This window comes from Canis lupus, chromosome 13 (genome assembly GCF_048164855.1).
Source record: "Canis lupus baileyi chromosome 13, mCanLup2.hap1, whole genome shotgun sequence".
Classification (NCBI taxonomy): Eukaryota; Metazoa; Chordata; class Mammalia; order Carnivora; family Canidae; genus Canis; species Canis lupus.
The window spans coordinates 7083539-7145701 of NC_132850.1; the positions used below are offsets into that span (position 1 = coordinate 7083539).

At 53.3% G+C, this 62163-nt stretch overlaps 1 long non-coding RNA gene across 1 annotated transcript; it reads right to left on the minus strand.

The window, feature by feature from the left end:
• Positions 1-12070: 12070 nt before the first annotated feature.
• Positions 12071-36807, minus strand: LOC140602118 (uncharacterized). The gene is made up of 4 exons (XR_012005118.1): positions 36483-36807; positions 36164-36315; positions 14620-14701; positions 12071-13167 (listed from the first exon to the last, which is right to left on the minus strand). It is a non-coding gene; the product is annotated as an uncharacterized lncRNA (long non-coding RNA).
• Between the last annotated feature and the right edge of the window lie 25356 nt (positions 36808-62163).

Here is a 62163-nt window from a genome sequence, read left to right on the forward strand (position 1 = left end):
GCCCCGGGCCAAAGGGGAGGCCATGAGCCGGTGTCCACAGAGCCTCAGAGGACCTGCTGCCTCGCACCCTATACGTGCTCACGTGTGTGCACATGCATGCATGCACACGTGAGCACGAAGCCACACACACACACACACACCCGAAGCCGCAGTCACCCACACGTACACACGAGCAGCCACGTTCACACACAAGGTCCGCACACGGCGCGCCCCGGCGCAGTAGGGCCTCAGGAGCGGGTTTAGGGACGCAGCGAAGTTATGAAATTGATTTCTCTGGGAGCAGTTGGAATTAGTTTTAATTATCTTTATCTTTCTTCCACTTGCGCTCTCAGCCCTCTCCTCGCTGTTTAATCCGTTGCTATCGACTTCCCCGCAGGCTCCGAGGGGGCAGTCGCAGGGCCGGGTGGACACTGTTCATTTTCCGCAAAAACAAACCAGAGCAGCAACCACACCCACCCGCCTCCTCCCCCGCACTGGCGTCTCCCAGGCAGGGCTGCCCGCCCTGTACACGCGCATGCACGCGCATGCACACCCACGACAGCCAAGCCTCGCTCGCCGAGGAGCCCCACCCCGAGGCCCTCCGAGACCCGGACGGGTAAGCTGTGCTCAGATCTCAGCGGCTCACCGCGTTGCTTCCTCCACGTGGTCGCCTCGGGAAGCTGCCCTTCGTTCATGCGCGCCAACGCCCTGCTGAGGGCCCCACCGCCCCATTCTCGGGGCTCCCTTTCCGGGGTCCCCCCCCCTCCGCACATGGGGCCTCCCGGGCTGGAGGAGGTCAGGGCAGGGCCCGGGTCACAGTCATTTCTGAGACCAGATGCATAGTAGGGAGTCAGTAGGTATTTCTCGAATGAATGAATGAATGAATGAATGAATGAAGGGAAAGCCCTCTTGGAAACCGGAGTCCGGAGTCTACGACATTCACTCGTTCATTTAGTCACTCGAGCAACACCGAGCGCTGCCCAGGCCCCGGCCTGGCCCTGAAGATGCGGAGGCGGGGGCGCCCCAGTCCCGCTGCCCGGGAGGCTCCAGGACAGGCGGACAGGGTGACCTTGGGGAGGACACGAAAGAGCGCAGGATTCGGCTCCCACTCCCGTTGGGGGCGAGCCTGCCCCGGGGGAAGCAGCTGCCTCCAGGGGCTCCGCGTGGGGTGAGGCGCCCGCCCCAGCCAGTGCCTGCCCGAGGAGCCCTGCGGCGCTGATATTTTAGGATTAAAACCCATTAAGGTTTAGGCCGTGAAAATCAGAGGGACACAAAATCAATGGCCCGATATTGCTTCCCGCTCGTTGTGTAAATATTGTGGCTTTTATTGTTAGGCCCGCGGCGGCAGCAGAGGCGCGACGCTTAAGGCGACGTGCGGACCCCGCCCTGGGCTGGCGGCGCTGGCACCGGGGCCTGGGCACCGGCCACATGAGGGCCCCCGCGTCTCCCGTGTTCCCCTGCGTCTGCAGCCCGGGGACAGCGGTCCTGACGGCCGCCCTGCACTCCGCCACCTGCTGCCATTTGCACCTTTAACCGGCCGCCCTCCTCCTGGGGTCAGGGTGGGGACAAGGGGACGTCACCCCCAAGAAGGGGTGACCGGGCGGCTGTGGAGCGCCGGGCCTCCCAACGTGGCCATGGTGGGTCCCTCCTGTGACGGGGCAGCGACGCCTGCTCTCGCTCCGGGTTCCCGTCCTGCGTGTCCTTCTCCCCAGCTGTCCTCCCCGGGGGGCGGGGGACCCCGAGCCGGGCCAGGGGGGCCGCCCTGGGCACGCCCGGGACACTCCCTGCCCCCCGCCCGGCGCCCGGAGAAGACACCGCCGCCCTGACGGGGAGCTGGGGCTGCGGCGGGGAGAAGGACTGGGCTGATGGATGAACAGAGCAAGGGCAGAGCCGTGAGCCCCCAGGTCCTGGAGACCCTGGACGCAAACCCCCGCCTTCAGTGTTACGCCTACACCCTGTTTTTCAGAAGTGCTATGGGAGGCCTAGCCAGAGGGTCACCCTGATGCCCCAGGCCATGCGGGAGGACTTTGGGGGGACCCCCTCCAGCGCCCCTCCGCCAAGCCAGGGCCGGAGGGCAGGCGGCCGGCAGCATTGGGGTACACGACCCAGCCTCGTCCCCGGACACTGTGCAGGGCTGACTCCGGGCCCGTGGCGGCGGAACGGAGCAGGGTCTGGAGGGCCCCCCCCCCCCACCCAGGTAACCACAGGCACAGCCTAAGGGGACTTGGAGAGAGCCCCGCGGCCTCCCGAAGGTCTGCAGGCTGGACACACAGCGTCGGGAGGCCGCCCCGGGGACCCCGGGACAGTCGGGCCTGCGCCGGCCCCTCCTGCTGGGCTGCGACCCCGTCACGGGGCCCCCGGGGGGGGCCTGTAGCACATGAGTTTGGGGGGGCACACGTGAGTCCGTGGCGATCCCCCAGCCCCGGGTGCCCCCTTGACGCCAAGCTCCCTCCCAGAAGGGCAGTGGCCCCCACCACAGGACTAGCTCCGGGCCTAGGGCCCCAGGAACGCACAGGGGGGCAGCCCCACGCCGGGGGGCCCGGCATGAGCGAGCTTCGGCCTCGGGCCCTGCCGCCACCGGGTGTGGTCCGCGGGTCCCGGGCGCCTGGCTCAAAGCGCCTGCCCGGACCGGTCCCGAGGAGCGAGGCCTCCAGGCCTCCAGGCCCAGCACGGCTGTCCTGCTGGGGACTCGCCCCCACCCCCGCCAGGGCCTGCGAAGTCCCAGCAAGTCCGTCAGCCACGATTGGTGCCCGGGGGCGGGGGGGGGGGACATTTATTTAAAAGTGTACGTAGGTGAAAGGTTTAGGACGGTAAGGGCATGTGCAAGTGCTACACACGAGTTAGCTGTGAGCATGACATGTGGCGTGCGGCCTGCCCTGTGTGCGTCCCCCTCACCGGGGCAGAGCTGCCGGGCCAGCCCCTCCTCGGCTCAGCCCACGGCCCCCCACAGCGTAGCAGGGGCGCTGTCCCCCCGGGACCAGGACGAACAAACGGACCCGCCAGTGGGCTTGTGAGTGTGTGTGCAGTGGCTGCGTGCCCTGCTACCTTGTGTGTCAGCAGCGGCAGCGGACGCTTATGCGAGCATGAGCAGTGTGTCGTGTGTGAGGCTGGCAGCGGGCACGTGCTGGGTGGACACACACGCGTCTGCAGATGTGGGTCAGTGAGTTGTGGGGGTTCCCCCCTCGGGCACGTGTCAGCACCACGGGCAAGAACGGGTCAGCATGCGTGTCAGTGGGTACCGCGGTCGTGCACATACGTGTGCCAGCCATGACACAGCTATGAGTCAGGATGCTGCCCTTGTGTGTGTCGGTGATGGGCATGTGTCTAGGTGTGAATCAGCAGCGGGTTCATATGAGTGTGTCTGTGTCGGTGTACTTGTATCTGTACCAGCGGCGCGTGTATCCGCGTGTCCGTGTGCCACGTACGTGCGTGTCAGTGCCGAGTGTGCATGTGTGAGTGGAACCACGACAGTGCATCGGTGTTCCGGTGCTGGGTGTAGGTTAGAGGCGCGTCAGCCTTGGGTGCGTATGAGTAACAGCGTGAACGTGTGCGTGCCTGTGTTGTGTGTGTGACAGGCTGGGGGAGGCGGGGGGGCGGGAGGGGGGCGATGTCCCGGACCCAGGGCCCCTGGGGATCCGCCTTCAGCCCCGGCGCCTGCGGCCCCCACCCGCTCCCTGACTGGCACCCGAGTTAATAAGTGTTGCTTTTCTCCTATTCTACTCAGGCCTGTGATGGAAAATCCTCGGGCTGGAAGTGAGCCCCGAATCGATAGTCCATTCCATTTAACAGGGTGGCTGTCACCATAACGAGATAAAAGTGGATTAACTCGGGTGCTGCCGGCGCGTCCACGGGGAGCCCATCTGTTCCCCGCACAGCCGGCCTGGCTCAGAGCAGCACCCAGCCCTACCGACCGGCCACGGGCGCTCCAGCCGAGGCCCGGGATGGGGGGCCTGGGGGGGCCAGGGGGAGGGGGTCAGAGAGCCCTCAAGACCAGGATCCAGATGCGGTTCAGGATGGGGCGCTGTACAAGTTCCAGGTAGGCTCCTGGGGGGGCTCAGGAGGGACGCGGGGCCAGGGCAGGGACGCCCGGCGGGGGGAGGAGGGGGCTGGGCCCCACGGGGCCAGGGTGGAGATCCAGCGGAACCCGAGAAGCCCGAACTCTCCCAGACCTTGCAGGTAGCTGAACAGGATCTGCCCAGGCGTGAGTCGCCAAAGCTTCTCGGCCGGGTCGCCCCGCGGACCACGCGTGGCGCATGAAGTCACCTTGGGAAAAGGCTCTCCCAGTCCCCGAAGGCCTGAAGGATAGAAAAGTCTCCCACTGTAGCAAGGAGGACGCAGGATGAACACCAAGAAGATCCCCTGGCCACGAGGGGAAGCCTCTCACGAGCAGGTGACCAGGTGCTCCTTTCCGGGATCTGTCCCAGCTTTTGCTGACCTTTTTTTCTTTTTTTAAGATTTTATTTATTTATTCATGAGAGACGCACACAGAGAGAGGCAGAGACACAGGCAGAGGGAGAAGCAGGCTCCTTGCAGGGAGCCCAATGTGGGACTCGATCCCAGGACCCTAGCATCACACCCTGAGCCAAAGGCAGGTGCTCAACCCCTGAGCCACCCAGGCGTCCCTTTGCTGATTTTTTAAAACTAGGTGTCAGGAGCAAACTAAAATGGAGATTAATCCAATTAAACTCTACTCATTTTATTTTTCTATAGCGCACACCGCCAGGATATTTTCCCATTTGGTGGTCTGCTTTTTGTTTTTAATTTTGTTTTTTAGGATTTATTTATTTATGTGAGAGAGACAGAGAGAGCACGAGCGGGGGAGGGACAGAGGCAGAGGGAGAGCGAGTCTCAAGCAGACTCGACGCTGAGCGCAGAGCCCAATGCGGGGCTCGATCCCACGACCCCGAGCTCACGACCTGAGCCGAAACCAAGAGTCGCTCGCTTAACCGACCAGGCCATCCAGGCGCCCCCTGTCTGTTTTTTTAATTTTGGGATTCTCTGCTTACTTCCTCGGTTCTCCCAGCCCTGACTGTGGCTTCCTCCCTTGTTTCTGTGAGACAAAGGCCGGCTGCATCCGGAGACCATCGCCTGTTTCTCCCAGATTTTTTAGGATTTCATTTTTTTAATATATATTCACATTTTCATCCATCAGGAGTTTGCATGAAGTAGGCGTCCTTGGTTTGCCCCCAAGTGATTAGCTGATTGCCCACCTCCATTTCTACGCTAGTTGGAAATGGCCCTTTGACCATTTACGAGGGCCCGATTTTGGATGTCCCTGTGAGTCGGTTAATTCCTGCGCTGACTCCAGCTGTATGGAGGACAGCTTTGCGATCTCTTTTGATATTTGAGAACGTGTTTTTCTCTAACATTGACGGCTTCGCGTCTGTATTATTTCATCGCCGTGTCAATGCTTGGCCCAGCGCAGACAGCGGGAAGGCATGCTTATCCGAGCCCGTGGCGACCGCCTGCAAAATGTCAGCACCATCTGAATACTGTGCACATTCAGGTTTCTTTTCTTTTTTTTTTTTTTTAAGATTTTATTTATTTATTCATGAGAGACAGAGAGAGAGGCAGAGACACAGGCAGAGGGAGAAGCAGGCTCCATGCAGGGAGCCCGACACAGAACTCGATCCCAGGTCCCCAGGATCGCTGAAGGTGACGCTAAACTGCTGAGCCACCCGGGCGGCCCCCAACATTCAGGTTTCTAAAGCCACCGCCCCCTGTGCTGGAGCAGCGTGGAGACAGAGGCCCTGGGGTCCCCGGGCAATCTTAACAAGGAAGAGAGAGAATCAGACATGCACATCCCAGGCTCACCCTCGGGCATGCAGGATGGACAGATCCTGAGTCCTGTCTTGGCCTGGACTCCCTAGAAGCCAACTCGGAGACAAGGGTGCACATGCCAGCAGTTTCTTGGAGAGGCATCCCAGCAACCGAGCAGGGGGCAGGGGAGTGAGGCAGGGCGGGGAGGCAGAGAGACGAGGGCCCTTGGCAAGCCGGCTACTACAATGGAGCGTCATTGCACTGGGGACCCCGCGGGCTTGTCTCGACCTTGGGCCCCAATTATCCCAGCCACAGGGGAAGGAGCTAGGGTGTTTATACACCAGCTGGCCTCCGCAGCAGGTGGGAGGGGAGCTGAGAAGCAGGGGGGGCCCCAGAGGGGGGTTACAGGCTTCTGGAAGGAGGGCAGGCAGGTACTCCGTGGGAGGCCCCAGGGTGTGGCCACAATGCCGACCCGTGAGGAAGCAGGCATGGTGGTCCAGGAAGAGAGGACGAGACGTGGACGTGGAAGGCAAACAGTGGAGAAGAGAGAGTCAAGAGGAAGCGAACGGACAAAAGCCTGGGGACCTGACACTGCAAGGGTGTGGGAGGGAGAAGAGACCGGGGTGGCCCTCGGATTTCTGGCCTAGGACACAGGATGGGTGATGGAGGGCGGACCTAAATGGAAAACCAGGAGGTAGAGGCAGGAGGGAGACTCTGCAGCATCAGGGGGTGTCCAGGAAGCAGAGAGGTGCACAGGCCTGGGGCACAGGCGGGAGGGAAGCAGACAGCGGAGAGTCATCACTGAAGCCATGGAAGCTGGGCGTGTGGATGAGGAGGGTCCATGCTGAGCAAGGATCCCGGTCAGCACCAGAGACGGGGGGCGGGGGAGTGCGAGGCCTCGGGAAACACCCCACAGATGTGCAGGAGCAGCTGCGAGTGAAGCTTGATGTGGACTTGTCTCCCGCTGGTTCCCCAGGGACCCGGAGGCTCCGCCCGTCCTTCTGGGCCAGAAGGGTGATGCCAAGGGAGAGGGTGGGAGGGGAGGGACGGGACCGGGTGATGTGGATTCTAAAGGAGCCGACAGCTGTCAAATCATATAAAACCTCATATGTTAATAATTCTTACAATTTTGCCAAAGACTTAATGGCTGGCCTGTCAAGAGCAGTGACAGAAGCTATTATGGAAACAAGATGGGAATATTTTGGAGGCAGCATCGACAGCACGTCCCTTGCCGGGCCTCCAGGGACCAGGAAGAAGACAGCAGGGCATCCTGCCCAGCACCCGCCAAGGCCGCACTCATCCAGAGAGGAGCTGGGTCGTTGGGGATTCAAGCTGTTGACGGGGGATTGATCACCCACAGGGACATTTTAATTAACCGTCAGATCCCAGAGCCGCCCCATCCTTCCTGTCCCCCACCCTCCCTGATCTACGGCCACCTTTGCTCCCAACACACACACACACACACACACACACACACTCGGAGCAATCGGCCAAGCCAACAGCACAATCCTGAGAGAGGTAGGCACTCGGGGCGGGGGGGGGGGCGCTCAGTGGCAGGACCAGGGGCGGGGGCTGCGCTGGCAGCTCCCCAGGGGCAGCGGGGGGGGGGGGGTCCTGGCACCAGACCCAGGCCCGCGGCTGACTCGCTGGATGAGCTGCACACTTGGTGTGCAGTGGCCCCTGTGTCTCATGGTGAAGATGGGAATGGTGAATACAACACACGTATAAGTGCTTTCAGGGCTTCAAAATCTCACGCTCACCTTCCTCGACTCCCAGAAGCCTGCTGCTTTGCTCTTACTGAACCCCCGGCCGGGTCCAGGAGGTAGCATCACCATCTCTGTGATTCCCCGGGGAGCCCGGGGAGGAGGGGGGCAAAGCTGAGGTGGGCACATGCCACTCATTTGCAGAGCCAGACCGTGAGCCCCACCGCGACCTTCACACAAGGGATGACTATGAGACTACCAATCACGCCAGCTACCGCCCGGGAGTGCTTACCCCATGCCCAGAGCCGTGCAGAATCAGAGCTGCTCCAGCCTGCTGCGTGCACGGAAGCTCTGGGCATCGGGCTGACAGGCAGGCGGGCGCAGCAGGTCCGGGACGATGCATTTGTAGTAAGCACCCAGGAGACACCGATGCTGCCAGTCCAGAAACCATACTCCGAGGGTCAAGGATAAATGCTCCCTCTCCTCTAACTGGCCCAACACCTGTTAGAAAGAAAACCCCAGGTTTGGGGGAGGGGGAGTGCCTGGCTGGCTCGGGAGGTGGAGCACGTGACCCCGGATCCCAGGCTTGTGGGTTGAAGCCCCACGCTGGGGGTTAGAGATCACTTAAAAATAAAATCTGGGATCCCTGGGTGCCTCAGTGGTTGAGCGCCGCCTTCGGCCCAGGGCATGACCCTGGAGACCCGGGATCCAGTCCCACGTCGGGCTCCCAGCGGGGCACCTGCTTCTCCCTCTGCCTGTGTCTCTGCCCCTCTCTCTCCCTCTCTGTCTCTCATGAATAAATAAGTGAAATCTTTTTAAAAAATTAAATAAAATCTTTTTTTAGAAAAGGAAGGAAAGGAAAAAATAAATAAATAAAAAATAAAAAGGAAAGAAAAGAAAACCACAGGCTCAACGAGGCATCACTCAGGCCAAGTCATCAAACCTGGGATTTACTCCCTAACCCAGTTGCAGTGTCAGCTTCCCCCAGAAACGTAAATCTCAACCAGTCATCGGGGTTTTTTGTGTAGATAATCTGTCATATGGTCCCCTCCGTCCCCTACAGACGAAGGAATCCACCTAATGAGACACCCCCCTCCCCCGCCCCGGGTGACCTTGTCTGAAAGAATCCTTTCTTTCCCTCGGCTGATAACGTTCTTGCCCCACTCTCCTGCCTATAAAATCTCTCCATTTCCTACGAGTCCTTGACGCTCCCGCTTCTTGCCAGACGGGGTGCTTGCTGCCGGCGTCACCGATCGCTCCACAAAGCCAAGGAGCTCTTCAAAGTCATTCAGTTGGATTTCGTTTCCTAACAACCCCTGTGGAATAAGGACCCGTGTTCTCGCCCTCACTGACAGAGGCAGCTGAGGCCCTGGGAGGCAGGATGACTTGATCTGGCCTCGAGCCAGCAGAAGAACCGGGATCTGAACCCAGGTCGGCCGGCCTGTGTGCCCTCCTGGCCCCAGAGAGCGATGGGCCTGGCCAGGATCTGCCTAGAAGGTCAATGCCCGGGGCGGGGGGAGGGGGATCTGAGGACGAGCAGGACCCGTCCCCAAACACCACCACGGGGAGAGTTAGGGCTTCAACAGAGGAATTGGGGCGGGGAATGTTGGAGGACACGGACTTCGAGTCCATAGCACCTGATACGGGAGGAGGATGCTCCCCACGGGCGAGCCCTCCTCCCCCATCCCCGGGCCAGGGTCCACTTTCCTACAAAGGGCAAAACCATGCAGCTCCAGGCCATCCCCAATGCTGGATGTTTCCTTCCTGTAGCCAGGAAACACAGAGATACCCTCTCTGGGTGCCCCCCAGGGACCCCCCCTGCCCTGCTCCCCAAGCCACGGGCGGCGAGCCCGCACTGCCTGCACTGCCTGCCCAGGAGCATTAATTGAAAATTAATCCGCTCAGTACGTGCCGACGAGCAAATCAAAGCTAAGTGTCTCAATTAGGAAGAGAAATGGAGTCGGGCACTCTTCTCAGGAGCCGGCTTATTTATGGGGATAATATCATTTTTAATGAGGGGAGCTACTAAAAGGCACAACGAATGCAACATTTAATAGAAAAATATTACAGCATTCCATCAGCGGAGCGCCGCTGGGCGGGCGGCCTCGGGGATCCGTGAGCACCCGGGGACCTCTGCTGCAGGCACCTGTGCTCGGCCTCGGTGTGCACGTGCGTCGGCGCAAGCACGCACACCCACGCACACGTGCAGCCAGCACGCGGGCCCTCGTGCCATCGTGGGAGGATGCGAACACGTGCGTCTGGACCCGGGGAAGCGGGAAGCATTCCTGAGATTTTGCCGCAGAAGGTGGATCTCGCTCCACCACCTACAGGACCCCCACTCGGGTCCCGGGCCAGCCGAGTAAGAATTCAGACTATTTCCCAACACTTAAGGGGGCCCGGTCCATTTAGCGCCTGGAGGGCTGTAGGTCTCCGTCACCCACCTCCGCGGAGGGTCAGAAAGGGGGGAGTCAGACTCAGGGCCCAGCCTCCCAGGGGCTCCTGGTCACGCCGGAACCACGGTGGTTCCAGCCCCGCACAGGTGGTTCCCACCACGGAGGTTCCAGCCACGGAGGTTCCAGCCCCACACAGGTGGTTCCAGCCACGGAGGTTCCAGCCCCACACAGGTGGCTCTAGCCACGGAGGTTCCAGCCACGGAGGTTCCAGCCATGGAGGTTCCAGCCACGGAGGTTCCAGCCACGGAGGTTCCAGCCCCACACAGGTGGTTGCAGCCACGGAGGCTCCAGCCACGGAGGTTCTAGCCCTGCACAGATGGCTCCAGCCACGGAGGTTCCAGCCCCACACAGGTGGTTCCAGCCACGGAGGTTCCAGCCCCACACAGGTGGTTCCAGCCATGGAGGCTCCAGCCACGGAGGTTCCAGCCCCAGCCCAGCCACCCCCTTCAGCCTTGGCCTCGGGCTCGGGAGCCTAGGAGCTTGGTGGCCAGGCTGCCTCCAGGCTCCGACCCCCCGGCGCCCCCTCCACACGACCACAGCCTCAGCTTCGGCACCTGTGGGATGGGAAGCTGTGGAGGTGGGCAGCTCAGAACCCCTCCTGCCCTCGCCCTCCCCGACCCCTCCTCACCTCTGCTCACGTCAGAGCCCCTCCGACTCCCCAGCAGGCCCCGAACCCTGCCCTCACTCCCGTGCCCAGGGCAGCACCCCGCCACCCCCACCACGCCCCGCGGGCAGCTATGCTACCACCTGCACCCACCGCCCCCCCAGGCTCCCCCCAAGATGTCTGGTGTCCTCAGCATCTGATGGGAGTAACAACAGACGTGAGGCGGGCATGAGCCCCGTCGCTGCGACCAGGACCCCTGCTACCGCTTCCCAGCCCCACGAGACCTGGGGAGGCACACACGGCGGGGATCCCTCATCCTTGTTTCTCAAAAGAGGAGCCTGAAGCTCAGGGAGGTTGAGAGACTCAGCGGAGGCCACACAGCAGGTGCGAAACAGCACAGGGTTCGCAGAGAGAGGTTCCAGGGGCCCCACACCCCAGGCACCTGCGGCAACAAGACCTGGGAGGTCCCACCTCAGAGGATCTCAGGCCTCTAAGCCAGGGGACTCCCATCTACCCGGCTCCGCCTCCGCCACCTGTGTGACCTCGATGCCATCATTAACTTCCCTGTGTCTCTGGCTTTCTGGCTTGTCACCGGGGCTTTGGCCAGGGTTTGCGTGAGCGAATCCCCATCGAGTGCTGAGAATCGGGCCCCGCACGTGATAAACCTCGGGTCTGTATCGAGATGTTGGCCTAACACGAGGCGGCCCTACCCCCCCCCCCCATTGCTGCTCCTTGGTCAGGCGGCTGCCAGGTCCTCGGGGCAGGCCTACCCCTCCCCCAAACGTCTGGCCCGGAGCCCCCGTTAGCATCCCTGGCCTGGGCCGGGTGCCCCCCATGCTGTCATCATTCCCGGAGCTGCACGCTCGTGTGTCGTGCGTCTTTCCGTCCGTGTGTGATACTTGATTTTGTCAAAAGTAAAATAACAATAGAATAAAACCGAGCAGGGGTTTATGCCCAGCAGAGGGTACTCACTGGGCAGTAGGACTGGCGACTATTTGTTTAGCGTCTGACTCCCCGCGACATGATGCTCCCCACAGTCAAGAACAATGTCCCCGTCCTTCCCCGCAGGGCCCACCACATCTGGAAAAATGACTGGATGCCACAGGTCAGCGATTGTCACTGAAGAGAGGGAGGGAGCTGAGGGCGGGCAGGCGGGCTAGTCCTCGGGGGCGAGGGCAGGGGAGGAAGGGGGGGTTCTGAGTCTTTGAACCCTGAGTCTCAGGGAGGGGGACTCCCACCCCAAACCAGGAGCCAGAACCGGGGGCTTCCCCCTCCCTGCCAGACCCCGGGCACCTCCAGATTGACGACATTTGAAAGCGAGCTTCCCACAAAAGTCACTCTCCAGGATTAATATTTATTTCTTATGAAATTTAAATTTTTCAGTGTAATTAAATTTTTATTCGTCGTGAGTTATAGATAAAAATATTTATAACTTTCCCTTTCGCGCCACTGAGAACAAGTCTTGGATGGAACCAATTACCCAGGCCTCCTCCTGGTGACTGCTCCGGGGTCGGGGGTGGGGGGGCAGGGAGGGGGTCAGAGGGGCCCGTGGGGGCAGGAGCTGGCCTCCATCCCCCCAGGCAGCTGTGTCAGCTCGGCCTCCTGCATCCAAGCAGCAGAAGTGGGGCGTCCAGTGGCTCAGCAGTTGAGCGTCTGCCTTCAGCCCAGGGCATGACCCTGGAGTCCCGGGATCGAGTTCCCCATCGGGCTCCCTGCAGGGAGCCTGCTTCTCCCTCTGCCTGTGTCTCTGCCTGTCTCTCTCTGTCTCTCATGAATAAATAAAATCTTAAAAAAAAATAAATAAAAGCAGAGAGCTCAGACCTACCCCACCCCCACCCCTATTTCCTGGCAAATAGCTCAGGGGCAGTTGGGCTCAGGGCCCGAGAGAGAGGCCAGAAGGAGGCTGGGAGAAGAGAGAAAAAGGAGGCCTGAGGAGGAGCACGAGAGGAGGGGGAGCCCACAGGTGAGGACCCGCACCCTCCCAGCCGGCGCCGAACTCGGTGGAGGAGCCTGTCCAGGCAGCCCGTGTTGCCAGGAGATTGTGGCTCTTGGCTCCGAGGCCTCCAGTCATTTTGTGCCCAGAATCGTCGTGAGTGTTCTCGCAAGTGAGGAGCAGCAGCCGGACGGAGGGCGCATCTCCAGCAGAGACGGGGAGCAGCGTGGGGGGAGCCGGTCCGCAGCCCGACGGCCAGATTCCAGGCCCGCTCCTCGGTGACCATGCGCGAGGTGCTCAGCCTCCCTGAGCAGCTTCTCCACCCGGATCGTTCCAGACGATGCGTGAAACCCCGACAGAGAAGAGGATCCCAGGGAAGAGAGGATCCCGGCCCCCAGCTCGGCTGCCGCTCAGGTGCCACACCGGGGTGAGGCCCTCACCTCCTGGCCGATGAGCCCCACGCCCGCCAGGCCCGCTCGGCTCCCCCCACACCGAAGCCTCCGCCCTGGCTCTGCCTTGGCCCACGCACCCATGAGGGGACGGTCGCAGGGCCTGGGATCGACGCCCTCGCCAAAGCAGCGGGTGCACACGTTGAACCTTTCGGGCCAGGCCTTTTGCAAGGACCCTGGCCGATGCCAACACCATGAGCCTCCTCTGTAGAGGCAGGTGGAGCCGCCCCAGAAGCTGGTGCTGCACCCGCAGGAGGTCCCGCTCCTGCCACCAGGGCTGCCCCAGCTGAGGAGTAGAAAGTGGAAGGAAAGGAAGAAGAATCAGAGGAGCCTGATGTGGACGTGGGCTTTGGTCTTTTTGACCACACCTCTTTCATAACCTGTTCGATAAAAAGCTAAATTCTTTAAAAAATAATAATAAATAAATAAATATATATATATGTATATATATATATATACATATATATATATATTAGTAGAGGATCCTGAGCTGTCTATCCACAGACGGGGAGCTCACTACCTCACAAGGATAGTCAGCTCGTGTGGAAAATCCATCTTTTCACTAAAGCCGAATGCTCCACCCTTAAAAATGGAGCTGTCTGGACCCCCTTCGATTTCACAAGTGTTGGTCTGGAATACAATTCCCTCGGGCCCTGGAAGATCAGAGCCCACCCTCAAAACTACCCCACACCCGCCACACCGGCTACCAACACAGCCTCAGCCCTGCCCACAAAATCGCCGCCACGCTGGGAGGCCACCCGGGCTCCGCGGGGCCCTCAACGCCACAGCGTTACTGGTGGCCTGCTCTCAGCAGCCTCTCCCAGTAAGACACACCACCAGCAGGGCGACATTAACTGGGAAAGCCAACCAGGTCCTCGCCACCCCTCCCTGCCTCTCCTCCTGCGCGCCCCGGCCCCAAGGCCCAGAGGTCCAGGCCCGACCAGGGTCAGGACTCACTTCCCTAACCACCACCCCCTGCCCAGGCAGGGAGCAGGACCAGGGTCAGGACTCACTTCCCTAACCGCCCCCCACCCCCAGGCAGGGAGCAGGCTCCCTCTTCCTCCTCACCTCGCCCGGCGGCTGCTGCACTTTGCGCTCCCTAATTAGACCTGTCACCGGCCCTGAATCATTGTCAGGCCAGGCTGGGGAGGTCATTAAGCCAGAGATGGATAAGTGCTAAGCTGGCCCCGCTCTGGAGATTTACAAGGCTCAGGCTGGGGAGGATTTATAAGGTTTGTTAAATTTCTAATTGAGTTTAGAGTCTCAGTGACCAAACCACATGGATGAGAATTACAACAAGTGCACTTATTCCTCACACTGTGGGAAGACGGGGGCCTCCCTCTCTGTCCCCCTCTGCCTGGCTGCACGGGCCATGCGCCCCCGAAACACCGGCCCCAACCGAGCCACTTGGCCCAGCCCGCCCAGCTCCAGGCCCAACTGCAAAAAGCTGCAGGCCCGGCGTCTGCTTGCAGTTGGTTGATTGTCTGCATTTGTTGTTTGTTTGTTCTTTCTTTTTTTTTTTTTAAGATTTTATTTATTTATTTGAGAGAGAGAGAGCATGAGCGGGGTGAGGGGAAGAGGGAGAGGGAGACTCCCCGCCAAGCAGGGAGCCCAACGCAGGCCTCAATCCTAGAACTCCAGGATCGTGACCTGAGCTGAAGGCTGACGCTCAACCAACTGAGCCACCCAGGTGCCCCTGTTTGTTCTTTTTTTTTTTTTTAATAGTTAATGGACTCACTGGTTCAAAATTCAAAGAGTAGAAAGGACACCCAGAGTAAGTCTCTCTCCTGCTCCATAACCCAGCCACAAAGTTCTCCAATCTGGAAAAAAAAAAAAAAAAAAAAAAAAGCCGTATTAGCAGATTCTAGGAAATCCTGCAAAATCCACACACACAAGCAAATATGCGCGCACACACACACACACACACACATGCATATCGGTTTGTAAGTGTGTATACTCTCTTTCCCCTTTGATAAACAGGCTTATGTACCTTGCTTTTTTTTTCCCCTCACTACTAGATCTTAGGAATCCACAACGCTGATTGGTCAGCACCAAACAGGCCTGGGTTTGAATCTCAGCTTTGCCTCACGATGCACTGAAGCTGGCTCATCATACCTGTACCCAGGAGCCCATCACAAGCACCTCTTCCCAAGGTCAAGGTCGGGGATGTCACGGGAGTCTGTGCACCACAAAACGTGGCAAATGCCTCAAATTCAGGCTCGTCTGTTTTGTTACTTGAGTTGTCTGAGCCTCCGTGTGCTCATGTCGCAAGTAGGCCTAAGATAGTGTCATGGTGTGTCTATGAGGGTTCGATGGAGGGCACGTGGCATGTTAGGGACGCTGTTGGCGTTGGCCCACTCTAGGCAACCCCACAAGGAGGTGGGGGGTGGAGGCAGTGCTGGATGAGTTCAGGGCAGGGTGACGTGGATGGCAGCTTTGTCCCAGAGATCCTGGAGAATAGAAGTCAACCCAGTCTCGGCGACCCAATTCACTCGGTACCAGCACCACCTCTGTGGTGTGCCCATCCCCGTGCCAGGTGTGATGGAGGCAGAAATGAACAGAGTTTCAGGCCTGCCCACAAGGGGCTCCAGTCTAGCAAGACGGGGGACAGACATCTCAGTAGAAAACGTCCTCGTGCTATAGATGTAGGTGGGACAGGCAAAGTCTGTGGAGAGAAAAACCTGATTCCCCTGACTCCCCAGGTGGGGATGAGCATCAAAACCTGGCTAGGAACCCAGGTCAGAAAAGGCTGGGCCTGGATGACTGAGGTCCAGAGCCAGCCCCAGAAAGCAGAGCTCATTTCTTCTCAGCTCGAAGAAAGTCACCTGCTCAAGGTCACACGGCACGCAAGTGACTGAGCCAGGATTCTCATTCAGGTCTTGTTGGCCCAAAGTTCTCCTGCTGCATTGTCTGCTCTCCACGCGGCACCAGGTCGTCCTATAGGTAGGTGCTCACAGCTCTGGGAGGGATCTCAGGGACACCCAGTGCTCACATACACTGAGGGGGTGCCCCCTGCGGCCTCCTGACAAGCCTGACAAGCCTATTTGAGAACAGGGAACTCACATGCTCACATAGGGCCATCATCATGGTCAGAAACCCCATCCATACACTTAGCCTGAGCTTGGAACAGCAACGGCATGAGGCACCTGAGCCGTCCCTGGCTCCCCTCTCCAGAACACCAGGGCTTGCACCCCAGCCCCAGGTTTCACTGCTCCCCATCTTTCTCCTTCCACATCTTGGCTTTGGTTTGTAAATCAGATACGCCATGGCTTCCTGTCTCAGAAGTATGCTGCTCATGGGGAAGAGGATGAAGTTTTCAATTTTTTTAAGATCTATTTATTATGGGGCACCTGGGTGGCTCAGGGGTTGAACATCTGCCTTCAGCTCAGGCCACCATCCTGGGGTCCTGGGATCGAGTCTCACATCGGGCTTCTCTCAGGGAGCCTTCCTCTGCCTCTGCCTGTGTCTCTGCCTCTCTGTATGTGTGTCTCTCATGAATAAATAAATAAAATTCTTTTTAAAAGGTTTATTTATTATTATTGTTTATTTGAGAGAGAGAGTGTGTGTGTGTGCACACATGTGCATGAGCAGAGGGAGGGGCAGAGGCAGAGGGATAGCGAGAATCCTAGAGCAGACTCCCGCCGAGTGCAGGGCTCCATCCCGGCACCCTGAGATCATGACCTGAGCTGAAATCGAGAGTCAGCCACTTGACCAACTGAGTCAGCCAGGTGCCCGGGGGATGAAGGAGTAAGAAGCACAGAGAGGAATGAGCACGTGAGCCACAAAGCAGCCCAGAGCCAGGGACCTCCAGGGAAGGGTCAGTGTGACTCTGCACTCTTGTCTGGAGACCTGCGCAGTGACAGGCAACTCTCCATCCTCCTCACTCACACGTTCAATTACACCCATGGGTGCCTCCCACTGTGTGCCATGTGTGAGACGTGGCCCATCAGGGAACAAGGCAGGCAGCGTCCCTGCTCTAGTGGCAATTTCATTCTGACAGGGGAGATGGAGCATAAACCATAAACCAGGAAATTGGCTGATTTCAGATGGTGATAAGTGCTCTAGAAGAAATAAAACAAGCTGCTGAGATACAGGGGGCCAGGTGTGGTCAGGGAAGCTTTCTCTAAGGAGGTGACGTCTGGCCCGTCATCCAGATGACAGGAAGGAGCCAGCCATGGAAGGTCTGAAGGAAAGATATTCCAGGCAGAGGAAATAGCAGTGCAGAGGTTCAGAGGCTCTGTTGGCTAAAGGAGCTAACTCTCTGGAAAAGGAATGGCCCGAGGGGCCGGTGGACACACCCAAAACAGAAGGCGCAGTAGAACCAAGTATGTCACATGCTGACATGCGACTTCAAACCGATCTTCCTACTCTCCAGGTCTCAGTTTCCCCATCCATCTATGGGTCAGTAGCAAAAACATTCCCCCTTCTTGAGAAAGTGAAATGAGCCTGTGTACATGTGAGCCTCCCCACTCAGAAGGCAACTCCCCACTCCTCCCTCCTAGGGCCTCAGACTCTGTGGGACAATTCGCAGGCCAGGGGGTCTTCCATGACCTGAGGAGGGACAGTGAAGGGCTCAGCCCCAAAGGAAGTCAAAGAGCTGCAACAGGTTTGCCACGTTTCTAGCTTCTTTGAGGGACCCCACAGATAATAGGGTCACCCTCTGCTTGGTGATGTCAAAGGGTTCACTTGTACAAAGTCACAAGTTGATTTAGGGGCCCAGAACATACAAGAAGCCACTGAGCACCCTGCACAGTTCCCATCCTAGTGGGCCCACTTCTTCCCTTCCACAGGAAGACACAGGTGAATCACTTCATGGGGTCTGTCAATGGGTAGGGAGCCATGGGAAGGTGAGCAGTGAGGGCTGAGACCCCACACCTTGAGGCCAGCAGTCAGGGCTCCTCGAAACACCTTCCCATTCTGCATATGCATTTACACCACCTGCATGCAGAAGTCCTAACTGATAGGCAATCATAGCGACTTCTACCAGCCCGAAGAAGAGCTGGGGCACAGAGCCCAGGGTCTAGAATCTAAGCATCGTGTGCCCCCTGGTGGTGATCGTGATGATCCGAAGCCTGGAGCTATCAAGCCCTGGCTAGAGAATATCTGGCCCAACCCCCTCCAGTATGGTGGGGAACAGAACAGAACAGCCCAGGGCTCATCTGGCCCAGCGCACAGTAGGGAAGGATGAGCTGACATTCAGCCACTGCCCACTAGAAAAAGACATGCCTTATGGTGGGACGGGACTTGTCTACAGTCACACAGCAAGTAGATTGTACTTAATGTCCAAAAAGAGCACTCAATAATTCTTCATTCATTCATTCATTCATTCATTCATTCAAGTTGCTTCATTGAGCATCTACAGTATGTCAGGAACTGTCATAGGCATAGATAACCCAAGAGTGACCAAGACAAAGTCCCTGCCCTAGTGAAGCCTGCATTTTACTGAGGAAAAGGATCATAAGCACGTGAGCAAATAAATACACAGTGTTGGGTGAGGAGAAGCTTCACAAGGAAAAAGAAAGCATGGTAGGAAGAGAAGCAGCAGAGGTGCCCTCTTAGATCAGACAGCCAAGGGAGGGCCCTATGAGGAGGGGATATTTGAGCTGAGACCCAGTGAAGAGTAGACAGAGAAATGTCTAGGGGGAAAACACTCCAGGCAACGGCAAGAGAAAGTATTCCCTGAGGCAGGGGCATCCTTGGCATGTTCTGGCAACAGCATTTAATCTGCAACTCTGAATACAGCAAAATATCTTTCAAAACAAAGACAAAATAAAGACTATTTCAGACATTCACAAGCTCAAAGAATTCATCAACAACAGACCTTCACTATAATAAATGTTAAAGAAAGCTCTTCAGTTGGAAGAAAAATGATACCAGATAGATACAGGGACTCAAGGAATGAAAAACACCAGAAATGATAACCACACAGATAAATATATTAGTGTTATTATTATTTAAACTGTTTTTTAAATAATCAAGTACTTAAACAGAAACAACAATGTATATAGAGAGGTTTATAGCATATATAAGTAAAAAGTATGACAATAAGAAAATAATGGTTGGGAGACAGGAAATGGAAGTATCTTATTATAAAAGTCTTATACTATACCTGAAGTGGTACGATACCATTCATAGACTATTGTAAGTCACAGATACAAGCTATAAATCCTAAAATAATGACTAGGATAACAAAACTAAAAGTCATAGCTAATAAACCAACAACAGAGATAGATTGGAATCATAAAAAAAAAAAATGCCCAATCCAAAAGAAGACCAAACAATATGAAAAAGGAAACAAAGAATGGCTGGGACAAACATGAAACAAGTAACGAGATGATAGACTTAAGCCCAAGCATATCAATAATCGCATTAAATGTAAATGATCCAAACACCCCAATTAAAAGACAGAGACTGTCAGGTAGGAGAAAGAAGCAAGAATCAACTATGTGTCTCAAAAAAGACGTATTAAATATAAAAACACATATAGGTTAAAAGGCTGTACAGAAGTTATGCCACGCCGCAGTGGTTTAGTGCAGCCATCAGCCTGGGGTGTGATCCTGGGGACCCCGGATCGAGTCCCACATCAGGGCTCCTTGCATGGAGCCTGCTTCTCCCTCTGCCTGTGTCTCTGCCTCTCTCTCTGTGTGTGTGTCTCTCATGAATAAATAAATAAAATCTTTAAAAAAAAAAAAAAGAAGTTATGCCACGCTAACACTAAAGAAAAGAAAGCTGAAGTGGCTACAGTAATGTCAAAGTAGATACGCATTCAAAAACTATCACCAGGGACAAAGAAAATGATTTTATAGCGATAAAGAGATCAATTAATACAGAAGATATAATAATCGAAAATGGTGGGCATCTAAGAGCAGAGCTTCAAAATGGAGGACGCACAAACAGACCTGCAAGGATAAGTAGAAATATCCACAGCTATAGTTGAAGACGTCCACGCTCTTCTCTCAATTGTTGATAGAACAAGTAGACAGAAAATCACTTAGGATATAGATGTGAACAACACTCTAAAACAACTTGACCTAGTTGACATTTATAGAACGTTCTTCTCAACGACATCAGAATATACATGATTTTTAAGTACTCATGGAATATTTTAAAAGATAAAGCCATAAATCAAGTCTGAATAAATTTTAAAAGATTCAAGTCATGCAAAGAATGTTCTCTGATCATAATGGAACTACATTAGAAACGTATAACAGAAAGCTATGAGGACAATCACCAATACTTGGAAGCTAAAAACACACTTTTAATAACCTGTGGGTCAAAGAAGAAATCAAGGGAAATTACAAAGTATTTTGAATTGAATGAGAATGGAAACACAACACAAAGTAAAAACACAAAATTCAAGGTGCGCTACTATGACGATACTTAGGAGGGAATATATAGCATTAAATTAAACACTAATAGTAAAAAAAAAAAAAAAAAGGAAGGTCTCAAATGATTGACTTCAAATTCCGCCTTAAGAAACTGAAGGGGATCCCTGGGTGGCTCAGCGGTTTAGCACCTGCCTTTGGCCCAGGGCATGATCCTGGAGACCCGGGATCGAGTCCCACATCAGGCTCCCATGGAGCCTGCTTCTCCCTACTCCTGTGTCTCTGCCTCTCTCTCTCTCTCTCTCTCTCTCTCTCTCTCTCTCTCTATGTCTATCATAAATAAGTAAATGAATAAATCTTTAAAAAAATAAAAAGAAACTGAAGAAAGGGATGGGGTGGTAGGGGTCAAAAGATACAAACTTATAGCTATAAAATAAGTAAGTCCTGGAGATGTAACGTACAGTATGGTTAGAGTTAATAATACTGTATTGCATATTTGAAAGTTACTAAGAGTAAATCTTAAAAGTTCTCATCACAAGAAAAAATTTCTAACTATTTATAGTGAAAGATGTTAACTAGACTCATTGTGGTGACCATTTTGCAATACATACAGCTATCGAAGCATTATATTGTACATTTGAAACAAACGTAATGTTATACATGAATTCTGACTCAATTTGAAAAAGAAGAGGCAAAGAAAACTAGGATGGGAAAGGCAAATTGAGCCTGAAGTAAACAGAAGAAAGGAAATGATAAAAAAAAAAAAAAATTAGAGCAGAGGGATCCCTGGGTGGCACAGCGGTTTAGCCCCTGCCTTTGGCCCAGGGCGCAATCCTGGAGACCCGGGATCGAATCCCACGTCGGGCTCCCGGTGCATGGAGCCTGCTTCTCCCTCTGCCTGTGTCTCTGCCTCTCTCTCTCTCTCTCTGTGACTATCATAAATAAATAAAAAATAAATAAAAATAAAAATTTTTTTTAAATTAGAGCATAAATCAATGGAATCGAAAACAGAAAACTAAAAGAGAAAATCGCTGAAGCCAAAATGGTGATTCTTTGAAGAAAACAGTAAAATGGATAAACCTCTAGCTAGACCGGTAGGGAAAAAAGACAAAACAAACAAAACACAGATTACCAGTATCATGAATGAGAGAAATGACATCATTACAGATTCCACACATATTAAACGGAATAAGGAAATAATATGAACAGCTTTCTGCAAATGAATTTCACAACCTGGATCAAACGGACACATTCCTTGAGACCCAAACTACCCAATCCCACTCAAAAAGAAGCAGATAGCCTGAATAGCCCTGTATCTATTAAATATGTTGAATTTGTAGCTAAAAACCTTCCAAAAAAAAAAAAAAAAGGGGGGATCCCTGGGTGGCGCAGCGGTTTGGTGCCTGCCTTTGGCCCAGGGCGCGATCCTGGAGACCCGGGATCGAGTCCCACGTCGGGCTCCCGGTGCATGGAGCCTGCTTCTCCCTCTGCCTGTGTCTCTGCCTCTCTCTCTCTCTCTCTGTGACTATCATAAATAAATAAAAATTAAAAAAAAAAACTGCAGGACCAGATATTTCAGTGGAGAATTCTAACAAACGTTTAAGAACGCCATCCTGCCAATCCGGCAAAAACTCTTCCAGAAAATTAAAGAGGAAAGAATATTTTCCAACTCATTCTAAGAGGCCAGCATTATTCTGCTAACAAAGCCAGAGACATTATAAGAAAACTACAAACCAAGCTCCCTCACGAACGTGGAAATAAAATGCTAAACAAAACTGTTGCAGTTTGAATCTGACGATCTACCAAATGGCTTATGTATATAAAATGACCAAGGGAGGGTTATCCTGGGAATACAGAGTCAAACCCGTGTCATTTTGTCAGCTCAGCAGAAATCATTAATGCCTTGTGGCTGCTATAACAAATTACCAAAAAATAACAACAAAAACAAAAAAACAAAACAAAACAAAACAAAAAAACAAATTACCACGATCTTAGGGGCTTACTACAACACACGCTCACTCTCTTACGGTCTCGGAGGTCAGACGTCCAAAGGGGCTTCACTGAGGCTAAAATCAAGGTGACAGCAGGATTGCATTTCTCCTGGAGGCTCTGGGGGGAAAATGTGTCCCTGCCTTATTGGGCTTCTAGAAGCTTCCTGCATTTCTCAGGGTATGGCTTCCTCCTCCCTCATCCAGGTGGCCTAGCATGATGGGAGAGAAGGAGTCCCGGAGGTGGAGGGCCGTGGCTGTCCAGGTGTTCTTTTTTAGATGGAATCGCCTTTTGTTTCTTTGTTTAATGAGTATCCGTAAGGATGAACTGTCACTCGGTCCAGCCCCCTGCACCCAGAAAAGCACATACCCCAACCCCCCCAAAAGAGAAGAGTCGGATGTTCCTCTTCCTCATGGTGGGAGGTTGGGGAGAGCAGGAACTGCTAAAGGAAACAAGGCTCCGAAGAAGGGCCCCGAGGGCAGCGGCTCAGTGCAGTGTTTCTTTCAAGGAGAAGAGAGAGTGATCCACTGAGGCCCGAGAGGTGACCAGAGGTGACCGCTGAATCCACAATGGGGGCTCACTGGTGGGAGGCAAGGCTGACAGGTGGGTTGGAGAGAGAATGTGGGGAAGGAGGTGGTGATGGGGAGGACAGATGACACCTTCCCGATACTCTGCTGTGAAGTAGGACACACACACACACACACACACACACACGGAGCATCTTGGGGGGGGATTTTTTTTTTTTTTTTTACAAAGCTCCCATTTGGAGGGCCTGAGTAGAGCCCTGGGGCTTGGCCACATTTAATCCAAGAAACTTTGAGGATTTGTAAGAATGTTAAATGTGTGGGACCCCCTGGTAACTGCTTAGGGGCCACTGTCCCCTACCTCACCCCACCCGCAGCTTCAGCTCGCTTCCCACTAGGGTAGAACAGTAAGGTCCTAGTTTATAGGATTCCAAGGGCAATGGGACCCCCAAGGGGACAGCTGGTGCAGAGAAAAGAACTCAGGCTTCAGAGCCAAGAGGCGTGGGCTCCGGCGCCTGCTCTATTCTCACGGCAGGACCCTGGGCAAGTCCCTCCTGCCTCCACTTTCTCGCCTATACAATGGGGAGAATGAGCCCATCGTCCCCATATCTTCCTCTAGCCTGCTGCCATCCTATGTCCCGGTCTGGCCCCAGGGGTTGCCAGCTCTCCCCACCTCTGCCCTGATGGGACAGTGTCCCACCAAGCCCCTGCTGCACCCAGCTTGGGAGCAGAGTGGAACCCAGCAGAGGAGCAGGCTCCCGGTCCCCCTCAGTGTGGACGAGAGGCTGAGTGAGGACTCGGGAGGCTGGCCCTGTCTCCTCCCAGGCCTGCGACTTGGGCAGGCCACTCTACCTTTCTGCGTCTCCTTTTTGGAATCCATAAAGCCGGGCTACGAATGCTGTCCCCTCACAGAGTGAGGGTATAGATCCAAACCGTGAGTAAATTCCAAGTGCTTACAGCAGTGCCTGGCACTGCTGCCATGTAAATATTTGCTACCCTTTTTTTTTAAGATTTTATTTTATTTATTTGAGACAGAGAGGGAGAGAACATGAGTGGGGGGGGGCAGAGAGAGAGGGAGAAGTAGGCTCCCCCTGGAGCAGGGAGCCCAATGTAGGCTCGATCCCAGGACCCTGAGGTCATGACCTGAGCAGAAGGCAGACGCTTCACTGACTGAGCCACCCCGGCGCTCCAAGTCCTTGCCATTCTTATTATGACTCCTCTTTATCCAGCACACAGTCCAGCACACAGTAGGTCCAGGCCATGCTTGTTGACTCGATAGATAGACGGACGGATGAATTAATCAACCAAGCTCTAAGGTTCCTTAGTTTACTGATAACTGGTAACAATAGCTATGGATTTCGAGGACCCAGCAGGTGCGAGATGCTTCATAACACCTGCTCTCTCTGCATCCTCCCAAAACCCTCAGAAGCGGGTACCGTCACACCTGTTTCACAGATAAGGAAAGCATGGCTCTTCGAGGTTAACATCTCCAACCAAGAGCACACTCATTTTCTTCCTCCCCTTTAATTTTTCTTCATACCCGTGGTACAAAATCACTGAGGAAAAAATTTAAATAGAGCCAAAATAAAAACAATAAAGATAAAACCACCTGGGATTCCACACCCAGAAATTTCCATTAAGTTTTTGCTGACTATCTCATAGACTTTCTTCATGCATACATATATATGTATATATATTTTTTTTTAACAAAGATGCTTACATTATGCATACGCTGCACTATGATAGACTGTGGCTCTCTTTCTATGCCAGTAAATCTGTGCCACGGGCAGCAGCTAGCATTCTATTGTAGAGCCGGATCACAATTTATTTAACCAATTTGCTGTTGTGGGATATTTAGTCTGGTCCAATTCTTACCATTTAATGTGATGAATATCCTCCTTATCCTTACAACTTTCTGAACTTGTCCAATTATTTCCGTAGGATAAATTCCTAGAAGTGAAATTTCTGAGTCAAAGACAATACATTTATTTAGGGCTTTTCATCTACACATAACACCGAATTGTCTCCCAGAAACGCCATACTGAGTCGCACCCCCACGGGCAGGGAATGAGGGATGAGCCACGAGCAACGAAGACACGTAAAATCGGGCCAAAACGGTGCATTAGTCAGGAGAGGTTAAGCCGAGCTGCATAACAAATTAACCCCAAATCACAGTGGCATAAAACAACAAAGATTTATTTCGGGTCACGTTGCAGCCTCCACCTGGGTCAGTAGAACAAAGGTCTCTGCCTCGCACAGTGGACTCCAGGGGCCCAGGCTGACGAACAGAGACCCCGCCTGTAACTACCCCATGTGGAACACAGGACCTCTGGGGTTGGCCCAGAGAATTGGAAGAGTGAGCACTAAGGTTCTTTTTTTTTTTTTAAGATTTTATTTACTTATTAGAGAGAGAGAGTGAAAGAGAGCATGACTGAGCATGAGTGAACAGAGGGAGAGGGAGAGGGAGAAGCAGCATCCCCACTGAGCAGAGAGCCTCATGTGGGGTTTGGTCCCAGGACCCTGGAATCATGACCTGAGCCGAAGGCAGATGCTTAAACAATTGAGTCACCCAGGCACCCCGAGCACTCAGGTTCTTAAATGCCTCGGCTCGGAAGTGACACATGCCACCTCCACTCACAGCTTTGGCTAGAAGTGTCCCACAGCCTTGTCTAACCACATGGGAGCTGGAAAGTATGGTCCTCCATGCATCCGACCCTGACGGGCATCAACACTAACCAAGTCTGCTGCGAGTAGGAAGGGGTAAAAGTCACGGAAGGTTTCCTCCAGCAAGAGAAATCCGAATGGAACCCTGTAACTTCCACTGGGGTGTGGCTTTTCTGGAGGAAGAATTGTGTCTCAGGATAAGAAAGACAAAGGGGTGGGCCGGGCAAGCGAAGTGAGTGGTGGACCGGTGACGGGTCCCCTCTTACCTGCCGGCCAGCACACCCCCAGTGCTTGGGCTCCTCACCCAGAGCCACATGGACCCCAGGAAGCCCGGGGACCAAGTCTCTTCCTCCTGCAAAGTCTACAGGAGGCAGGGGGGCAGTGTCCGTGAAAAATTCTGCCCTTGGTCACCTGTTCTGCCAGCCCCTGACCTGTCAGGAGAGCAGCAGGAGGTCAGCCCACCCCCACCCCCAGGTCAGGGGCAAACAGGAAATCAGGAGACAAACAGGAGTGGGACTCTGGAGCGAGACCAGCTAAGCCACTTAGCATTTCTGTCACCTTGAGCAAGTTACTTCTCATCTCTGTGCCTCTATTTCCCTCTTTCTACCTGGGGATAAGTAAGAGTAGCTATTTCCAAGGGCTCTTATGAAGCTTAAGTCGGTCAATGTTTATTCTTTCACTTGACAACCGTGCGACAGACACCCTTAGAGACCCTGGGACGTGGAAGTGAATAAAACAAAGCCCCTTCCCTCAAGGAGCTTATATTATCTTACGGGCACAAGCAACAAATAAATAAACCAGCAACAAATGACAATAATAATTTTCAGGGGGTAATAAGTGCTTTGAAGGAAAACTAAGCAGGTTAAGGGGGAGAGGCAGTGATGGGAAAAGTGCTGTTGTAGCCAGATTTGGTACCTCTGTACGGTGACATTTGAGCAGAAATCTAAGTGAAAGAGTCATGTAGTTAAGGATGGGGGGACAAAAGGTCAGATGGGAGGAAAAGTAAGTGCAAAGGCCCTGGTGAAGCCTGCATTTCACTGAGGAAAAGGATCATAAGCTCATGAACAAATAAATATGCAGAGTGTCAGATGAGGAGAAGCTTCACAAGGAAAAGGAAGAGAAGCAGCAGAGGTGCCATCTCAGATCAGACAGCCAAGGGAGGGCCCCACGAGGCGGGGATAGTTGAGCCGAGACCCGGTGAAGAGCACAGAGAAATGTCTAGGGCAAAGCACCCCAGGCAACGGCAAGAGAAAGTATTCCCTGAGGCAGGGGCTTCCTTGGCATGTTCCAGCCACGGCTTTTAATCTGCGACTCTAAATGCAGCAAAAATATCTTTCAAAGACAAAAGGTGAAAAGGCCCGTATGGTTGGGGTAAGGGGACAGGAAGCAGGCCTGGCTCAAGATCTACTCACCGCACGGAGCTTCCTGTAAGCCACACAGCCCGAGTCACCTTCAGGCTCTTCACCTCTGCGGCCTCTATGCTCCCCCTGCCCCAGGCACGTCACTTAGTGCCCCACGGCCCACTGTCTGTCAGGAGCCTTCAGTCTGCGAGGAGAGGGACCCGGCTCCCGTCACCCCCAGACAGCCAGCCTGCAGCAGAGGGAAGGTTCAGAGGCATCTTTAGGGTATATTTGCGGGAAGAAGAGGAGAGGAGGGAGCACAGGCCGGGCCCAGCCTTCGGGAAGAGGAACTGACGTTTATTGAGCGTCCCCGCTAACCTGCCAGGCACTGTGCAAACCACCAGCCCTGCGGGGTGCAGGTGCAGTTATTCTCCTGGTTACACAGAGGAGGGAACAGAGAGGTTCATCTGTCTGAAATCACCCGGCTAGAGAGAGACAGAGAAAGGATTCAAGCTCGGGAAATGCAGTGGGAGTCTGGGCTTCTGGCGTTGCTCCAGAATGCCTCCTGAAAGGCAGACCTCTCCCTGCCCCTCGGGCGGCAGGTCGGCTCACTGGGGAGCCGCCTCGGGCTTGAGCTGGTCACCCCGGGGGATGCACCAGGAAGGGACTCAGCTGGTGGGTGAGGAGCATGCACGGGGAGGAGGGGACAAAGGGCTGTGGCACCCACCAGGCCCAGGGAGGCCACCGTGCTGGGGGCTGGGGGGTCCCTTCTCTATATTCAGCAGCAGAAAAGCTTGGCTTGCAGCTGTCTCATCACCACCTGTAGGCAGGAGGGCAGGTCAGAACACATATGGGCAGGGGGATGGGAGATGGGAGAGGGAGATGGGAGAGGGAAGAGGGGAGCTGGGAGATGGGAGAGGGAGACAGCAGAGGGGAGATGGGAGACGAAAGAGGGAGAGGGGAGACAGGCGATGGGAGATAAGAGAAGGGGAAGGGAGAAGCCACGGGCCAGGGGCTCACAGTCTCAGCTCCAGCAGCATCCCCAAGCCCCTTGTGCACCTGCCACCTTGCACAGACCCCGACCTGCACAGACTCTTACACAGGGTACACTGGGGCCTTGGGAGAGGAGCCCTGGGGTGTGATAGGGACCCAGAGACGTGGCTGATGGCCCTGGAGGCCCCCAACCAGGACAGACCAAATCCAAACAAGATACGGTCAAGGCTGTGGACCAGACCCAGTGGGGAAACTGCTGCAGATGAGGGTTCTGCTCTGGAAGCTTCTGAGATGGGGAGCTGGCCAGTGAAACAGCCACTTCCGCCATCTGGCTGGGAGTACAGAAGGGGCCCTCCCAACATCTAGATACCAGGACTCAGCAAAAAATCCCCAAGTGAAGCGAGCCAGCTGTCACCTCCCAGCTCAGGGCCAGGCCTAGGACTTTGGAGTTGACAGGAGAGGAGCAGAAAATAAAATCAGCAGTAATGGATGCTCCCCCAGAGTCCCCTGGGAGCCCCAGAAGAGAGGGAGGTTAACTCTGCAAAGCCGGGGCTGACTCTGGGGCAGATCCCAAAGAGCTGGCCTGTGAGGACTCAGAGACGTGATTATATCTTCTCCCAGGACCCCCCCACCCCCACCCCTTTGCTATTTCGAAACATCCCAGACATCAGGAAAGGCTCCGGGTCTCCAGGCACATGGATTGCAGAGCCCTTCCCCCACAGAACCGCACGCTCTCCCATGGGAACAGGTGGTGGGGAAGTCATCTTCAGGGACCGTCTAATAAAGCGACCCATGCTTAGGTCAGTGCATGTGGCCCTGGCGTGGAGATACGCGGAAGGCATCCTGACCCCATCTCCAGGGGAGAGAGAAAAGATGCCGCAAACAACAGTGCAGGCTGGCAGTGGCCTCATCTCTGTTGGCTGCAGCTGCCGGGTCCCAAGTGGGACCTCCAGTACAGGCCCGGCAGACATCCCAGCGCAAGGGGCTGCACAGTGGCCTCCAGAGATACGTCTGCCTGGGCCCTCAGATCACGGCCTCACTTGAAATCAGGGTCTTTGCAGATCTGCAAACAAGGGCCTTAACTACCTTAATTATGGTGATGAGATCATCCTGGACGAGCTGGACCCTAAGCCCAAGACAAGGACCCTTAGAAGAAACAGAAAAGGGAAAAGAGAGACACAGAGACAGCACATAGAGATGGGGTGGGGTCTGGGCGTCCGTGAGCCCCAGCCAAGGAGCCCGGGGCCGGGGGACGAGTGAGGGGCACAGAACAGGTTATACCTCAGACCCTCCAGAAGGATCCAACCCGGCCAACACCTTGGGACTTTTGGCCTCCAGAACTCATGAGAGACTAAATCTCTGTTGTCTGAGCTACGTGTAACAACAGACCTAAGAAATGAATACATTGGGACACCTGGGTGGCTCAGTGGTTGAGCGTCTGCCTTTGGTTCAGGTCATGACCCTGGGGTCCTGGGATCGAGTCCCACATCAGGGTCCCTGCATGCAGCCTGCTCCTCCCTCTGCCTGGGTCTCTGCCTCTCTCTCTCTCTGTGTCTCTCATGAATAAATAAATAAAATCTTTAAAAAATTAAAATTAAAAAAAATAATAATAATAAAAAGAAACGAATACATTCGGCGACCATTTCTGTTTTGCTACGTAACAGACTAGAAACACAATGGTTTCAAACAGCCACGATCCCTTATTTCCGTAATGGAAATACGGAAATAAAAAATAAAATAAAATAAAAATCCATTATTTCCGTGGGCTGGGGATGCAGACAGGAGTCAGGGGCTGGTTGTCCCGGTGTGGGTTCCGCAGGGGGGGTCACACGCTGGTCGCCCTCAGCGGACACGTGTCACCTGGGGCCGCGCGGGCGCTGGGCTTCCCCACAGCAGGGCGTCCTCAGGGCATGAGGCCTCCCCTGGGCGCCCGCTCCAAGACGGCGTGTGGAGCAACAGAACAGCTGTGGATCTCTTTAGATGTGGCCTCGGAAGTGACCCGGCGTCACTTTTGCTGTCGGGGGGCCGCCTACACTCAAAGGGAAAGAAAACACGCTCCAACTCCCAGAGGAAGGGGTGGCCAGGAATGTGCGGTGGGGCCCCTTCAGCACCCCCAGACACCGAGACCCTTGATGGGGCCACACTCTGAGCCTGCAGTGTTTGCTCGAAACCTGTCAGGGCTCCCGCCAGAAGTAGGTGCCCGTTCAAGGGGCCCCAGGAGAGGGTTTAATGATGGGGGTGTCTGCGGGGCCTCCAGAGGCCTCGTGAGGCCACCCTCACCTGGGAGCCAGGGGGGGTCGACAGCTGCCCCCTCCCTAGAGGTTCTGGCTCCCAGGTAGAGAGGAGGGTGGGGTGGCCGGGAGGGGAGGCGGGGGGAAGGAGTGCAGAGCATACCTGTGCCAACCCTCCTCTGCGCCCGGCACTTCCAGAACCTTGTGCCTCTTCCAGAGTTTTCCTGGACTGGAGACTGAGGCAGGGCAGGGGCTGGGCCGGGCCAGGCCGGGGGGGCTGGGGGGTTCCACCCAGGTATGAGGGGCTGGCAAAGCTGAGAGTGGGGAGAGGGGGGATGCTCCTGACCCTGACACCCAGAGGTGGCCGGGCCCCCTCCAGCCATGGGCCCCCACCCCTCCTCTCCGACGGGCCACTCATGACAGGTCACCCCCCCACCCAACTCCACGTCTGGCTCCCTCCCTCCCCTGGCGAGACCCCCCACCACCACCTTAATGAAGTTCCCCAGCTGACACCTCCTAATTCCCCAGTGATTAACTTCCAGTGGATTAGAACCAGGACAGCTATTTAATTAACACGCATGTCTGAGATTACTCAGGACTCATTAAGACTCCGTGATTGACTTGTCAACGTACAGGAATTCAATTACTTGCCTGGCACTGAACTCCTGGCCCGGGTGTGGGGGGCGGCGGGGGGCGGGGGCCCAGCCTGAGAACTCCGGTCTGAGGGAGGAAACAGGCCTGTCCCGGAAAAGTTCAAGCATGAGGGAGGAGACACACCTCGACCTCAGAGGAGCCCCGAGCTGAGCAGGTCACAACCCTCGTCCCCAGAGACCCCCAGACTGTGGGGGGAGATACAGCATCTGTCTTTGGGCGTCTCCACGTGCAAGAGGAGAAACAGATTTCGTACTCCCAAGGAGCTTTCTAGGGGAGAAGAGCTAACTCGTATCCCCAGGGGGCCCTGGCCTGGGGAAACACAGCTTCTCTCCTTGGGTACCCCCCTTCTAAGGGGGACAGTCAGGGGGGGCCTCGGTGGAAGGACACACCCATCATTGGAGGCCCCAGTTGAAGGAGGCGACACAGCCAAGGCCATGGGAAGTCCCGTCTGAGGACACGCGGTCCCTCCCCAGGAGAGCCCCTGGTCTTGGAAGGGAGACACGGCACAAGGCCAGCATCCCCGCTGGAAAGCCAGACTCCAGAAGGACTGAGCAGCCATGTGGTGCAGGAGGGGGTGTCTGGAATGGTGTCCTCTCTGAGGGGACCAGGGAGTGGGCCTCAGCGTGGGTGGGGAAGGGATGGGCAGTGTAGGGGAGCAGACAGACAGGGTGGGTCCCAGACTCCCTTCCCCAGGCCTGGCTGTCCCATCCACCCACCGGAAGCCTCAAGGGAAGGACCGAGGTTATTCCCCTCTACAGCCCCAGCCCACCCAGTGGCTACCTGACCTGCGTCGTGGAGAAGGACCAAGGGAACAGGAGTCAAGGTCCCCGCAGAACTCTGCAGCACATTTTTCAGCTGAGAGATAACAACAGAGTTAACACCGGCACCAGGTAGGGCAAGAGGGCTGCGGTGGAAGCCAGGGGATGGGCAGGCTCAGGTGAGTCACTGCCCCTCTCTGAGCCCCTTTCCTAACCTTGAAATAGGGCCGGGAAGAGCACCCCCCTTCTAAGGTTCTTTGGGGGGGAATAAATGACATCGGGTGTGTGATGTAACCAGGCCTGGCAGGTGGAAAGGGCTCACCGCGTTCGCAGTCTTCCATCACAGTCATTTAACCTTCTGGAAAAAAAAAAGAGGAGTCACCAGGAGCCAACAATGGTTCACGTGAATAACAGCGTTTTTGCAACGAGGAGTCAAAGGGCACTAACGACGCTTTAGAATCACAGTCGGTGCTCTCCTGAGAGCCACCTCGGTTTCTGCAAAATGTGAGCTGGGGTGTTGACTGAGGCCCTGCTGAGCGTCAATTAAGTGGCGCAGAGGCCGTGTCACTAGAGAGGGTCACCGCGAACACATCCGCAAATGACAAGATGCCAGAAAACGGGGAGGGCCCATGAAAGAATGAGAAGTGACCCCGAGCGTCCAAAACAGCGCATTCAGGCCTAGAAGACAAAGGGCACCAGGAGGAGGTGAAAGAGCTGCTCTTCGAAAACCAACAAGAAGACCGTTGCACCTACATATGCTGTTTAGCAACCAAAGCAGTGAATAAAAATGGGGTGTGGGGAGGAAAACCCGCATGTGTGTCCTCGAGTGGCTTAAAACTATCCCGTAAAATCCCGTAAAACAGCCTTTATAATATCTTACAAGATCTTAAAATAACCTCATATATCTTAATAAATCTCTGGAAATATCCATAAGAAACTAATAACTTTTTTTAGTCCGTGGAGCGAACTAAAGGCTGTAAGACAGGGGTGTGGGAGGGAAATTTTCCCGTGAATAATACCCTTTTAGGATTTTTAATTTTGAACCTTGTGAACGTATTGCCTATTCAAAAATTAAATTAAAGAATGTTAACACTGGTTATCTCCAGTTGCTGGGGGTGACAGGTGGTTCTACTTCCTTTGTATTTTCTGACTTTTCTTAATAACCACATGTTACGTTTTTAAGTCAAGAAAAACAATAGCTTCTTTAAAAGTCCGCCTCACTTGCATAGGCTGAGGGCCTGGCTGGGCCGCAACTCATGTGACGAGGGAGGTCCTAGAAGCTTGTGGTTCCAAGGAAGCCATTTAGAAATGGGACCAGAAAAAAAAATTTTTTTTAATTAAAAAAATAAAAATACAAGAAATGGGACCAGGGTTCCTGCGTGGCCAGAGAGGGCGGGAGGAGGAAGCATGGACAGAGGCATGCTGCCGCTCAGGGAGACCGCCAGAAAGAACTTTCTATCAAGGTTGCCCTGAAAGGAAATGAGCTCCCCGTCCCGGGAGGTGTGAAAAACACAAAACAACAACCTGGTAAGCTTGTCAGGGGGTTACGGAGAGAATTCCTGCTCAGCAAAGGACTTGGAGAGCCCAGGAGCTCTGGGGTCCAAGGTTGGATCTGGGGGGGTAGAGTTTTCTAAGCCCAAGGGTGCTAAGCAGGAAGCCCTGTGCCCTCAGTCCCTGGCTGCCCGGGCCGACCACCATCATAGGTGTGGTCCCACCTGTAAGGCAACAAATGTAAAAACTGCTAATGACACCTAATCATAAATGATCATAAAAACCGGTTTATCGACCACGGATGGGGTTCCAGGCACCACGCTCCACGCTTCCATGGATTAACCGATTTAATTTTTACAACAGCGACCAGGTAGGTAGGGTCATCATGCCCACTTTACAGATGCGGACACGAGAGCGGGGCCAGGGCAAGGTGTTCTGGACAGAGACTTTTTCTCTCCCAGTGTTATGAGCTGAATTGTGTCCCGTCCCCCAGATTATATATTGAAGTCCAGCCCCCCCCCCAAATCTTCAGCAGGTGGCTCTGTTTGGAGATGAGGTCTTTATGGATTTATTTTTGAGTAGGCTTGATGCCCAGCATGGAAGGGGACCCACAGGGTCTCTAAAGAGGTCAAGGAAGACGGGCACCTGGGTGGCTCAGCAGTTGGGTGTCTGCCTTTGGCTCAGGTCTTGATCCCATTGTCCCAGGATCGAGCCCCACATCAAGCTCCCTGCATGGAGCCTGCTTCTCCCTCTGCCTATGTCTCTGCCTCTCTCTCTGTCTCTCCTTAATAAATAAAATCTTTAAAAAAGGGGGTCAAGGAAGGTAAAATGAGGTCTTTAGGGTGGGCCCCGACCCAGTATGGCCCTAGTATTCTCATGGGAACAGATTAGGACACAGACACACAGGGAGGAAGACCAACCAGGAAGGTACAGGGAGAGCACGGCCACCAACAACCCAGACAAGAAAAGCCTCAGAAGACACCAGCCCTGGGCAGCCCGGGTGGCTCAGCGGTTTGGTGCCGCCTTCAGCCCAGGGTGTGATCCTGGAGACCAGGGATCAAGTCCCACGTCGGGCTCCCTGCATGGAGCCTGCTTCTCCCTCTGCCTGTGTCTCTGTGTGTGTGTCTCTCTCTCTGTCGCTCATGAATAAATAAAGTAAAAAATATATATAAAAAAGTTAAAAAAAAAAGAAGACACCAGCCCTGTTCACACCTCTGTCTCAGACTTGCGGCTTCCAGACCGTGAGCGAAGAAATGCCTGTCGTTGAAGCGCCCAGGCTGTGCTGCTGTGTTACGACACCCTTAGCAAATTAACACACCGGTGGGCTACGTGTGGCTGTGCAGGGAAGAGCGTGTCCTCCAGCCTCTGTCACTAGTAGTAGCAGGAGTACTGCTGGGCAGACGTGCAGGAGTGTGGGATGCAGCAGGGCGATGCCAGGCTGGTGGGCTGGGGCGCATGCACCTGTGCAGACTATGCAGGTGAGCTCGCACTGACTTGGTTGTACATGCGTGAGCGTAGGTGTGAAGCCACAGTGTGGCCATGTGGGCAGCTGGGGGGTGGGGGGTTGTGTGTACACAGACGCGTGTTCATTCAGCCGGGCCTGGAAACGCGCTCAAGGGAAGGCGCTGTGCTGGGTGCACACGGTCCCCTAGGAAGGCGTCTTGGTTGGTGACACACTTCTGAGCCACTCTTGGGTCTAATGCCAACCCCGGCGGGTAGCAGGACCAGGCGTTTACCCCCACGCATAGTAAGCACTGGTTCAACACTTAGGATGATTATCATTATCATTTTTATTACAATTTTGCAGATGAGGAGGGGCCCCTCGGTGGCCCCGGCGGTTAAGTGTCTGCTTTTGACTCAGGTCATGATCCCAGGGTCCTGGGATCGAGTCCCACATCGAGCTCCCTGCTGATCCCTCTCCCTCTGCTCTTTCTCAAATAAAAATCTGTTTTAAAAAAAAAAATTGGGGGGGTGACACCTGTACTTCAAAGAGTACTTCAATCAGTTAAGCGTCTGCGTTCGGCTCACATCATGATCCCGGGGTCCTGGGATGGAGCCCCCACGTCAGGCTCTCTGCTCAGGGCCTGCTTCTCCATCTCCCTCTGCCTGCTGTTTTGCCTACCTGTGCGTGCGCTCACGCTCTCTCTATGTCAAATAACTAAATAAAATCTTTAAATTTTTTTCTTTTTAATTTTACTGACGAGGAAACAGGAAAAACAGCCCTGCTCTATACCACATGTAACACGTACACGGTAGAAAGAGAAACAACTCACGGAGCTGAATTCCCCTGCTACGCTTTCTCTCCCTACATTCCACCTTTCACACAAACTGACGTGCGCAGGTGTCCATCACCCACACACGTACTCAGTGTCCGTGACATATACAGTCAGGGGCGTCCAGCACACACACACACACACACACACACACACACACACACACAGGCAAGCAGACACCTAATGGTAACATGATAACAGCCCCTATTTTGCCTGGCAATGGACTTAGCACCTCACATGCATGACCTCACTTCATACTGACACCCACCCTGTAAAGCAGGTGCCGTTCTTCTCTTACAGAAAAGGAAACTGAGGCACAGAGTCACTAAGTGACCTCTGCTCGGTCACTGCTGTTGAGCAGAAGAGCCAAACCCGAGCTTTTGACCCACCTGCCCTGTGACTCCCAGCACGCACCTCCCTTCCGTCTTTCTTTCGCTCCGCGCAGGTATATAATCATCCTTCGTGCCACGGTCTAATATTAAAATGAAATTAGCAGCGACCCAGGCGTGGGTAGACGCTTTGAAACTTGGCTCCCTCCCCCATTCTCTTCCCAGGGAAAGCCAGAGGGGTTTTACACGATCACACATCTCTGAATAATGGCTTTTCCCTTTGTTCTTTTTCTTCCTGATGGAACTGGCCAGAACGCGCACCTGGGTGAGCCGCGGTCCGACGGCAGCCGCCTGTAAACAAGTGTTCGGGTGCGAAAGGTGCAAATGTCCTTTCCCGTCCTGTCTGGTCTGCGGTCTAGAACCCCAGAATTTTCAAGTTCGGCAGAGGGCACCAGGGGACTCAACTGGTGGCCTATTTGGAAGATTAAAGGTGGGGCAAAGAGCCTCCAGGACGAAGAGCAAAAGTCACAGCCGCAAATCTCTCCTCCTCCCAAGGTCCAGGTGTCATATGGAGATGGAGACGAAATTGGTAGAAGGAGATTCAGAAGTTATTGTCCCCTTAGGGCTTTCATATAAAGGCTAAGAGGAAATTTTTCTCTCAGACTCAAGACTCCAAGACCTCACTGACCCTCATCCCGTGGAACACACTACCTGTCGATAAAACTTCCAGAACAGGGGCACCCCGAGGGCTCAGCGGTGGAGCGTCTGCCTTCAGCTCAGGTCCTGGATTGCGTCATACATCGGGCTCCATACGGGGAGCCTGCTTCTCCCTCTGCCTGTGTCTCTCGTGAATAAATGAAAATCTTAAAAAAAAAATAAAAAAAAAAATTTAAAAAAAAACTTCCAGAACATTCCGCCAGCCAAGCAAACTTGGGTCTTAATTTTTGTCCTGCTGTGCACGGTGCTAGAAGCCACAGCTCTGGAAGGACGGATCCTGATATTAAAACACGGGTGTGGGAGCAATACTTACGGAGCCGCTAGTGCGTGCCAGGAGCTGAGGATGCCGCTGGAAGAAGCCAGGGTCCAGGCCCTCATGAGGTGCGTGGTGGTGTCAGCTCTGAACAGGGGCCGTCCCAGTGCCCAGGGACAGGCTATGGCCTGCTCAGGAGCGGGGAACAGCTCTGACCTAGGCCACTGCCCTCCTGGACCTGCTGTGGGAGAGGCAGGGCAGACGGCAAGTCCTTCCGCACAGTCCTGACACGTGGCCTAGAATTCCCCAGGCACAGATGCAGGAAGTTCCCAGAAAGGGACCCCAGGGATGTCCTGACCCAAGACCGAGAGGGCCCAGACTGGGGGCAAGGAGCAGCCTCCCTACCATGCACCTGCCCTGCCCCACCCCACTCCACCCTACCCAACCCCCCCTTTTTTAAGATTTTATTTATTTATTCACAAGAGACACACAGAGAGAGGCAGAGACACAGGCAGAGGGAGAAGCAGGCTCCCTGCAGGGAGCCCGACGTGGGACTCGATCCCGGGACTCCGGGGTCACACCCTGAGCTGGAGGCAGGCACTAAACCATTGGGCCACCCCCAGCGCCCCCCACCCTCCCTCTTCTTTTGCCACCACTTCTCCCTCCCTCCTTCCCGTTCCTTCTCTCCCGGGCACGTGCACCCTCTGCCTCTCCGGGCACAGGGCCACCCCCACAAAGAGGTGAAGCCGAGAAAGCCACGTGTCCCCCTGGAAGCCCTCAGGCCCAGAGGTGACCACGACGCTCGCTGCCGAGCACGAGACCACGACCCCCAGGGGGCCACCCCCCATGCTCCCCAGCGAGGCGCCTGCAGCAGCACCACAGTTTCTGGAAGCTGCGACTCCCTGAGGGACGAGGGACAGGGCGTGAGGGCCACGGCCCTGCGGCTGCAGCTGCAAGTCCACACAGGTTCAAACCCGGTCTCCGCACAGGGCCCACACGGACTCCCCGGTGCTCTGCCGGCAAGCGCGTCTCGGGGTCACGGGGCGCGGGCTAGATGCGCAACCTCGGTCGGGGCGCCGAGCCCCTGGGGGGTCCGCCCGATGCCCACCCCGCTGCCCGTGTCGCCAGGTCAGGGAGCCGCCTGCATCCAGGCCTCCGCCTCCACCAACAGGCCGCGGGGCGGGATCCGGTCCCCCGAGGGGTGGCCACGGGCGGGGGCCCCCACCCCCCGCTGTCACTCCACTGGCTCCCCAGGACGCTTTACAACTTCACCTCTTCCGCGTCACTGGCTTGACGGAGCGTCCAAAGCAATTTCAGGACCACACTTCATTGTCACCTTTGTTTGCAAGGCGCATCTGTCAGCCCCGGAGGTCGGGCCCGGCAGCTCCTCACTCTTACCTACGCACGGAGGCGCGTTCGCGGAACCCTGGCTGGGACCTCAAGGCGCACGACCCGGGGCACATGACCCAGGGCACGCTACCGAGACACAAAACCTCCAGATGCACGACCCCGAGGCACACGACCTCCAGACACACAACACAAGGCGCACAACCCCCAGGTGCACGACCTCCAGGCTCAGGACCTCCAGACACACGACCCGAGGCGCACGACCTCTAGGAGCACAACCACGAGACGCACAACCGCCAGACACACACAGTCGTGTACACGCAAACTTGGGGCGCGGCCAGTGCATTGCCAGTCACCGTCCCTTCACACATGGTCACGCGTGCACACGCAGAAGCACACGCTCCAGGCACACAGACCCCGGAGAGCCGGAGTCCGCAGGCCCAGGGCGCTACGGCAGGCCCTGCCCCAACGGGCTGGCAGGACGCCCGGCCCACACCCAGCCCTCCGGGTCTCGCGCAGGGGAGCTCTGAGAGAGGCGAGCAGCAGCTCTCCAGGGCCCTCTGCCCCATGAGCTCCCCAGGCTGAGAAGGCCCTGCTCCCCCACAGCAGGCGCGCACGCGCACCGCACACACACCCAGCAGGACCTCTTCAGCTGCTGAGCGAGGAGCAGCCGGCCATTAGCACTAATTACCACGCTTGTTGGGGAAAGGATTTAATTAACTCTCCACTGAGGCCTCAGAGGGGAGCCAGGGCCAGGGCAGGCTCCCGAGGCTGGGCCCTGTCCCCTCCCTCGGGTAGCTTTCCAGGTGTGGGGGCAGCAGAAGAGTCACAGGTCTGGGCAGCGGATTTGGACCGACACCTACCATGTGCGCTGAGATGTACGCACGCGTTGCACCGACATACTCGGTGCTGTCCCCACAGACGTGCGACCCCACGGCTAGATGATGGCTACGGAGATGCATGGATGGCTGGATGAGGGGCGCACGGGGGAACAGAGAGACGATGGATGGATGGGTAAGGGATGGATAAATAAACAGATACTGGGCGGTAGGTGACAGGGAGAGAGATGGACGGAGTGAGCGGGCAGGAGGATGCCAGGCCGGCGGACCAAATGCAGCTGTGCACAGGCAAGGGCACAGGACGCAGCGCTCCGTGCTCCACGCCGCGCTCCACGGCACATACACGGTAAGCACTCACGCTCACGGAGGTGCATGCTCTCGCTTCCTCCTCCCCATCTCCGGCCAAGAAAGGAGGCTCTCTGGCTTCACGGCTGCACAGGGGTCCCTGGAGCTCAACGGCTTGGACAGGAATGGTGCTGCCATTGCCCCGCCGTGGGAACCTGGGTGCGCTCCTGCACCCCCGCGCGCCTGTTTCCTCCCCTGCCAGGGGGACGAGGGTGCTGTAGCCTAGAGGGCTGGCGTGGGGAACACCAAAGACGAACCGTCCCCGGGATCAAGGAGGGTGGTTGGAAGATGCCTGGTGCACAGGAAACGTCACTACGTCCCAGCTAATAGTGCTGGGGCGGGTTTCTCTCCTACAGGGAACAATCTGGACGTCCCCCAAATATCCAGAACAGGCCCGTGTTCCCAGGGAAGGGAACTTCTTCTCGTCCGTCCCAGCCCCCACCACACACACCGGGGAGACCAGGTCCTGAGCCGAGACCGAGACCGAAGAGTGGGAAGGAGATGCCCGGGGGATCCCAGGGGGTGGGGGGAGCCACGTGTGCAGACATGGGCTGAGCCAGGCCTATAACCCCAGCAATCAGTCAGGGGGAACCGGCCTGCGAGGCCCCCAGCCCCAAACCATGATACATATTTTCAATTTTCTCAAAGATTATATTTTTTTTCCTTCTAGATGTTCATCTTGCGCTTTTTGACCGGGATAAACTAAAAAATAATAGAATCCAGATGGGAAAGAGATAGTCATTCATTCTGCACAGACTGTGGTGCTGGCACCAGCCACCCCCCCCCCCAACCCCTGGGAGGGCCACTGGGGAGCAAGCGGTCAATCCAGTGCAGAATGTGGGATGTGGGATGGGGGGCACATGGCCCCCTGGGCCACTGCACCCCCACTGGCCTCCTCCCAGCCTGGTAGCATGGAAAGAACCAGAGTACGGAGCTGGGACATTAGGGTCTTACCCTGTTATATGATCTGATCTAACCCACTCCCCTCTTGGAGCACGAAGTGCTCTTTCCTCAAGTGCAAAACCAGGATGCTAATTCCTCAGTTGTCTGCGTGGGGAGAGGATGAGAAACTTGAATGAGCTGCCACAGGAGGGCTTCCTGAGATGCGACCCCACCCCACACATGCCCTGGGGGTCCTGGTGCCCCCCACCCACACTCCCAGGGCTCTGGGCCTAACAAACTGGCCTCCTCCTCTCTTCTGCAATTTACCCCATTTGGTCTCCCTGACTCTGGCACATCCCATCCCTAGACCCTCCGGCCCCCTTGGATTGGGTGGGTTTCTGCAGCTCCAGGGCCCTGTCTGGCTTGGAAAGACAGGCGACGTGCTCCCTCCGGTTCTGAAAGGCCACTAGCCAAGGCAAAACCAGACTCTTGTCTATGTTAGTGCCTGCTTCCTCGGGAAGTCCTTCCCACTAACGCAAACCGACTTTGCTTTTTCCTTTTTTAAGAATTTATTTATTTAGGGGATCCCTGGGTGGCCCAGAGGTTTAGTGCCTGCCTTTGGCCCAGGGTGCGATCCTGGAGTCCCGGGGTCGAGTCCCACGTCGGGCTCCCGGCATGGAGCCTGCTTCTCCCTCCTCCTGTGTCTCTGCCTCTCTCTCTCTCTCTCTCTCTCTCTCTCATTCTCTATCATAAATAAATAAAAAATTTTTAAAAAAATTTTAACACCCTCTTTAAAAAAAAAAAAAGTCGGACACGTAACCGACTGGGCCATCCGGGCGCCTGTACTTGCTTACTCTTACTCCAGGCACCATGGGATCAAAACCTGGTCCGCCAAGGTCTATCATTTTCTGCCAAACGAAACTTTTCTCTTCCAACGCTCCTTTCGTGGGCTCGGGGGCCAACTGAGAAAAAAAAAAAGATCGGAATTTGGAGTTCAAGTAGCAGCTCCGCCACTTCCTGGCTGTGCGACCTTGGACAAGTGACCTGACTCCTCTGAGCCCCGATCTCCGGATCTCCGCGGGTCTCCCAATCCTGCCTCGCCTGCCTCCAAGGTCACTGTCTGAGCCACCCCCGCCCCCACCTCGAGGTGGGGAGGCCTTGGGTGAGCTGTGATCATGCCGGCAAACCTGATGGCTGCCTGGCTCCCAGGGACCTGTCCCCACGCTCCGGGCCCCCGGCGCCGGCCTCCCCGCCAGGAAGGAGGCTTTATCTCAGAGCAGGAAGGCGGCGATCTGGAAGGCGAGGAGCTGGCCACGCGGTGTCCGCCCAGACTAACTGGTGGCTACCCCGCGGCAGGGCCCAGCGCCTCACTCCCAGCCGGGGGGAAGCTGTGGCCTCATCATCCGTCATTAACTGGGGCCCTCTGGCGGCTCAATTGTAGAACATGATTTTAATAACCCTGGCAGGAGGGGATCATTTTTCTTTTGTCACTTAACTCGGGTCTGTTGGAAAGAGAGGGAGACACAAAAAGGAGAGAAAGACGAGCTGACAGGGCCGCAGAGACGGGGTGAAAGGGAGAAGCGGGGCCAGAGCGGCGGGGGGGGGGGGCACCTGGATCGGGGAGCTGGGACGGAGGTCAGGGAGACGGAGCGGGGCCGGACAGGCACCCTCTCCGCCCCGGGGTGCCCACTGGCGGTCCCTCGTCCTGCGAGATGCCACCCTGAGCAGGCAGGCCCAGGCTGCTCCCTTAACCTTCCGGGGCACCTGGGTGGCTCAGCAGTTTAGCGCTGCCTCCAGCCCAGGGCGTGACCCTAGAGACCCAGGATAGAGTCCCACGTCAGGCTCCCTGCCTGGAGCCTGCTTCTCCTTCTGCCTGTGTCTCTGCCTCTCTCTCTCTCTCTCTGCCTCTCATGAATAAATAAATAAAATCTTTAAAAAAAAAAAAAAAAAACCTGTCCCCTCCAGTTCAGCTGGGGGTCCTGCATGGAGGGTCAAAGCCCCCCAGGGTGGAGGGGGAAGAGGGAAGGACGGGCCCAGATTCGGGGCCGACAGCCTGAAAGCCCGAGTCCCTCCGGCGCGGCTGCGGTCTAGGGCAGGGGCTGACCCGGCCGTGGGGCAGACAGGCTGCAGGCCCGGCGCTGCCCCAGTCCGCAGAGGCCCCTGGGCGCGGCGTTCTCACCTGCACGACAGGAGCCTGCTCTGCACAGCTGTGCGGGGAACACCTGACCTGATGGGCGTGCTGCACCCACAGCCAGAGAAGTGGGGGGTGGGGGAGGATGAAACCCCCGGGCCGCAGGGAACAGGCCCCTGGGCAGCGGAGAAGCCGCTCAGCTCGCAAGGAGCTGGGACATAAGCTGCAGGCCGTGACCTGGTGCGGCTCTGCCAGGACTGGGGGGCATCCTGTCCCCGGCAGAAGCCACCAGCAGAGGCTGGAGGACAGCCACAACCGGGCCTTGGCAGGATTCGGGTGTCTCAGGGCTGCAGGCCAGCTTCCAGCACCTTCCAAGCCGGGAGGACAGGCACGCCGGGGACACAGCACCACCTGCCGGCCACTGGGGGAACGACGCAGCAGCCTCCGGAGGGGAAACCGTGGTCTCTGCTTTCAGGGGGTCGGGCTGGGGGGGTCCACCCAGGAAGGCACCAGACTGGGCCCCTGGGTCCTTCCCCCCACCTCAGAGCCGCCTCAGATCCCCTGAGCAGGCCCAGGCGCAGGCGGCAGCCAGGTCACAGCTCTCCAAGTTGGGGGTGACAGCAACAGCAGCTCCATCATCTCAACGGCTCATTTCCCTCCAAGCCCAGGGACTGGGGCCCATCACAGAAAAAGGAACATCCTCAATTCAGACGTTGTTGTGGCCTCGGGCAGGGGGCGGGGGTCTCAGAGGAGAGAGGATCCAGTTCTTGTCCCAGAGGAGCCACAGTCTGGTTGGGGTGAAGGGGCTGAAAGCAGAGGCCGTCACGGGTCGGGGCCCCAGGCCTTGCCCTCTGCAGGGACGGACAAAGGTCTGCAGGGGAGAAGGAACCTGGGCTGTGGGGCAGTGTGGGGTGCATCTAGGGGTCCTGGAAGTAAGAGGAACCCCGTCATGACTGTCATTAACTCAGGGAAACTCAGCTCCTCCAAGGGCCAGGCCCACGGACAGGGTTATTCCCATTTCTGTCCAGTGACTGTGTTTACAGTCATCTCCTTTCTGGGCCTCTGTGCTTCCCCATCTGTGAAATGGGACAAAGAAGGGGGACCAGGTCTTTGACCTGAACCCAAGCTTTCAGCCCAACAGTGCCACCTCTGATTTCTGCTTTCTCATGTCCAGGAGGAAGCCATGCTCTTCTGAGACCTGCCGGTAATTCCTCTTTCCCAGGAATGGCAGGCGAGCCCAGTGGTGAGCTCAGAGCCTGGGCGGGCAGACAGCGCGCTGATGTCCAGGCCAGGCCTGGAGCACGTCCTGAGCGGGGAAAGCAAAGTCTCACAGCCCACAGACCAGCCAGCTCTGTCTCTGTGGCCGAAGAGTACAGGACAGGGTGTCCCAGGACCCTGGAGACCTTCCAGGACCAGCCTGAGGGACAGGCCTGTGGCTAGCTGAGGCCTTCGTGCTCACGTGTGGACTTGAGAGGGAGGCCTCACCCGATCAAACGTGGGCCCCCGAGCTCCAGGGACTCCCCACAGCTTTGCACGCGGTGTGGGGCTCCTTGGGCTGTCCCCGCAGCCCCCCGACCGCAGGGCAGCAGGCAGTCTCCACGGTCTCCATGGCCCCACTTGACCTCCCGCAGGCCTGCTCACTTCTTGCCTCTGCCCAGAAGCCTCCTCTGGCCCAGGAGAGGCCCCCACAGGGCATGGCCACCGGCATCACTCCAAAGCAGCCAGGACTGTCTGTACTTCCTCCTCCGATCAGAGGGGAAATGTCCCGCGTCACGTGCCCCTGATCACATCCAAAGCGTGTTCAAAGCCTCTTGATTCTCCGTCCCTGAAATTCCGCAAATCCATGCTGTTCTCTTACCCCCGCGGCCTGGGCACCCCTCACCCCGCGGCCTCTGCTGGCGCCCCCCAATCTCCCTCACACGGCTACCATGGGCAGGACCCTCCAACCCGTGTGTCCCTCCCCAGCCACAAAGGACAGCTACAGGAGCACGTCTGCTGCCTCTGTTCCCCCCCCCCACCTCCCCCACCCAGGACACAGGACAGCGGGCTGATTGTCCCCTCCCCTGGGAGCAGAGCGCTCCAACAAGGCATCCCGCCTGAGCGCTGGGGGTGTTCTCGGGTCCCAGGCATCAGCAGCAGGAGGCCCTGCTCCCAAGCCCCACTACCGGCAGCCGGACCCAGGAGCTCCCAGCCCAGGAGCCCACCCTGCACCCCTTCTCTTCTTGCTGGCTTCGCCTCGGGTTTCTCCTGGTGTCAGCCCCAGATGGGAGCCCTCCGAGCCCCTCCCTTGCTCCCAGGCGACCGGTCCAGCATCGCTCGGGGCTTGTCCTGTGCTGTTGCAGCGAAGGGCACCTGCAACGGCTGGCTCCGTTCCTGAACATTCCCCCGAGGCTGGCGGAGCCTAGTGAAGGGCAGCAACAGGTGGCTCTCGGGGCAGCAGGGACTTAGCCACTAAGGGGACAGCGTAGCAGGTGAGCACACAAACGTCAGCGCTAGGTTCCTGGGCCCCAGCCCTGCTTAGACACTTACTGGCACCATCGAGTGGGTTATCACACCTCTCCTGTTCATCTGTGAAATGGGGGTGCTGCTTGTACCGCCGAGTTGATTCTTAACAAGGACTAACAGAATTAACACATGGAAAATGTTTAGTTAGAAGAGTGACCGGCCCCTAGCAGGTCTAGATGAATATCACATGAATCAAAAATGCTATCGGGGGCAGTTGGCTGCCTTGTGCAACTCTTGATCTCGGGGTCCTGAGTTCGAGCCCCGCATAGAACTTCCTTAAAAAATAAATCAATTTTTTTTAATAAATCAATTTATTGGGCAGTCCAGGTGGCTCAGCGGTTTAGAGCGGCCTTCAGCCCAGGGCGTGATCCCAGAGACCCGGGATCGAGTCCCACGTCGGGCTCCCTGCATGGAGCCTGCTTCTCCCTCTGCCTGTGTCTCTGCCTCTCTCTCTCTCTCTCTCTCTGTGTCTCTCATGAATAAATAAATAAAATCTTTTTTAAAAATCGATTTATTAAATAAGATTAAAACGCTGCCAATCAGCTCCATTTGTGTTCACATTGGAGTCCCCTCCACATAGGTGCCCAGGCTCCACACACTGCAGCCTCCCTGGCAGCCCTGGCTCCGGGTGGTACATGGCAGCTCCTGGGCCCTTATTTGGATGGAAGGTGGAGCTTGCCTTGCACACTTTCTTCACCCCACCCTCCAAGCTGTTTCCTAAGATGTGGGTCTCCCATCTGGGACCATGAGGACGAGAGGTACACCCTGGGGACAGGGAGCAGTAAGCGCCAAGGAGCCAGGGTCCATGAACATTCCAGAGCCCCTCCACATGATGGAGAGAAAAAGCCTCTGTCGTCTAAGCCCTCAAACAAATACACCTTCCCCATGGCCATATGAATGGAAACGCTGGCCTGGGACATAGAGAAGCATTTCCCACAGTCAAAAACCTGCAAAAATGTCCCCCTCAAGCCAATTCCAGAGGGAACCCATTGCTGACGGATACCTCGCTCACACCGCCGAGGCCACCGTGGGTGCTCTCTGACCCCCACCCAGCACGACAGTCTGGGGGCATTGTGGGCAGCTGATCAATCCCAGCCACTAGGTTTTGACTCAAAGACCAGAAATGTCAGGGGACGCCCGGGTGGCTCAGCAGTTGGGCACCTGCCTTCGGCCCAGGGCATGATCCTGGAGTTCCAGGATCGAGTCCCACGTTGGGCTCCTTGCATGGAGCCTGCTTCTTCTTCTGCCTGTGTCTCTGTCTCTGTCTCTCTCTGTCTCTCACGAGTAAATAAGTAAAATCTTGAAAAAAAAAAAAAAAAGACCAGGAATGTCAGTACATTCACTTCTGAGGCCCAGTGTCTGGAGGGACCGATGGCCAGGTAAAGCCCGCCCGTGGCTCCTTGCAGGACAGGTCAGGATTCACGCTTGTACTTGACACCCCCCGAAAGACAGGCTGGCCAAGTGCCCGAGGTCACAGAGCAGCTCTCGGGGGCAACCAGGACTTGCCACTCTGTTTCCACAGGCCTTGGCAGTTTCTACCTGGTGGGTGCATCTGCCCAGTCCCAACCTCAATACCGGGGGCCCTTGGGAAGGCCTTTCCCACCAGAACTCAGTCTGCTGCTTGTCTTTTAACTTCACTTATGGTGTCATTTGTCTTACAGATTTTTATTTTTATGAGGTCAAGCTCGACAGTGTTTTCCTCCATAGCTTCCGAGTTGTGTGCCTTTCCTTAGAAAAGCCTTCTCTGTCCCAAGGAGGTAGGCGCCCCACAGAGGGCCCTAGCAGCTGCAAGGTGGTGAGGCCACCTCGGGCAACCTCACAGACACTGGACACCACGGGGGACAGGGAGTGAGAGCCAGGGCCAGAGGACGTGGCCGACACCACGTGGCCACTCAAGTGGGTCGGATCTTTCCCCGAACACAGTGCAAAACCCCCCTGGAGGCTCCCAGAAATAACTGGATGAGACCTGCAGGCTTCCGGAAATCCTGGTGAACAGATGGGGCTAAAGCCAGCCAAGGACAGATCGTGACTGGTAATGTGACTCCGCTGGTACCCTTCCCAGGCTGCTGAGGCCTTGGGGGGAACTCTAAACAAAGTGCATGTGCCCAGCCACCACCATCGAGGTTCTCTTAAAACCGAATTCTTGGGACACCTAGGTGTCTCAGCAGTTGAGCATCTGCCTTTGGGTCAGGTCTTGATCCTGGGGTCCCGGGATCGAGTCCCACATCGGGCTCCCTGCATGGAGCCTGCTTCTCCCCCTACCTCTTTCTCTGTGTCTCTCATGAATAAATAAAATCTTTTAAAAACAAAACAAAACAAAACAGATGCTTCTTTCCTGCTTCTTGTCTTGTCCAGCCACTGAGGCTCAAGTGTTGAGCTCAATAACTTCAAAACAGGTCTATTGTGCAGCAGACCCCATGCTAAGTAGGTTACAGGATCGATATTCGTTGATCCTCAACGGTGACCTTTCAAGGAGATACAGTCACGATCCCAGTTCACAAATAAGGACACTCAGGAAAGTCATCAAATGTGCACGAGAGCCCGGGATGTGTGGCGGGCAGAGCTAGGATCTGCATAGGGGCAGCCTGGCCGCGCCAGCATCCCACCCATTCCTCCCCTGCTACCCCCAGCACCATCCCCTGGTGGTGTTGCAGTGGCTACCTGCTCTGTTGCCACCGTCACAGTTTTAAAACCCTTGCATGCTCAGCATCTCTTTCCCAAAAGGACACGCGACGGCTTACAACAGGAAAGATGAATTCATTCAACAGAGTCGCATTGCTCAATAATAAAAATAGCAATCCGAAGGGTTGCATCGTCATTGTAAGCGATCCTGGAATTCGGCGTTGAGCTTCCAGGTAGTCAAGGCAAAAACTGAAACACTGAGTTCTGACACGGACGATCAGAAAGGAGGAAGCCCATCAGTTCCTCCACAGGTACCAGTATTTCCAGGAACTAATTCTGAAAGCGACTTCTCACACAGGGCCTCGTGTCGGGGACACGGTGTGACATAAGAAGAGAGCAAGCTTCTTAACACTTTACAGCAAGAGCCGAGCGAGAATCTCGGTGTAAGCATAGAGGGCACCACGCAATCTTGGAAACAAGATCCAGGGGCCCCAGCGTGTGCACTGCCTGTAGGTGAAAGCTCAGAAACACTAGAATTTTTCCTCATGTGTCTTACCTTCTGCTGGGTTTTGTCATTTCTTTTTAAGATTTTGTTTATTTATTTGAGGGGTGGGGGGATCCCTGGGTGGCTCAGCGGTTTAGTGCCTGTCTTCGGCCCAGGGTGTGATCCTGGAGTCCTGGGATTGAGTCCCACATTGGGCTCCCTGCATGGAGCCTGCTTCTCCCTCTGCCTGTGTCTCTGCCTCTCTCTCTCCCTCTCTCTTTCTCTCTCTGTCTCTCATGAATAAATAAATAAAATATTTAAAAAGAGAGAGAGAGAGAGAGAGGGTGGGGTAAGAGAGAGAGCAGGAGCAGGGGGAGGGGGAGAGGGAGAAGCAGACTCCACTGAGCCCGATTTGGGGCTCAATCCCAGGACCCCAGGATCATGACCTGAGCCAAAGGCAGATGCTTAACCCACTGAGCCACCCGGGCACCCCCGGATTTTGTCTTCTGAGAACAGAAAGCTGTAACTGGTTTTGACAGATCCCAAAGTACCAAGGGGTGGGGGCAGAGCCACAGGCTATGGAAACCAGAAACACCCCAAGAAGGGTAGTTCCGTTCTGAAAACTGAGGTTTCGTGCACCTATGTCCTTATCAGACATATATTCTATCCCTGTTGTGGCAGGTTGTGCGCTACGCAGAGTGGAACCAATAAAAGAAGTAACACAGGGTTCCCCACCTCAAGGAATTCAATCATTAACAGGAAAAAAAGGACCTCGATTTTTTTTAGTACCTACTGTGCGCCAAGCGCTGAGCTTGGGGGTGCTTTGCAAATAGCACCTCATTTAGTATCTCGAACAAACCTATAGAATAAGTATCATCGTGGCTAGCCACAGCACAGGACCACACGGAAACTGCAAGTGCTGGACCCCACCACAGCACACCCCAAGAAGGAAGCCAGAGACCCAGTTGTCTCTGCGTGTCCAACAGACCTCATCTACTTGAAGGAACCTTCTTATCCTAACCCCTGGTAGGGAGCCTCATGTCAACATCAGATGACGTCCTCATAGGTAAAAATGCTTCTAATCCACAAATAATTTCAGGCAAGAGAAATCTCAGGATGGGAAAAAGGGTCTGGGTTCCCTCCAACGGATGTTTATGGAGCATCTTGTCCATGCCAGGACTGTGCCAAGCAGTGTGAGACCATCCTTGATGTCAAGAGGCACCCCTGGTTTAGTGGAGGAGCAAATGCATAAACGGTAACTTTCAACATGAGTTGGTGCCTGCTGAGAGTGAGGCAAGCCCAAGGGGTTGGGGGAAGACAGAGGAGTCTACCCAGAGGATAGAGGAATCCTCCAACCTGTTTTCTCCCTCTCTAAAGAAAAAGAAGAGTCCTCCAACCTGGAGGAGGATCAAGGAAGGCTTCCTGGAGGAGGTGGCACAAGCAATACATTTTATAGGATGAGTAAGATTTATCCAAGCAGAAAAACGGTGGCAGGTGAGCCAGTTGGAAAGGGAATTTTAGGCAGTCGAAAAAGCTTGGACTCCAGCAAGGAAATAGACAAATAACACAGAGGGGGGACCCCAGGGAGAGGGTGGGAGCCACAGAAAAGTTAGGAATTAGTAGAGCATATAGTCTGAAGCTAGAAGCCATGGGGATGAGTCTAGAAAGACTACCAGGGCCCAAGTCTTAAGGAACATGGACTCCATCATGTGGGCAGTGGGACCACTGGAAGGTTTTCCCCAAGGAAGTGGCATGATCCCGTGCGTGCTCTGGGGATTCTCTGGCATCAGTATGGAGGACGGCTAACAACCTGGAGACAGAAGAGAGAGAGGGGAGGGAGGTGCACAAAAGAGAGGAGTCCTCTCCCAGCAACAGTGTGGCTGTCGGCCCTCAAACTATAATCCTTGAAAGAAAGTGCCTTTTGAGGAGTTGCCAGGCGTGCAGGGATAAGGGACTGCTCTGAGCACAGCAGCACCATCAGCGGAGAAATAGGAAAACTGAGAGTTGACATCTGCATGGGAAGAGCACAATAGGAAAACAAGGGAGTAAGAACAGGTTATACCATCAGGATCCCAAGACTAGGCCAGAAGGAAGGTACCAGCCATCACCTTAACACTAACCCAGGACCTGCAACGCAACAGAGCCTGATGGGACCCCAGGCAGACGTGTCCCTGGACCCCTAACAGAAGCGAACAAATCCTCGCTGGAGGACAGCATCTCCAACTTAGGCCCTCGGGATTCCCTAAGAATATCCACGGAGACCCACAGTTTTTTGAAAACTCAAATACATCAAGAGGCGAGAGTGAGCAGATGTAGCAAACAATAGCTCAAGATCCCCAAGGATGTCAGAGAGTGTAACTGGTATAATTATAGTATGTTAGATAAGGGATTGCAATTTTCCAAAAAATAAAAGATGAAATCCTTAGCGTCATCAAGTAACAAGAGACAATTTAAAAAGTGACTAGCCAGCTCTGGAAAAGAATACACTAGATCCTTTAAAAATGGAGAATGGTTAACTTGCCACTGAGAGCCAACAAATGGGTCCCACAGGAGATCGGACACGATGGAAGGGACAAAGGCTAAAAGACCCGAAGAAATCGCACAGAGCCACGGCACAGACACAAGCAGGTGGAAAATGAGAAAGACAAGGGGACTGTCTGGGTGGCCCCAACCAAGGACCCAGAAAGAGGCAAGAGGAAGGGGGAGGAGGACTATCTGAAGAGATCACAGCTGAGAATTTTCCAGAACTTGCGGAAAGGCACGCCTCCAGAGCTATGGAGAACAAAACATACATCTAAGGAGACAGATGAGAAGGAACCCACGTCTAGCCACACGTGGTGAAACGGCACATAGCAAAGTGCATCCTAAGACAAAGATCTTAAAAGCAACTACGCGGAAAAGCAACACCACCTACAAAGAAAGGATAATTAGATGACAGCACACTTCTCAAAAGAAACCGTGGAAACCAGAAGACAGGGAACAGCTTCAAAGCACTGAGAGTAAATAACCATCAACCTAGAATTGTGAGCTTAGCCAAACTATCTTTCAAGGCTGAGGCTGAAACGGAGATTTTTTTTTTTCAGATAAATAAAAAAGGCCATCGGCAAGTCTTTATTAAAGGAGCCTCTGAAGGATGTGCTGTAAGAAAAAGGGAAATGATCCCAGAAGAAAGATCGGGTGTGCAGGAAAGAATGGTGAGCAAAGACGTTGATAAATGTGTAACTACATCTCCACAAACATTGTGTAAAATAATAAGAACGAATGGGAACAGAAAGAACTAAAACGCTGTGTGTAAGTGGTATGAGAATCTGCAGACGATCAAAGTTCAAGGGTTCAAAGCTCACTATGTTCCTTAGGAAGAGGATTTAAGATCCTAATAAGCCTTAGACTTCATTAGGGTATGTGGGATGGAATTTGAAATTCCATATATTTCACTAGAAATACAGAAGAGTCTATACTTTTCAAATCAATAAAGGGAGTAGAAAAGGATAGATTAAGAAAATAAGCAAACGGGGCGCCTGGGTGGTTCAGCATTGGTGAAGAGTCTGCCTTCAGCTCAGGGTCTCAGGATGGAGCCCCCGCGTCTGGCCCTCTGTGCAGCAGGGGACCTGCTTCTCCTCCCTCTGCCTGCTGCCCTGCCTACCTGCACTCTCTCAGTCAAATAAATAAAATCTTTAAAAATAATAATAATAAGCAAACGAAAATTCTAAAGTGGGGAGAAAGGATAGGGGAAAAGTAGAATAAGTAAGAAAACAAATGTAAGTCAAAAGACAGCAATAATCACAGTAAACTTAAACGTCCTAAATGGGCCATCAAAAAGTGTTGGGTTGGGTTTTTTAAAATCCAGCTCTTTGCGGCTTACACTTTATGAAAGCTGCTTACAAAAAGCATTATTAGGGGAAGGAAGGAAGGGTGGGTACACAAAAACTAAAAAATTCACTTTTCCCAGAAGATAGTAATTCTCAATCTGCGTGTACCTAATAAAACAGCCTCAAAAATTAGGAAGTACGACGAAGTTTTGGAATATAGCGAGGTTTGGTGGGGTGAGGTCCGGAGCTGATGACCAAGAAAGAATTCTTGAGACGTCTTTGGTGCAAAATGGTTTTATTAAAGCCCCAGGGATGGGACCCGTGGGCAGAAAGAGCGGCTGCCCCAGGCCCATGAAGGGAGGCTGATTATACACCTGGGAGTTGGGAGGGGTTTGGGGATAGTGTCCTCTCTAAGGAATTTTGGAAGCAAGGTTTCCAGGACCTTGAGAGGGCTGGTCGTTGTTGGGAAGTCATTTATTACTATCTAATAAAACCCGACTCATGGGCAGCCCGGGTGGCTCAGTGGTTTAGCGCCACCTTCAGCCCAGGGCGTGATCCTGGAGTCCCGGGATCGAGTCCCACATCGGGCTCCCTGCATGGGGCCTGCTTCTCCCTCTGCCTGTGTCTCTGCCTCTCTCTTTGTGTGTGTTCTCATGAATAAATAAAATATTTTTAATTAATTAATTAATTAATTAATAACTAAACCCGACTCATGAGACCCTTTAGATGCATATCAGTGGGCCATGTGCTTGGGGGATGATCCCCAACACGTATCTTGGGGGTGGGGGGGTGGTTAGAAATAAAGGAAATTTCTAAAGGAATTTTTATATATTGGAGGAGATTCACAGGGTCCTGGGGGTCGGGCTAAGATTGTCTTTTGCCCTTTGCCAAGTATGAACATTGAGGCAGTTGAGTCCGTAGAGGAAGGTCCCTCTGCCTGTTTCAAGGACCTGTCAGTGCGCTGCCTGGCTTGTGCTTTGTCCTCAGCTAATCCTCTGTTCCCTCATCAAGTAGAGCGATGGAAGCACAGGGGAAGATAGAAAAACCCACTTCATGGGGGTAAATTTGAATATTCACCTCTCCATCACTGGTAGGCTAAGCAGACAGAAAATTAGTCAGAGGATTTGAAAATATAATTCAGCTAGATTTGATGGAAGTTTCTGGAATTCTGCATCCAACAATTAGAGATTACACTTCTCCAGTATCTATTTTTTTAGGTTATTTTAATTGGTCACATACTAGGTTATAAAGCAGGTCTCGATTCCAAAGAAATGTCATAGAGATCCATGTTCTATCACTGCAGTGCATTGAAAGTAGAAGTCAGGAAGAAACAGATCTATTTAAAATACCCCCATACATTCAGATAGTTTAAAGTTTTCTTCTAAGTAATTCATAAATTAAAGAAGAAATCCAAATGAAGATCTAAAACACTTAGAACAGAATGATGAAATGAAAATAGTGCCTGTCAGAACTGTGGGGTGGAGCCAAAGTAGTATTTCTAGTAAAACAGAGAGACTTGGAAGTTTCTATTTGAAAAGATGAAAAGCCAAAAAAATTAATGAACTAAGCACCCAACTTAAGAATTTATAAAAAGAAAAAAAAGAATTTATAAAAAGAGGTGCCTGGGTGGCTCAGTTAGTTGAGGATCTGCCTTAGCTGAGGTCAGGATCCCTGGGGTCCTGGGATGGAGCCCCCCACCCTCTCACCCTCCCACCTCTTGAAGCCCCTACAAGAAGCCCCCCCATGAAGCCCCTACATCCCACTCCCTGCTCACCGGGGAACCTGCTTCTCCCTCTCCTTCTGCCCCTCCTTCTGCTCATTTGCACACATGCACATGCGCACTCTCTCTCTCTGTCACATACATAAATATGATCTTTAAATAAAACAAGAATTTATAAAAACCACAGAACAAACCCAAAGAGACCTTTAAAAATAAAGCTGAGAAGAGAAATTAACAACACCAAGCAAATTGAATTATTGCAAAGCAAAGGGAAAACAATCAACAAAGTCAAAAACTGGCCTCCTGAAAAGAAAAATAAGTAGACAAACCTCTGGTGAGATTGATCCAAAATTCTGTATGAAAAAAGAACTTTTAAAGGAACATATGTATATATCCAGAAGAGATGAGAAGGACAGAAAGTGAACACTATGAACGATTCTATGTCATTCTAACTTTTTTTTTTTATGTCATTCTAACTTATACAAACTCTTAACGGAAACTAGAAAATAAGCACTTCTGAGCCCATTTCATGAGGACAGTATAACCTTGATTCCAAAATCTAACAAGGAGAATATGAGAAAGGAAAAATTACAGGCCAATTTCACTCAAAAGCATAGACACACACACAAAAAAATCCTAAACAAGGTAATAACCTGAACCCAGCCATGTATAAAAATGATAATATACGATGGCTAGGCTGGGTTTATCCTAGAATTACAAGGATGTTTTAATATTTTAAACCTACAAATATTATTCATCACATTAATAAATCAATTGAGAAAAACCACATTATCTTTTCATTAGATGCAGAAGCATTTGATATGACTTAACATTTTATTCATGATTTTTTTTTTTTGACTCTTAACAAACTAGAACTGGAGGAGAAAATTCTTAAATAACGTTACCTATCCAAAACCTTTAGAAAACTTTATTCTTGATGGGAAACATTAGCATCTCCTTTCAAATAATAAACAAAACAAAGATGCTACTACCAAGATTTCTCTTCAGACCAAACTGGTAGTCCTAGACAGCACAGTGAAACAAAAAAATGAAATAAAAAATGTAAAGATCAGAGGGAAAGAAATGCAAGTCATTCACAGATTACATATTTATTTACATAGAAAGCCCAAAAATCTACAAAGAAAGTGGTGGGTAGGATAAGAGATGTAACAAAGTTGCTACATCTTTTTCTTTTTTTTAAGTAATCCCTATGCCCAACATGGGACTTGAACTCAGGACCCAAGATCAAGAGTTGCAGGCTCCTAAGGACAGACTGAGCCAGCCAGGCCCCCTCAACGTTGCTAGTTTTTTAAAACAATGTATAAAAGGGAAAGAGAAAGGTATTTTTTCCTGTAGGGGAAAAATATCAACTGCATTTAGGAGATGTAATTTTTAAATATGTATCATTAACAATTGCAACAAAACCATAAGGTAACCAGGAGTAAATCTATTTTTAATGATTTTATTTATTTACTCCTGAGACACACAAAGAAGCAGAGAGAGAAGCAGGCCCCCCACTGGGAGCCCATACAGGACTCAGGGATCACAACCAAAGCCAAAGGCAGACGCTCAATCACTGAGCCACCCAGGTGCCCCACCAGGAGTAAATCTAAAATAAAAGATGTGTAAAACCTGGATGGAAAGAATCCTAAAACTTAAAAACAGTAAATTTTTTTAAAAGTCCTTCATGGACAGGGAAATTTAGTATTTAAAGGTATCGATTCTTTCTAAATTGCTTGATAGAATCAATGTAGCTCCAGTGAAATTTATAACAAAATTTTTGTGGATCTAGACAAGCTAACTCTAACTTAGAAGAGCAAACACCCAAGAATAGACACTGCTGGCAAAGGAAAAAAAAAGGCGAGGGGAGTTGCTTTACCAACTATTAAGACTTATAAAGGTCAAGTAATCAAGATAATATGGCATTGACATAGGGATGGTCAAGCAGACCAACGGAAAAAAAAAAAAAATACAGAGCCCCAAACCACGAATATATGGAAATTTGATATATAACATAGATAGAAGTAGCACTGCAGATCGCAGGGAAAAGCAAGAACTATTAAAGATGTGAGTAACTGGGTATCCACACAGAAAAAAATGAAATTGCATCCTTACCCCAAACCATAAATGATATTAGTCCCGGGTGGATTAAAGCTTTAAATATGAAAGCAAAAACTTTTAAACTCCTAAGAAAAAATCCAGGAGAATATCTTTATGACTTCGGAACAGGAAAGGCTTTCCCCTAACAAAATTAAAAGCACCAATCGCGAAAGAGAACATTCCTAAATTCAATTAGCTTAAAATGAAGAACTTTTACTCATCAAGACATCACAAAGAAAAATGAAAAGACCTAAGCCACCAGCTGGGGAGAAGTTATTTGCAACACACACAACTTACAGGCCGGTTGGACGCATGAGCAAAAGACAGGAACAGGCCTTTCTCAGAAGTAGGACATGAAAGATGATCAACGTACGAAAAGATCAACTTCATTAGCGAAATGCAGATTAAGACAACATGAGCTACAACTTTACACCACGTCGGCGAAAATGAAGAAGCCTGACAACTGCTAAGGGTTGCTAAGGCTCTAGATCAAGAGGAGCTCTTACACTCAGCTGGTAGGGACGCAAATGAGCGCGAGCTGTTGGAAGACAAGATGGTGCTGTTTGCAACTTTGAACGTTTGCATAGCCTACTTGCCTGGTCATTTCTCCAAAGAAACTCAAGAATTCATGATCAAGGCACCTGGGTAGCTCAGTCAAAAAAAAAAAAAAAAAGAATTCATGATCAGGGAAACTGCAAGAATGTCCCAGGAGAAGAAAGAAAGAGAAAGAAAGAAAGAAAGAAAGAAAGAAAGAAAGAAAGAAAGAAAGAAAGAAAGAAAGAAAGAAAGAAAGAAAGAAGGAAGGAAGGAAGGAAGGAAGGAAGGAAGGAAGGAGAAAAGAAGGAGAAGAAGAAGAAGAAGAAGAAGAAGAAGAAGAAGAAGAAGAAGAAGAAGAAGAAGAAGAAGAAAGAAAGAAAGAAAGAAAGAAAGAAAGAAAGAAAGAAAGAAAGAAAGAAAGAAAGAAACTACCTCAACCTCTATTAATAAGAAATGCATAAAAATAATGTTTGGTGTGGCTACACAATGAACTCTACAGAGATAAAGTGAGAAAGCTCCAATCACCTGACATGCCAGAAACATAATGCTGAGAATAAAAAATCAAGGAGCCAAAGACTGCAGTCACTACGACACCATTTTTATAAGGTTGGAAAACAAGAAAACCAAACAATATGTGGCTTACAGAAACATAAATATGTGGTAACTGTGTTTTAATATATGTTTTTTAATAAGAAGAGAATAAGAAATACAAGATTCAAGATAGTTACCACTGGGAGCACTGAGGACACTCGGAGGTGGAACAGGAAGGAGTTTACAGGTGGATAAAAGGGGAACCTGGGAGGCTCAGAGGTGGAGCGGCTGCCTCCAGCTCAGGGTGTGATCCTAGAGACCCAGGATCGAGTCCCACATCCGGCTCCCTGAAGGGGAAGGATTTATTCTCTCAGGAATAAATAAATAAAATCCTTAAAAAAAAAAAAAAAAGGAAAACTTAAAAAAAAAAGTGGATAAAAATGTGTGGGCTATGCTTTCCAATACAGTAACTGTTAGCCACACTGCGCCTATTTTGATTGATATTTAAATTAATTAAAATTACATTAAATATAATCAGTCACATTTGCCAAATCTCAAGTGCTAAGTAGCTGCACATGGCCAGTAGCTACTCTCTCGGGCAGCATAAACTTATAGGACATTTCCCTTGCTGCAGAAAGTTCTACTGGACAGCTCTGACGTAGACCAAAGGTTGGCAAACCTTTTTGTAAAGGGCCACATGGTAAACGGCCCTTGTGGCCACAGCTGGCTTTGGGGGTTTTTTTGTTTGTTTATTTACTTGCTTGTTTGTTTGTTTAAAGATTTTTATTTATTTATTCATGAGAGACAGAGAGCAAGAGGCAGAGACACAGGCAGAGGGAGAAGCAGGCTCCCTGTGAGGAGCCCGATGTGGGACTCGATCAGACAAAGTAAATGCATGGGTATGGCTGTGTTCCAACAAATCCTTATTTAGGAAAACAGGCAATGGGCTGGATTCGGCCCACAGGCCATAGTTCATGAACCCCTACTCTAGATCTTAAGTCAGGTGATAGGCGGATGGTCATTTCATCATAATGCTTTGTAATTTTTAAGCATTCCATATCAAATAGTAGAGAATTCTTTAATAAATTTTTCGACTATATCTAGGGACAGCCGGTGACATCTGAATAAGATCCATAGATTAGATAGTATTACTAATTTCCTGATTTTTATCATTGTACTGTGGTCATGTAAGACCCAGGATCGAGTGCCACATCTTATATGACCTTGTGTCCTTGTTATTAGGAAACACACAATGAAAGCACTTAAGGGTAATGGAGGATCACACGTGCAACTTACTGTCAAATCGTTTGGAAATAAATCGTCTTCATATATGTACACACACACACACACACACACACACACACTATTAGTTCGGTAGGGCTGCCATAACAAAATACCACAGTTCAAGTGGCCTAAACCACAGAAATTTATTTTCTCATAGTTCTAGAAGCTAGAAGTCTAAGATCAAGGTGTCAGCAGGGTTGATTTCCTCTGAGGTCTCTCTCCTCCGCTTACAGCAGCCACCTTCTCGCTATGTCCTCACAGTGAGGTCTTTTCAATGTATGTGGACACCCCTAGGGTCTCTTCCTCTTCTTATAAGGACACCAGTCATATTGAATTAGGGCCCTATATGAAAGGCCTCATACTAACTTAATCACCTCCATCAACACCTTATTTCCAAATGAAGCCACATTCTGCTGGAGGTTGGGACTTTAACATATGAGTTGATAGGGTGGGGCACACAATACAACCCATGATAGATAAATGGTAGATAGATGGTAGATAGATAGATAGATAGAAAGAAAGAAAGAAAGAAAGAAAGAAAGAAAGAAAGAAAGAAAGAAAGAAAAAATGTTAAGAATCTGGGTGAAGGGCAGCCCGGGTGGCTCAGCGGTTTAGCGCCGCCTTCAGCCCAGGGCGTGATCCTGGAGACCCGGGATCAAGTCCCACATCAGGCTCCCTGCATGGGGCCTGCTTCTCCCTCTGCCTGTGTCTCTGCCTCTCTCTCTCCCCTCTCTGTGTTTCTCATGAATAAATAAATAAAATCTTTAAAAAAAAAAAAAGATGCCTATGTTTTAAAAAAAAAAAAAGAATCTGGGTGAAGGGTAGATGAACGTTTTCTATACTATTCTTAGAACTTTTCTACAAACCTGAAATGATCTCAAAATTAAGAGCTTAAAAGTACATACATATATAGTTATAAACACTTATAATAAGCCAAAAAATACGCCTACAATTTTGCAACGGTGCATATATGTCATTCCTCCAACAAAAATCCATCAAGTAAAAAGGAATAGGAAGTTGACACTGGCAAAGCCAGCAACCCAGCTGAGCAAGGAGAGGACTGAAAAGACCCCGGTCACCAGAAGGTTGGGGTGATCTGGAGAAAGACATTCTTCTGGACTGATGGGGTGGAAACCAGATTAGATTGGGCAGTAAGGAGATAGAAAGTTTCAAGCCATATTTTGGCTTGAATGGAAGGGGAAAGATAGAGTAGTACCCAAAGGAGATTATGTTGAATGGAAGAAACTGGATCGTGGTGGAATGTGCTAGCAAAGCCACAGAGCAGGAAAAGCCTAGAAGCCCATGGTACACCCACAGTGGAGTCAAGCTGCCTGGTTTGGGACCAGACCCTGACTCGGCTACTTGCCAGCTCTCTCAGTTTTTCCATCTGTAGTATGGGTTGATGTGATAACAGACCCTACCCTTAGAGCAGTCGTAAACACTAAATAAATGAATAAATATAAAGCACCTGAAGGAAGTTATGGTAGACACTATCAGCAGAGAGGCGGGGGGAGTGGTGGAGAAGATGGTGGGGAAGTAGAGGAACTCGAGAGAGCAGTGGAGGGTGAAGTTGGACCATGAGAGGGACCAAATGCCTTGGAAATGCCAGGATGCCCATGCTTTGATGGTGGAAAACCAAGAGTAGTCTCTCTTCCTAGCCAATTAGGGATTGGTGGGGGAAACTCTCGAGAAGGGGCCTCAGGTGTCTCAAAAGCACTGAAGGGACAGTTTGAAGACAAAGGACAAGAAGAGACTTTGAGGGGAGGCTTGAAGGCCCAGGAAAAACTGGAGCCAGGCCCAGGCCCCTGTCTGATCTTCTAGGAGGGTCTTCACGGGCCCCACGGCAGGCCTGGGTGGGGTGGGGAAGGGTAATAGCTGATGACAGCCCGGTCTGGGAGGCCCTTCTGGCCCGGGAGGTGGGAGCACAAGGCTGCAAAGTACTGAGCGTACAGGTGAGAGAAGCACCAATGAGTTCGGGCTGGGCTCCTGAAGCAGGAGGAAGGAAAGAGGTGAGGTCAAGGCTGAAGACAAGGAAATGGGAACTGGGCCCTGGAGCTCTCCTTGAGCTCAGAGAGAACAGGAGCTGTGGGGGCGGCCGAGGGGAGAACCCGGACAGAGGGAGTGTGATAGTCAAAGAGGGAGGCAAAGGGTGTAAAGTCTTAGAAGTTGAGCAGTTCCAGGTGACAGTAAGGATCACAATGTGACTGCTGTATTGGTGGCTAAAGTGACAAAGACCCCGGAGATGACAGGTCAAGGAACTGAACAACTAGAGTGTGGGGGCATCATCCATATGGCTGAGAGGACTCCCCGATGGTGGGAGGATGGTGGTGGAGAGGATGATGACGAGGCAGGCACCCAAGTCAAGTGAATAGGGCCAAGTGACTGGAGACCAGTAGAAGAGAGTGACAGGACAGGAAAGGGCGCCACAGCCTCATGGGCGAGGGCTTCAAATGAGGACCCTGAGATCATGTCTAGATCCATCACTGGGATCAAGAGGAAATTCGACCGTGCTTCTGGCTCCTATCACACCTGGAGCTGATAGAAGGATCTGCCTCCGTTCTCGAGGGCTGCAGGGCGGTGTCCTCGGCATGGGAGGACAAGCTCGGTGAAGAGCTTGTGGGTACGGGAAGCTTGCTTGTCAGAGACCACACAACCTGGCCTCTTACTCCTACACTATCCTCAGGCCCAAGTGCAGGGCCTGGCTGGTAGTAAGTGCTGAAAAATATTTGCTGAATAGACGGGTGAGCGCATGGGTGGCGAATGAGCAAATGAATGGGAGTATGATGGATAGACGGCTGGACGGACAAGCGGATGGACGGATGGGTGGGTGGTGGATAGGTAAGTGCGAGAGGTGAGTGGAGAGCCGGGCGAGTGGGTGGGTCGGTGAGTAAGGGGATGAACAGAAAAAAGAGTGAGAAGGTGGGGCACGGGGGTGAGTGAATCAACAAATGCACGGATTGAATAAACTGGGCATTTCAGGAAACAGCAGAGGCCAGCCTGGGAGGTCAGAAAGGTGACAGGGGTGACCCATCAGGCCCTTCCCCAGCAGTCCAAACCCCTCCTAAGAACAATCATAAGCACAGGGAGGTCGCAAAAGCCACCATCCCTCTGCTCCCTAGTGCCCCCCCAGCCCAAAGGGAACCGTGGCCAGAAGCCCCCATCGGTGGCCCCCTGCATCTAGGCCGGTGGGGCAGGGGCCACGGCACACGAGAGCACAGAATATCGCTGGGGACCCCTCTTCACTCTCGGGATCCAGCTCTCGCACCCCAGGAAGCAGGGGAGGGCACAGACCCCGGTTCTCATCAGAAGTTATAGATCCGCCTTCACCTCTCTTCTCTCTCGCCTGGAACAAGTCATCCGGTTTCTCCTGGACACCCTTCCTGGCAAGATGTTTAGGACAAATGCCCCTGTCTCGTCCTTCCCACAGGCCCACCCCAACGGCCTGATCCGGCTCCCCCACCCAAGGAAGCCCACGACAAGGGCCGCTGCTAGGCCGGCCCGGGGCCTGGCTGCCCCCCGACTGGCCTGCCAGCCACAGGGTTGCAGAAGGAATAGGTTTCCTCCAGGCGAAGATAAGTATCTGAGCTTTAGCTCCCCTCAGCCTCTGATCCCCCCACATGCGGCCCCCAGGACTGTACCCCCTCCCCAGCCACACGGTGGAGAGCAGAGATAAGCTGTCCTGGCCAGCAGACCACAACGGGGGTTGGGGGAGCTCTTCCCCTTGGCCCACCCAGAGCTTGAGTCCCGCTTCCTTCCCTAGAGGCGGGCCCCAGGGGAGCTCCTGGCCAGCCACCCCGGCCCCTCCACAGCCCGCGCCCCGCACTTTTCCCTCCTGCATCCAGTGCTGGTTACGTCCAGTTGACTCCTTTCTCATTTGGGGGACACCGGTCAGAGGGAGACAATTCTGTGAATCTGAGCACCCGGGGAAGCAGGAGAGTGGGGTGCTGGCGACCACCATGTGGAGGAGACTCCTCTGGATTCTTGGCAGGAAACCTGATAGCTGTTGGGGAGCCCTCAGACCTGAAGACCCAGGGCCAGCATCCGAATCATCCGGCATCCTTTCACAGATGCCGAGTCCCTCGCGGGGCACTGGAGTCCCCACAGATCAAGCCCCCTGCCCCCACAGAACACCCGGAGCCCAGGTGAGCAGCAGCTCACCCGGCCTGGGAAATTCAGGGAGGCTTCGAAGAGGAAGTGGCATTTCCACAGGGTTTTTTTTTTTTTTAAGATTTTATTTATTTATTCATGAGAGACACGGGGGTGCGGGGCAAAGACACAGGCAGAGGGAGAAGCAGGCTCCATGCAGGGAGCCCGACGTGGGACTTGATCCCGGGTCTCCAGGATCATATCCTGGGCCGTAGGCAGCGCTAAACTGCTGAGCCACCCGGGATCCCCCTCCACGGGGTTTTAAAGGATGCAAAGGATTTCTTCAGACACAAAAATAAGGGGGAGGGCATTCCAAGCAGAAGGAACAGCGTGGAGAAGTCTGGGAGCTGAAGAAAACAGCACAAGAGTGGACAGTGCTGATAACTGAGGCGGCAGGGGGTGGGGGGTCAGGTCCGTGAAGGGGAAAAGGAGGTTTAGAAGGGGAGCATGAGGGGCTCC